The sequence below is a fragment of the Phaseolus vulgaris genome, chromosome 11, assembly GCF_051622355.1.
Source record: "Phaseolus vulgaris cultivar YP4 chromosome 11, ASM5162235v1, whole genome shotgun sequence".
Classification (NCBI taxonomy): domain Eukaryota; kingdom Viridiplantae; phylum Streptophyta; class Magnoliopsida; order Fabales; family Fabaceae; genus Phaseolus; species Phaseolus vulgaris.
The window spans coordinates 37,514,857-37,586,945 of record NC_143508.1 but is presented as its reverse complement, the minus strand read 5'-3'; the positions used below and the strand labels follow the sequence as shown (position 1 = coordinate 37,586,945).

At 37.1% G+C, this 72,089-nt stretch overlaps 1 protein-coding gene and 3 pseudogenes across 7 annotated transcripts; all 4 read right to left on the bottom strand.

Moving 5' to 3' along the window:
- Positions 1 to 32,170: 32,170 nt before the first annotated feature.
- On the bottom strand, positions 32,171 to 41,428 carry LOC137828019 (L-ascorbate oxidase-like). 7 transcript variants are annotated; one of them, XR_016517655.1, is made up of 7 exons: positions 40,591 to 41,428; positions 33,707 to 34,038; positions 33,364 to 33,568; positions 33,109 to 33,235; positions 32,790 to 32,856; positions 32,514 to 32,642; positions 32,171 to 32,418 (listed from the first exon to the last, which is right to left on the bottom strand). XR_016517655.1 is itself a non-coding variant. In XM_068634431.2 (7 exons), exons 1-3 carry the CDS (start codon positions 40,139 to 40,141, stop codon positions 33,416 to 33,418), a joined length of 390 nt encoding a protein of 129 aa, XP_068490532.1. In that variant the 5' UTR covers positions 40,142 to 40,201; the 3' UTR covers positions 32,171 to 32,418; positions 32,514 to 32,642; positions 32,790 to 32,856; positions 33,109 to 33,235; positions 33,364 to 33,415. The 7 variants fall into 7 exon arrangements, 3 of the variants coding, with proteins under 3 accessions (XP_068490532.1, XP_068490521.1, XP_068490528.1); XR_016517656.1 differs by having other exon boundaries at positions 33,109 to 33,231; positions 40,591 to 41,375; XM_068634431.2 differs by lacking the exon at positions 40,591 to 41,428 and adding an exon at positions 40,126 to 40,201 and having other exon boundaries at positions 33,908 to 34,128.
- An 859-nt stretch (positions 41,429 to 42,287) lies between these two features.
- LOC137806625 (sesquiterpene synthase-like) lies at positions 42,288 to 65,320 on the bottom strand (annotated as a pseudogene).
- Positions 44,211 to 44,359, bottom strand: LOC137812018 (U2 spliceosomal RNA; annotated as a pseudogene).
- Positions 65,321 to 65,392: 72 nt separating the features above from the next.
- On the bottom strand, positions 65,393 to 65,725 carry LOC137806614 (secreted RxLR effector protein 161 pseudogene; annotated as a pseudogene).
- Between the last annotated feature and the right edge of the window lie 6,364 nt (positions 65,726 to 72,089).

The following is a 72,089-nucleotide window of genomic DNA, read 5'->3' as shown; positions in this document are numbered from 1 at the left end:
TGAGGCGGTGGGGAAGGTGATGTTGGCAGCAGCCACACTCTTCCAGAAGAGACAGAGATCTTTGTCTAGCTCCCCCATGTTGTCGGGACTTCTTGGCCTCCTGAAGCTTTCCTTAGAGTCTTTGTTCCCCTTGTTTACCCAATACAAGGGGAAGCTGTCGAGCAGTGAGGGGTCTTGGTCGTTTTGGCACACCTTGACGAACTTCCCCTTCCAGTCTTTGTAAGATTGCTGGAAGATCGAGAGGATTGACCTCCCAGCAATCCCGTTCAAGCTAACCCAGGGACGATCTCCGGGATTCTTAGCCTCGAACAGAAAAAGAAAGACATCCACCGAAGCCGGCAGCCCCAAGTGTGCACAGATAATTTGGAACGCCCTCACGAACGCCCAGCTGTTGGGATGAAGCTGGGCAGGGGCGATGTTGAGCTCGGTCAGTAGCTCTCTCTCGAAACGGGTAAAAGGAAGCCTGAGCTTCACTTTCTTGAACAATGTGGCGTAGATGAAGCAGAACAACTCGTCGTTGTTCCCCTTATCGTCCACACAGATCGGTTCTCCCGAGAGGCAAGGCAGCACGGTCACTTTGTTGTCATGCTCCTTGTGAAAGGAGAGGTCGGATTGGTCTCCTTTCCTCAGTCGGTGCACGCCCAACTCAGTATTTATCGAAGAGGTCTCTTTCAGTAGAGTTGGGGTGGCCCAGGGATAGAGTTCTTTATAGTCTTGCGGAAGAAGGGGGGCTCCTCCGGCGACTGGTGGAGTTGCCTGGTTAGGGTTGGCGTGAGAAGAGGTAGGCCTCTCAGCCAGATTAGAAGGAGCACCAGAGGCTCGTGATGGGTTGCGTGCTGGTGGAGGATTTGCCCCAGGGGCAACCCTACGCGTTTTGGGTGGAGGGTTTCGCGATGAAGGAGGAGGGTTAGCGGTGGACTTTGTATGAGCCATCGCAGGAACTGCAAAGGAAAGAGAAAGGGATGAAATGAAGATAGCAGAGAATGACTCGATTGAGGACGAAGAAGATAGAACGAACGATTAAGGGTTCGCTGGGATAGACGTTATCAAGGACGAAAACTTAGGTTACGAGGAAAAGAAAAACAGCCCACAACGTATGCTTCAGACAGATAATGGATGATGCAAACCGATTAAAATGCAACAAATACCAATAGGAGGAGTAAAAGGGTTACCTTTTTATGATCGGATGAACAATGAAGAATGTTGAAGATTGAGAGAGACGAGAAGCTTCGTGGTTCGTAGAGAAACGTTTGGAATGCTTGAGAATGAAGAAAGATGATGGAACAGTGAAAAGCGCGAAGGGTTTAAGGGTTTTCGAACGTTTTAGGAAGCGCAAACGACAGTTAAAAATGACCGTTGATGAAGCCACGTGTCGTGTGATTGAAAAGGGGGTTGGTGGAGCGTCAGAAAGGCAGAGAGTACGAACGTACGGAAAATCCGTACGAGTGCCACGTAGATCGACGACGATGTGACCTCTTAGTCTTTTCGCTGGTCAAAGTCTCAGCTTAAGACCGGGGGCTTGTGTACCGATCAGGTAATCGAAAGTAATGACGTGGCAGCAAGCGATAATATAGGCGTGTTGGACGGGACACCTGGCTGACAGAAGGGAAGTGCATCGGGAGGTCTGTGTAGTCGCCAATTGTTGGCTTGGCGTTCTCCGATCTCCAGTATGTATAACCGGCGGTCACCAGGCTTGCGTCATAGTCGCCGTATGTGAGTTCTAGGAGATCAGGTGGTTAGAGACCGCCGAAAGGGGCACGTCGCCGAGAGATCAGGAAGGCTTGCTTAAGGCTTTCAAGAGGTACAAGCACGGAGGATGAGGTTATCAGATGATCATTCCCTAGCCAGGGGTCGAGGCAAGGGAACAGTTTCCCAGAACATGCATGATGTGCAAGTGAAGCAGATCGTGATAGCGGCAGGCGAGACCACAGAGAAGGTGTGCGTGGTGACACCCCGTGCTTGCCACTTAAAGGGGTCGCGCTCCAAGGAAGCTGTGCAACGAGTTACTCCTTGCATGGGTAACTTAGTCGAATAGCTTGAAGAGTAGAAGTGACGCTCAAGTGGAGGGGGCTCCAGATGGTGACACGTGTACAGCTGGATACGAGCCACGTGTCCAGAGGTGTAACCGTCAGGAGAGAGAAAGTGCTCAGGTATATAAGGAACTCTAACAGACTTTTGAGGTACGCGTTTTAGAACACTTCAGTACACTTTCAGAGTATTTGCTAAGTACACTGAGATTCACTGCGCACGGTTCCTTGAGTTGAGAGATTTCCTCTCTTAGTTTTTGGTGATTCCGTCACTGACTTGAGCGTCGGAGCGCGATCGGCCGCAGCGGCGCCACTTTGTTTTTTTCAGGTTCTCGCGAGGAATTGAGGCGTGAAGATCGGAGGCTAACGTGGTGCGAAGCTGATCTAGAAGGAGAAACATTTGACGTGGCAAGACTCTTGCACTCAGGTCAACCGGCAGGATAAAAAATCTAAAATAAAAAAATCATAAATTATTAAAAAAGTCTAAATAAAGACAAACCCTAAATTATTTAATGTACTATTTAAATAAAAATTTAAAATAAATAAAATTTTAAAATTATTCAAAATCTTAAAAAAGTAAAAAATACTAAAGTATTAAGTGTTATACTTAAATAAATAGCTGAAATAAATAAAATTCATATATTATTTAAAATTTTAAATAAATTAAAATCCTAAATTATTTAAAGTTCTATTAATTAAAAGTATAACGACTATTTTGGTCCCAATTTTATTCTATCTTTTAAAAAACTTGAATTTGGTCACAATACATATAATTTTATACGGGGTGATAATAATCTAACATAAGAGATATTGTACTAAAAGTTTTAAAAAATATGATCATAGTGAACCATTAAAAAAGTGAGGACGAAATTACTTTTCTCTAAATAATATTTGAAAAGAAATGGTGATTAACCTAATATACAAATCCCAAATTATTTAATGTATTATTTCAATAAAAATCTAAAATAAAAAAATATTAAATTATTTAATGTCGTATTTAAATAATAATCTAAAATAAATAAAATTCTAAAATTATTTAAAATCATAAATAAATATAAATCTAAATTATTTAATGTCCAACTCATAAAAATCTGAAATAAATAAAATTTTTAGATTACTAAAATTTCTAAATAAATATATATCCTAAATTATTAAATGTCATTCTTAAACTAAAACTTAAATAAATAAAATTTCTAAATTATTTAAAATATTAAATAAATATAAATATTAAATTATATTTAATGTCGTACTTAAATAAAAATTTTAAATAAATAAAATTCTTAAATTATTCAAAATTCTAAATAAATACAAATCCTAAATTATTTAATGTGTTACTTAAATAAAAATCTGAAATCAATAAATTTTTTAAAATCCTGAATAAATAGAAACTCTAAATTATTTAATGTCATACTTAAATAAAACTCTTACCTAAATAAAATTCATAGATTATTCAAATTTAAAATAAATATAAATCTTAAATTATTCAATTTCATACTTAAATAAAAATTTGGAAATAAATAAAATTTATAAATTATTTAAAATCTTTAATAAATAAAATATTGACTATTTTGATCCCAATATTTTTTTTAAATATAATTTCATATCAAATTTGAAAAAAAAAATCAAATTGATCCCAAATATTTTTAAAATATTCAATTTCAACACAACACATGTAAATTGACAACAAACATTCAGGTGAATATATTATAATGATGACAATTTAACAAAAAGGGAAATAACACTTCACTTTTTAAGACCTTTCAGATCTTACTTAACTTTTTAAAAATCTAATGATGAAATTGTATTTTTATAAAAACTATTTTGATCCCAATTTTTTTTTTAAATGTAATTTCTTCCCCACTTTTAAAAAAAAAAATCAAATTTGATGATAACATGTATAATTGAGAATCTGTTATAATTATAACAACCTAACAAAAGAATATTGCAATGAATTTTTAAAGAAAACTGAGATCATTGGAATCAAAATAGTTATTAAGCCTAAATACAAATTCAAATTATTTAATGTACTATTTCAATAAAAATCTGAAATAAGTAAAATTCTTAAATTATTTCATGACTTACTTAAATAAAAATATAAAACAAATAAAATTCCTAAATTATTAAGAAAACTAAATAAATAGAGATCCTAAATTATTTAATCTCCTACTTAAAGAAAAATTTTAAATAAATAAAATTTTCAAATTATTCAAAATCTTAGATAAATACAAATCATAAATTATTTAATATTATACTTAAACAAAAATATAGAATAAATAAAATTTCTAAATTATTTCAAATCTTAAATAATAATAAATTATTTAATGTGCTATTTGAATAAGAATATAAAATTAATAAAATTAATAAAATTATTAACTTATTTTAAATCCTAAATAATTGTTGAATTAATGGGGGACTAAGTTCAAGACGGGGAGGAAGGGGTGAATTGTATTTAGGTAAATTTTTGCAAAAAATAGTTTAGTCAATCCTGACATAAATTTAATTGATTGTTTTTTAAAATAATAGATTGAATTTTTCTAAAAGAACACTAATTTAGAAAAGGAACCTATTTTTATAAAAAAAATATTAAAAATTTCTAAATAAATTTAGAATTAATTTCAACATATTATATTTGAAAACAACTTATTACTTTTCTGGTTTTAGTAACAGAAAAAAAAATTAACAAATTAAACTTGAAAACAACTTATTACTTTTCTAGATATAATAAGAGGAAAAATATTATCAGATTAAACTTGAGAACAACAAATTGTTTTTCTGATTTTAGTAACCAGAGACCGGAGATATTTTTGCTTTAAAAAACCAATGTAAAATCCAACAAAATCAAACTTAGTTTTCAAGAAACTATTTTTATTCAAACAATCAATGCAAGTGTATTTAAACATAATCAATACACAAAATTCCACACATAATTGCTTAGGACATTAGTTAGTTCAATTCAGAAAGTCAAACAAACCTGCATATAAAAACAACCGATTGATTTTTAAAGTAGTAAGAACAGTTATGAAGAAAAAATAAAGTGCAGTGATAAAAAAAGCTTAAAGCACACAATGATTTATACTGGTTCACTCACAATAGAGCTATATCCAGTCCCACCTCACACCAAGATGGAATTCACTAAATAAAAAAAAATCTTTTTACAAAAGAAGATAAAAAAATAGTTCTTGAATACTACAAGAAACAAACCACAACCTACAACACCCTGCCATAGCTGTGATGTCAACCAAGAAATCCTATATTGGCACTTACAAACACAAAATTACAACACAATAATGAAAAGGAACGAATTCACCTTAACTATGAACCAATAACTACTAAGGGATCTCCCAATTCACATAAGCACTTTGAATAACCTTTGACTTCAAGTTGGATGATGAAAATTAAGCACCAAGAACACTCAAAGATTAACAAAGACTAATTTTCCCAAAAACAACTCACTCTTTGATTCTCTCGAGTTGTAAAAGTGTATAGTGTGTAAGCAATTCTCAAAACATTTTTCAAAAAACAAACTCACCCTTTTATAGGATTTAAAACATAAACAATTTTAAAACAAAACAGGGTATTGTCAAGAAAATCAATCAGTTAAAAATCAAAACAATCTGTTGTTTTACTTAAAACTAATAGTTTGTGTCAAGACTGTTTTTTCTTTAAAAAAAATGTATTTAAACTAAAAATACCTTATATATTACATATTAAAATATCGTTTTTCAGAGGTAAAACACATTACATAAAAAATATAAAACATTTCAGTATTTTCAATCAATTGATTTAAAAGATAATAGATTGAAAAAATGTAACTTTTCAGGAAAAAAAATTCAAACCGGTTAAAAACGTTTTTAATCAGTTGAAAACCTTTTTAACCAATTAAAAAAATAGTTTAACCAATTGAAAATCATTTTGTTCTTGGACCCTTTATCATTCCTAATGGTTAAAGATAAATGAAGACAACCAAAACAAAACCTAAGCTAGGTAGTCACAGGCACCAAGTTTTCACTCAAGGGTTCAATCATGGCTTCATCAAACACTTTGAGTTGGGATTCTTGAGATGTCCAACAAAAAATACAAATCATAAAATATTCTTTTTAATTTATTTTTTATTGTTTATTATTAATATTATTAAATACTTTTATTATATAGAAAAAATTATGTTCTAATTATTCTCCTCCTACAACCAGCACCCATTTCAACAACGACACCTATAGTAAGAGTCTAAAGGGAGCGTCTACGGGGAGTGTATACACCAGAGTGTGTACAACACGGATCCTAGTGTCTAAAGCACAAACCCTATGTCTATAACACCTGCAACTCAAGCATGTCTAAATGAGTGTCTATAGAGAGCGTCTACTATATATGGAGTGTCTACTATTTACTCCCTTTCAATCATTGAAATTTATTTCAATATTTAAATTTAAAAAATAAAATTATTTTTAAATATTTTGCATCAATTACCTTTTTATAAATTTTAATTATTTTCTTGTATAGTGTTTTTATTTATTTATTTATTTATTTATTATTATTATTGTTTTTATTATTGTTATTATTACTCATTTACGAATTGTGTGTTTGTTTTTTTTTTTCGAAAATGAAAAGTTTATACTAGTGTTAAATGATAATTTGTTGAGTTATCAAACAGTGATATGTGTTTCTAATAATCGAAGTTTGGTCCAATGTTTGCACTAAAAAAACAATACATTCATTTTTAAATATTTTGCATTAATTACTCTTTTACAATATTTTTAATTATTTTATTGTATCATATTTTTTTAATCATTATGATTATTACTCATTTACGAGTTGTGTGTTTTGTTTTATTAGAAATTGAAAAGTTTCCTATAATGTTCAATTATAATTTGTTGAGTTACCAAAATGTCACATTTGTTCACTCTCTTTTAATTATTGAGATATGTTCCAATATTTGAATTGAAAAAAAAATAGTAAATTTAATTTTAAATATTTTTGCAGAAATTACCTTTTCACAATATTTAATTATTTTTTATAGTATTTTTTAATTATTATTATTATTAATCATTTACGAATTGCATGTTTGATTTGATTGAAAAATAAAAAGTTTCTGACAATGTTAAATAATAATCTACTGAGTTACTGAAAGGTCTACTCTGTTCACTCTCTTTCCATGATTGAGGTATCATCCAATATTTGAATTTAAAAAACAATATTTTGTTTAAAATATTTTGCATCAATTACCATTTTTCAATTTTTAATTATTATTACTCGTTTTATAATTGTGCGCTTTGTTTTATTAGAAACAAACCATCTTTCAACCATGTTAATGGATAATTTGTTGAGTTAGCAAGTTGTCAAGTTTGTTCACTATCTTGAATCGTTGAGAGATGTTCCAATATTTGATTTTAAAAAACAATAAATTTGTGTTTAAATATTTTTACATCAATTACATTAATATTTAGTTGTTGGACCACGTTAAACTAATGTTAAAAAAGTTAGGATGAAATTTAACTTTTAAAAATTCTTCAGGATCATACTAAATTTTAAAAAAATAGGATGAAATTGTATCCTTTTAAAAAACTATTGGGACCAAAATGGTGGTCATTAAGCCTAAATATATTTGCATCAATTACTCTTTTACAATATTTAATTACTTTATTGTATCATGTTTTTTATAATTATTATTATTATTACTACTTATTTATGAATTGTTTGCTTGGTTTTATTGAAAACTAAAAAATTTCATTCAATGTTAAAGTGATAGTTTGCTAAGTTACCAAAAGGTCAAATATGTTCACTCTCTTTCGATCATTGAGATGTGTTCCAATTTTTAAAAAACAATAAATTTGCTTTAAAAGATTTGTCATCAATTATCCTTTTATAGTTGTTCTTGCCGGCTGAATTTTTCGCCGGTTGACTCTGGTGAAAAGCTCCACTTTTGATCCGTCTCCTTTGGAATCTGTTCTACGTCTTCTTGTTGAACTGGAACGTGACTCTGTTGAAACAGAGAGGGCTCTACCTGTTGATCACACTCCGACGATCGAGGTAGTAAGAGCATACATTGACCGGGATACTCAAGCCCTCTTTATAACTAGTCTTGTAATAGCTTTTTCTCACGAGAATCTTATCTCTACTAAAAGCATAAAATAACAATAGAAAAATCACCTGTTAACGGGCACCACTTATCTTCAGGTGCTAACAGTAGGAAAATATTTTGTTTACGTGTGCACCCTTACTCACGGTGCTTTCCTCTTATTAAACAACTTTGTCTTTTCAACCAACAACTTTATGCATATATTTACTTAACTGACACCCACATATATTAATGTATACACTTATCTTCTAGGTTCAAAAATATATTCTACTAATAACTTTATATCAATATATGACAAGCTTATTATTTTAATTATACTCTAACGGGCTTATCAATATATCTGGGCCAAACTCACGACCCACCCTTTGGGCCCAACAACCGAACTAACCTACCCACGCCCATGCACCAAGGTCCGAGCACCCGAGCACTCTGTCCAGTACACATGCCCACCGGGCTCGAGCTGGGCTTGGCTAAGCGAAGAGGCTTCTGAGTGCTTTGGTGGCTGACATGACGATTTCCCAATGGTAGGTGTGGCACGACGCACGAAGTGTCTCTGAGGTTACGTCTCACCAAACTCAATCCCAAGCATACACGTGGCACCACCATCAACGGTGGGAAAGCATTGCCGCTTTACATTCCTCTTCGAAAATCTCAATCCTACTCCACTATTCCATTGCACCAAAATCTCTAAAACCCTCTTCTACTAACTTCTTCCTCACGCGAACCTTCACTCTTCAGAAAACTTCTCACACTCTCAAACTTCTTCCCAAAGCTTTCCTCTTCCTCTTGCGCCAAAGATAAAAACACCCGTTCATCGTAACAGGTATTTCCTCTTAACCATCATTCAATATTGTTGAGTATACTGCTTGAGCTCATCATCGACTATTCACATTATTATTCATATTGTCTAAGTTGGGAATTTCCCTAAATTACTGTTTTCTGCCAATGACTGCTACTAATTGCATTGCATGGATTTAATCTGTTGGTTTGAACAATGTTTACATCTGTTTAATTTTGTGTTCTAGATATACTCTGCAATGGATTACAAAACCCAGTATCCTTGTGCACCCCAAAATCTTTTAGAAGAAACCTCCCATTATACTTCACATGAGCACATCATAACCCTTAGAAAAAGCGATTGTCATTTTGGCAAAGAGAATGATAGGTTGAAAATAGTTCCATGTAGGGAGGATGAGCCTGTCTGTTGCGATGAGTCCTCGGACCCAGAGAGCCGTTGTTGTTCTTCTATGCAATTGTTCTAAAAAAAGTCTTTTTATGTCTTCCCTTGACCATTTTTTTAAAATTTTTTTTGACCGAACAGAATGTGACTCCTGCCTAGTTACATCCAAATAGTTGGGCATTTATACGTGCCTTTTCCATTCTTTGTTCCCAGCTCAGCATTTCCCCGACTGTGGAAGTTTTTCTTTACAGTTTTTTGGCCAAACGCTTGAGTTGCCAATTGTGGATATCTTTTAATTGTGTATCTAGAAGAGCTTTGTTCACCCTCATCCAGTCTTCATATAGAAACTTTAAGAGCAAATTTATGAAATTTCGATGTAACAAGAGGAATCCAACCCTTATGGACGGGTTCCCCTTATATTGGACCAAAGAGCCACGATTCCACGGTACTCGGTGCTTGGAAGATCTGCCCCCTTCAGATCAAGAGGTTTGCAAGTTTCTCACGAGCCTGAAGGTGGTCTTTGACACTGCCTTCCTCTTAAGCAAAGAGTTCTCTCCTAAAGTCTTAAAGGCTTACACCAGTACTCCCCATTCCCTACCCTTAGTGAGATGAATCTTTAATGGATGAGTAATCTTACTCTCCATCTATTTGTAAATCTCTGAACATTTTGAACAATATCATGCTCTTTATCTATAGGCACTTTACCTCATGCACGTTAACTATGACTTTTTTTGCTAGTTTTGCTATTTAACTTAGTAAACTTCGATTAGCGTAAGCCAGTATATGCCTCGTTATTTAACTTTGTGAACTTCGATTAGCCCAAGGATAACAACTATTACTAACATATCAATTTAAAACTTAGGCTAGCTCTTTAGGCTTGAAGTAATAAAACTAACAAGAACTCAATGCACAAACTAAGCACGAGAAATCACAAGGTTTTCAATGAACTAACCTTTTGGCGAATCATACCCCCTAGCCACAAGGAACTGATGCCCATTCTTGACGTACGTAGGCGTACTTCATATACTTGGTTAGGGGCTGACCTTGTCAGGCATTGCTTCGCATACTCGGATAGTTGCACCTTTCTGAGCTTGGTCGTCTTTTCCTGCGCTAAGAATGATTCCTTTATCTCTTAGGGTATCTAACTCGGATGCTATTTTATACACCGAGTCAACCCCAATTTATCATAAGCATAAGCGGACAATTTCACCGCGCATTACTTAATCATTCAATAGAGCACCTGAACTCGGGTGATCGTCCTCTCAACGAGCTAGCCCGACTTACCATACACTTAGACAACTTAGTCACAACCCACATCTGTAGAGCGGCTGAACCCAGGTGGTCATACTGACACCAAGCTTGGTCATCTTACCTTCCTATAGATGACAAATTTACACACAGAGCGCCTACTCGAACAATCTTACCGAGACAGATAGTCTTATCTGTCAATAGTTAATGAACTTAGACACATGGCGCCTGCTCGGATTATCTTACCGAGACAGGTCGTCTTATCTATCAGTAGTTAATCAACTTGCACACAGGGCGCCTTCTCGGATTCTCTTATCGAAATAGGTCGTCTTACCTGATAATGGATAATTAATTTACACACAGGGCGCCTGCTCGGATAATCTTACTAAGACAGGTCATCTTACTTGGCAATAGATAATCAATTTACGCACAGGGTGCCTGCTCGGATAATCTTACTGAGAAAGGTCGTCTTATCATGTACTAACAAATAAACAAATCTAATGCACCACCTTCCAAGAACAGTTTTTTCATTAGATGACCTTGTTAAAAAACCCTCTTAAGGGAAAAAAAGTGTCACCTTAAACATTACATTGTTCAGAAAGAAAGTATTAAAACAAAATGTCTTAGCTAAAATAAAATTTGAGATTCTCCCCATTCCATGTTCAAGGTATAGCTCCCCGCTCTAGGGTTTCTAGCCTGTATGCTCCATTCTCGAGCACCTCGACTACGCAAAATGGGTGTTAGAATATATGGCTTTAAACTAGAGGGGGTGTGAATTGTTTAAAGAGGGTTTTTGAAAACTTTTAAGTCAAGAATGAAATTTCTTCGAGAAACAATTGATAAAGAAAATCAGTTTGCCAAACACAAAGCAAAAAGCAACTGCACCAGAAAAACAATCGGTTGTTTCGCAGAAACAATCGGTTATTTATACCAGTTTGCAAATATTAAAACTGAATTTAAAGAGTTTAAGGATAGAGAGAATGCAGACAGATGTTTATACTGGTTCACTCTAAACCCAGAGCTACATCCAGTCTTCTCATAAACCACTAAGGAATTCCACTAAGCAATGAAACCTAGATCACTTACACCACAACCAAGAAAGTGACCTTGATCCCCTCAAGACACACACTTCTCTTGGCCAACACACCAACACTAAGAATGCTGATCTTGATCCCCTCAAGAACACACAACACTTCTCAGCAAACACACAAAGATACTTATTCAACAAATACAAGGATTACACTTGTTACAGAAGCAAATCTGAAATCAATACAAGCAGAAATCCTATCTCACACACTTTGATCAATCTCAATCTCTAAGCAATCTCAACTCTTTGAAAAACTCATAAACTTGTGTTAATTGTTATTACTCAAATTTGTTTTTCTGAATATATTCAAAGATGTTGTTTGTTATCAAATCTTAACAAACTTATTCATTGCATTTAAAAGATTGGTCAAAGCATTAAAGACTGGAGCGTAATCAGTTAAAATATTTAAAGCTCAGTCAAAGCAAAAACCATTTTTCTGTTATGGTACCAAAACAAACAATCGGTTGTTTCCTCGAATCAATCAGTTATTTTGGTTTTAACAACTCAATCATTTGAAAAACAGTTTTCAATCTTTTCTAAAAACACCTAAGTATAAAACAATCGGTTGTTTCGACAAAACAATCGGTTGTTTTTCACTTAGTTTGAAAAACACTTTTCTTTTAAAAAGATTGAGAATGCCTATGCTTTGGATTCGATCAAGGGTGAATTACAAAACTCAAACTACCCCAGATCCTATCTAAGACAACTCAACAACAACAAGCACAACCCTTCAACATCCTAAATGACTCTAGAAGCTTGCAAGGACCATCCTAAATGACTCTACTCTACCAAAATGCTTTTGGGTTGATGTTGTGAGCACTGTCTGCTACGTGATGAATCGTGTGCTGATTCGGCCTATTCTGAAGAAAACTCCTTATTGTTGATCAAGAGTGATGAAGTGCTTTGAAGAATCCAAATCCTTTGTGTTTGATGAAAGGCTGGTGTTGTTGTTGTGTTTGGGTGGGATCTGGGTAGTTTAATTTGTAATCCACTCCTTTGTTGAATCTAAAGCTAATGTGTTTTAAATCCTTTTTGAAATAAAGTGCTTTTACAACTAAGGGAAAAACAACCTGTTGTTTTCTCGAATCAATCGGTTGTTTTACTCTTAGGAGTTTTTGAAAAGGTTGAAAACTATTTAAGTTTGGTTGACTTAACTGCCAAACCAAACAATCGGTTGTTTCGTGGTTTCAACCGATTGTTTCTTTGAAAATCCTAACAGAATTCTGTTTTGGTGGTTGAATGTGCTTTAAAGGATTTCCAACTAAATACGCTCCTTCATTAATTGCTTTGACCAATCTTTGGAAAGTATAAATGGTTTGTTTATGTTTTCAAACAAAAAAGAGAAACAGATTTGAGTTTTTCAGTTGTAAATAAGTTGATTTCAAGATTTGAACATTCACATCAAGCTTTGGGTTTTCTAGGAGAGTGGAATAGGATTGCAATTGTATTGATTTCAGATTGTTCTGTAAACAAGTGTAATCTCTTCTCAATCTACTGTATTTCTGGTGTTGTGTTGCCAAGGAGTGTTGTGTGCTCTTGAGGTGGTCAAGATCAATACTCTTGGTGTGTGTTTTGCCAAAGGGAGTGTGTTTCTTGAAGGGTTTAAGGTCACTACTTTGGTGGTTTGTGTGTTGTAATCTGGTTTGATTACTTAGTGATTACCCAATGGTTTTCTGGGGACTGGATGTAGCTCTTGGCTTAAGAGTGAACCAGTATAAAGTGTTGGTGTATCTCTCTCTTACACTCAAACTCATTTAAATTTTGTTTTAAGTTTTACTGGTATAAACAACCGATTGTTTCGCAGAAATAGCCGATTGTTTTTCTATTGCTTTGTTGTTTTATTGCTTGTGTTCTTGGCTAATCTGATTTCTGTTATGGATTCATACAAAGAATTTTGTTAAATTTGAAAAAGATTTCAAAAACCTCTCTTAAACAATTCACCTCCCTCTCGTTTATGGCCATATATTCTAACAATTGGCATCAAGAGCTTGGTACTTGAAAAATATTCAAGTTTGATCCTAAATTTTTTTTCTATGGCTGAAAAACCACCTTTTGGGGAGGGTGCCTCAATTAACAGGCCACCTTTGTTCTGTGGTTTGAATTATCAGTTTTGGAAAGTTAAAATGAAAATCTTTGTTGAATCTCTTGATAATGGAATTTGGGATGCAATTGAAAATGACCATTTTATTCCTAAATTTTAAAAGGATGGATCTTCTATTGAAAAACCTTGGTCCCAATGGACTGATGCTGAAAATAAAAAGGCCAAATTTGATTGCATTGCCAAGAATATCATAATCTCTCTTTTGAATTCGAATGAATTTTTCAGGATCTTACAATGTGCATCGGCTAAGGAAATGTGGAATACTCTAGAAATCACCCATGAAGGAACAAATGATGTGAAGAGAGCTACGAAACACACTCTAATTCAAGAGTATGAGATGTTTAGAATGCTCAAGGGAGAATCAATTTTTGAAGTACAAAAGAGATTCACTCACACCATCAACCATCTAATGAGTCTTGGAAAAACCTTTGATAAAGAGGAGCTAAACATCACGATTCTCAAGTGTCTTAATAGATCTTGGCAACCTAAGGTCACAGAAATCTCTGAATCAAAGGACTTGACATCATTGACTACGGCTTCCTTGTTTGGTAAGCTTAGAGAACATGAGTTGGAGATTAATAGAATCAATGTTCAAGAAAGTGAGGATAAGCATGTAAGGAACATTGCCTTGAAAGCTGCCAATTACAAGAAGAAGCAAGATTCAAGTGATGAAAGTGAGGAAGAAAACCTAAGCTTGTTGTCCAAAAAATTCAGCAAATTCTTGAAGAGAAATCGCAACAAAGAATCCAACAAAGAAAGGTATGGAAACAAGAAAACTAGTCATTTCAATTCTAACAATTATACCTGCTTTGGTTGTGGTGAACAAGGGTATATAAAAGTTGATTGCCCAAATAAAGAAGGCAATAAAAAGAAGTCAAGCAATAAGGAAAAGAGAGGGAAATCAAAAGGAGCATATATTGCTTGGGATGAAAATGAATTCTCTTCATCAAGCTCCTCATCAAGTGAAGATGAAAAGGCCAATCTTTGTTTAATGGCAGAAGGAGATGATGATTCAAGCAGCTCAAGCAGTGTATTGTGCTTCCTTAAGTGCTGAAAATTATAGCCAATTACTTCAAGCTTTTAAAGAAACTCATGAAAAAGCTAACTGATTGGCTCTCTCAAACAACTGATTGAAGGGAATGAATAACTGGCTTGAAAACAGAGTCAAGACTCTTGAAGAAGAACTGCAAAAATCAAAAATTGATTTTCAAAACTTGAAATGCAGTGCAAAAATTCTTTTCACTTGAGTGACTCTAAGTTTTGTAAAAACCGTAAAACTCTTGAGAGTAAGACCCACTATCTTGTAAGAACTATGGATAAACTTTTAAAGGGTAAATCCAACTTTGAAATTGTCTTGGCATCCCAAAAATGTGTTTTTGGAAAATCTGGTTTGGGGTTTTATCCTCAAAACAAGAAAAAAGGGATTTCAAAGCCTTTTCCAAGAGTGCCAGAAAAACAACCGATTGAAAGATCGAAACAACCGGTTGTTACATGTTTTTATTGCATGAAGAGAGGCCACTCTGTTAGATTCAGTAAAATTAGGAAATATTATGTTCCTAAAGGTATCTTGAAATGGATTCCCAAAGGTTGTAAGGTTTCAATTGCTAAAATGAATAAAAAGGACCCACATTTGTAAGGGGACCAAATCTTGTTGCTTGAATTCATTATGATGCAGGGATACTAAGAGAAACATGAAGTCCTGAGTTATCTGATCAAGCCCTTGGAAGAAAACAAGTGAGACTTGAACTGAATGAACCAGTCCAAAATTTTTTGAAAGCCAAAAGAAGCATTCTTGATCACAAACAATGATTCATTGAAAGAACTTCATAACAAAAGGATAAAACCTTCCCTATCTCTGCTTTTCAATTATAAATTCATATTAAATTCTTCATTTACATAAGAGAAATTGCATTTGTTTTAAACTCTTCTCAGTTTTTGTTTAAAATAAAAACACTGTTGTTGCTATAGAAAAACAACCGATTGTTTCTTCTCTGACAGCACTGCATAAACAAATTTAATTTCTTTATGCATTCTATCTTTTGCAGATTCATATCTTAAAGAGTCTTTAAGTAAATAAAGCAATCATGAAAGCCTTATTTGGTTTTGAAGGAAGTTACATCTTGTCATAAAGGAATATATTCCATATCTTTGAAATTCAAGTGCCTTTATGTCTAATCAAAGTCACATGTGCTGACCATGTGTTTTTCTGCTGTATGCTAACATTTTTTTTCTGTGCAAAAGCTGGACCAGAATTCTTCCTTGAAGACTAAAACCCACTTCAACCAAAGGTTCAAAGAGGGATTCTGTTTTGCTATAAAACCCTCTGCAACTGTTTTCCTTCACAAAAACAACCCATTGGCTCATCTCTTGCTACATCTCTTTCTCTCCTTGTGTGTGTGTCTTTTTCTCATTCTGTTTTCATGGATTCCACTCTTCCTACATAAAAAAGAATTAAAACAAGGGCTGTGAGATCAGGAGGACATCTTGAGGGCTGGTTTTCAGGTGACAATGAATTGATCGAGAGATATCGCTCTGAAACAAGTAGAAAAGTAATAAACAACCCAAAAGTTGTCTCTTTTGACTGGTGGAAAAGCAAAAAGCTGGACAATGTGAGGAGGCTTCTCAAATAACAGTTGTTGAAGAGGTTCTTGGAGATGAAAGGAAACATCTATCCGGATCTTATTCGAATTTTCTACACCAACTTGAAATTTGAAGGTAACAATCTAGTTTCTCATGTCAAGGGTGTGGATATGGAGATCACTCATGAGGTATGGGCTTCTGTGCCTGGCCTAAAGTATGTTGGGTTGAGAATCAACAAAGGGAACATTGGTGTGGTGGAAGACTTCAACAAGATTCAATATTACAAAAGCTGTTTGAAGAATCCACATGCACAAGTAAGAACATGTTCGGTTGGAGGGCTGAAATTATATGAAAGGTTGTTGGCTCTCTTTGTCACTTGGATTCTAACACCAAGAGGAAGCAACCATTCTGTTCTAACTGAGGAAGATCTTATCTACATCTACTACATAATGAACAAAGTCAAGATTAATTGGATTCATATCTTTGAGGTTAAGTGATTACGATTACCCTTATGCCATCTTGATTTCTAAATTCTTACACTATTTTGAAGTGAATCTTGAGGGTGAAACATCTGAGTTGGTGAAGTCAACATTTGAAGTGAACAATGGATCATTAAGCAAGATGGGTTTTACCAAGATCAATGAAAAATGGGTGAGTAAGGATGATGGACAAGGTGGTTCCTCAAGTGGCCTTCATGCTGAACATGGTGAAGAAGATCAAGAGGATGCTGATAAGGAGTTTCCAGATGCAGATCAACCTGCAACTGGTTTTGGTGCTGGAACAAGTGTTGGACATCAAGGAGATGGGACTCCTTCAATGACTTCCTTTGAGAGCTACATGGTGAATAAGCTAGATGACTTTGCGGAAAATTAAAGGAATCTTCATGATCTTTGTGTTTCAAACTTTCAGAACTTTGATAATAGATTTCAAAGCATGGATACAAGATTTCAAGCGCTTGATGAACAGATTGGAGCTGTTCAGAATCAAATTTTCGAGCTGTAGTATGGAAAGGAAGACTGAAGAAAAACAACCGGTTGATCTGTCGAAACAACCGATTGTTAAGCTTGACTGTCAAGGCTTTGTTGTTTTTTGTCTTTGTATTTCCTTATTCTAAACTTTTCTATTACATCTTTGTTTTATCTCTTCCTAAAGTCTATTTGCGAAGATAAATAGGGGGAAAATATTTGGTTTTGTGTTGCCAAACTCTGATATGTTTGAATGTTGGTTAAATTCTGTTGCTACTGCTGATGTTTTTTAACTTGTTTTTTGGCTGTTTTTTCTGCTCTAAGGTTTATGCAGAAAACTAGTTAATGTGCCAATCTAACCTGCTGTTAAAGATGCTTTGGTTTGCATAAGTTTTGTTTTGCAGGTGTTGCTTCAGATTCAAACAAAGACCAACACAAGCAACCAGGGATTTGTCTTCATCAAATAGGGCGAGATTGTTGATCAAGAGTGATCAAGTGCTTTGAAGAATCCAAATCCTTTGTGTTTGATAAAATGCTGGTGTTGCTGCTGTGTTTGGGTGGGATCTCGATTGTTTAATTTGTAATCCACTCCTTTGTTGAATCTAAAGTTAATGTGTTTTAAATCCTTTTTGAAATAAAGTGTTTTTACAACTAAGGGAAAAACAACCTGTTGTTTTCTCGAATCAATTGATTGTTTTACTCTTAGGAGTTTTTGAAAAGGTTGAAAACTATTTAAGTTTGGTTGACTTAACTGCCAAACCAAACAATCGGTTGTTTCGTGGTTTCAACCGATTCTTTCTTTGAAAATCCTAACAGAATTCTGTTTTGGTGGTTGAATGTGCTTTAAATGATTTCCAACTGAATATGCTCCTTCATTAATTGCTTTGACCAATGTTTGAAAGTATAAATGGTTTGTTTATGTTTTCAAACAAACAAGAGAAACAGATTTCAGTTTTTCAGTTGTGAATATTTTGATTTCAAGATTTGAACATTCACATCAAGCTTTGGGTTTTCTAAGAGAGTGGAATAGGATTGCAATTGTATTGATTTCAGATTGTTCTGTAAACAAGTGTAATCTCTTCTCAATCTACTGTATTCTGGTGTTGTGTTGTTGTACCGCCCTGGTAGTCGGAAGTGATGACGTGGCATCAAGCTATTGTATAGGCGTGTTGATGAGACGCCAGGTTGGCAGAAGGGAAGGAGGTCGGGAGGCTCGTGTAGTCGCCAGTTATTAAGTTGGCGTGCTCCGATCTCCAGCAGCACCAGAACCGGCGGTCACCAGGTTGAAGATGAAGTCGCCAGATGTAAACCCAGGCGACCAAGTGATTAGAGATCTCCGAAGCAAGCACATCGCCGAAGATGAAGGTGGTGCAGATTATGAAGGCGGCCGGCGAGACCACAGGGAAGGTGTGTACGAAGGCACCCTAGCTCGCCAATCCAGTAGAGATCGCACTCCAGGACAGCTATGCACTGAGTAGTATCATGCACAAGTAACTTAGCCAAAGGAGAGTCAGAAGTAGCGCCCAAGTCAAGGAGGCTCCAGATGATGGCACGTGTACAGCTGGATGCGAGCCACGTGTCCAGATGTGTAACTGCCAGGAGAGAGAAAGTGTCCAGGTATATAAGGGTTTCCCAACGAACTTCTGAGGTACGCACGTTCAGATTGTCTTCTTTACGCTTGCGAGTTCTAGAGAATACTGAGAGAGAACTGGTTCACGGTTCCTTGAGAGTTCTTGAGTGTTACTCTTAGTAATTGGTGGTTCAGTCACTGACTTGGGCGTTGGAGTGCGATCGGCCGCAGCGGCGCCACTCTGTTCTTTTGCAGGTTCTTGAGGTGGATCGCGGCGAAGGACGGAGATTGACGCGGCGCACACGTCGATCCAAGTTTGACGAGGCAAAGCTCCAGCGTTTTGGTCAACAGGCAGGATCATCAGGCGCCCACCGTGGGGCCGTGTAAAACCTGTTCCCATCCACAACGTGAGTTCTTGGAGGTTTTGCAGTTTTCTGTGTGGTTGTGCGCTGGTGCAACCATTGTTCGCTGCTCATCTAGGTTTTGTTCGGTAATTTCGCGTTTTCCACCGTTCGTTTGGGTTTTTGTTCGGTGAAGTGAAGTTTTCTGCTGTTTTCGCGAGTTTTGTTCGGTGAGATCTGAGTTCTTTGGCTCATTTGGTTTTTCTGTGGAAGAAGTGCTGGTTTTTGGTGGAGTCGCAGGTTTCTGTGGAGGTTTTCTGCGTTCTTGAGGTTTCTTTTGCAGTTTCACGAAGTTCTAACCGATTGATCGCTGAATCGATCGTCGCTGAAGAAGGTGTTGTTCGTTGCACTCTGTGATTTGCCAAGTTTTCATGAGAAAAATGAGAAGCAACCGTTCAAGTCCAGTTGCGCCCGTTGCTGCTGAAGGCGCCAGCGCCATGATTATGGCGCAGATGGTGGAAATCATGCGTTCGTTGCAGGCGAATGTGGAAGCCTCGCGTATAGAGCAGGCGAGAATGCATGAGGACCTGGTCGCCTCTCGGGCCAGGAATGATGAGCTTAGCAAAGTAACTGAAGAACTGCGTCAAGCTCTTCAGGAGCAGCGAGGGCGTCCAGTCGCTGAAGAGGTCGCGCCGTCAACGCCGCCTCGTGTTTTCCCTATGCCTTTCGCTCAGGCGATTACTGACACGCCTATCCCTGCGAGTGTGGTACCCGTGAAGGCTGTTTTTACCGGCGTGGAGGATCCTGAGGCTCATCTCACCACGTTCCATACGCAGATGATGCTGTCGGGAGGATCAGACGCCGTGTACTGCAAGATGTTTGTGAGCACACTCCAGGGAACAGCGCTGGAATGGTTTGTGAGCCTGCCTACAGGTCACATAACCAACTTCCAACAGTTTTCAAAGATCTTCGTCGAGCAGTACATCGTGAACAAGGCACCGCCCAGGGTGTCTTATGATTTGTTCGACATAAGGCAGTATCAGGGAGAGTCCCTCAGGGACTACCTGAATCGTTTTGGGGCGCAGATGGTCCAATCGCCGGCCAAGGATGAAGAAATGCTGGTCTACGCATTTAAGAAGGGCGTGCTGCCAGGACCATTCTGCGAGGCATTGATCAGGGCTCACCCTGCCACGTTTGCTGAGGTCAGGCGACTTGCGGTGGCCCACATCGCCGATGAAAGTGAAGTCGCCGAGAAGAGGGGGAGCGTGGCTCCCGCCAGGCCACGCGCCCAGACCAGGATCCAGCCACAGAGGGTGCTGGAGACAGCGGCGGCCAGGAGGGATCAGAGGACTCGCCATCCTTATGATCCAAGGAAGAACAAGGGCAGGGGCCAAGGGCGCCCGCAACCAGCACGCCGGGAGTACAATCGCCCGCCAAAGCACAAGTTTGTCATGGGATTGGCGGACCTGATCGCCATTCCCAATATATCAGCTAGTTTGAAAGCGCCCGAGAAGGTGGGCGACAAGGTGCTGGGACCAAAGCCAGACGCCTGGTGCGAGTTTCACCAGGGCTTTGGCCACACCGTGGATTCGTGCTTGGCTTTAGGATACCAGCTCGACGATCTGGTCAAGAGCGGGTTCCTAAACGACTATTTGCTGGACAGAAGGACGGGGGGCGCGTCGAGCTCCCAACCAGTAGGCGGTGAGGCTCAGCAGCACGAGATGCCCACACACGGGGAAATCCACACCATTGCAGGAGGTTTCTCGGGTGGTGGATGCACCGCATCACAGAGGAAGAGGTATGCGAGGTCCGTGATGACGGTGGATATGTTTGAAGACCACTCGCCGGATGTGGACATTACGTTCACCAAGCAAGATCTTCGGGACGTTGTGCCTCATGACAACGATCCCATAGTCATCTCGTTGATCACGGCAGGAAGAAAGGTCCACAGGGTTCTGGTGGACCAAGGAAGCTCGGCAGATGTGATGTTCTGGCCGACTTTCACGCAGCTGGAGCTACCCCTTGACCAGTTGAGGCCCTATGGAGGGTGTTTGTATGGTTTCGCTGGCGACCAGGTAGAGGTCAGGGGGTACATTGAGTTGAGGACTACGTTTACAGATGAGGCGGGTTCGAGAACAAAAAAAATCAAGTACCTTGTCGTGAACGCTCCTTCAGCATACAACATTCTGTTGGGAAGGCCCACGCTCAACAGAATAGGCGCTATACCGTCGACCCGGCACATGAAGGTGAAGTTGCCGTCTATGGAGGGGGTGGTGATCACCATCAAATCCGACCAGAAGGAAGCGAAGAAGTGCTATGAGAATAGCCTGAAAAACAAGAGGTCGGTAAGTTACGTAACAACCACCCCGCCTCCTGGTGTGAAGCCCAGATCGACGGTAATAGAAGAGACCGCCGGAAGAGACGTGGTGATGGTGGATGCTGAGCTGGGGGAGGGGAACGCCGGTCTGGAGGAAGAAGAGGCGAGGAATCGCCCTGAGGAAGCGAGGGAGTTGGGAATCGCCAGGGCGGTGATCGCCAGAGAAACCAGACCAAAACCCGTCGAGCAGTGGCTCGAGAGGGAGATCGGGGGAAAAATCTTCAAGCTGGGAAGATCACTGGAAGTTGAGCTCCAGGACCAGATCGCCAAGGTGATAGAGCGGCATCTGGATGCGTTTGCATGGTCCGCTTCGGACATGCCCGGGATCGATCCCAACTTCTTGTGCCATCATTTGGCGATGGACAGTCAGGTGAGACCAGTACGACAGAGGAGAAGGAAGTTCAATGAGGAGAGGAGGCAGGCGATCAGAGACGAAACACAGAAACTCCTCGCTGCAGGCCATATCCGGGAGGTGCAGTACCCTGATTGGCTGGCCAATGTCGTGCTGGTGAAGAAGAGCAACGGGAAATGGCGCATGTGCGTCGATTTCACCGATCTGAATAAGGCTTGCCCAAAGGACTCATATTCTTTACCAAGCATAGATGCCCTGGTGGATAGTGCTGCAGGGTGTAAGTTGTTGAGTTTCCTGGATGCCTTCTCGGGGTATAACCAGATCAAGATGCATCCCATGGATGAAGAGAAGACTGCTTTCATGACCGAGAGATCGTGCTATTGCTACAAGGTGATTCCGTTTGGGCTGAAGAACGCGGGGGCCACGTACCAGAGGTTGATGGATCGAGTACTTGCACCAATGCTGGGAAGGAATGTGCAAGCGTACGTAGATGACATGGTCGTGACCTCGCCAGAGAAAAGCAAGCACGTTGCAGACTTGGAGGAGTTGTTCACTACGATCGCCAAGTTTAGGTTGAAGCTGAATCCTGAAAAGTGCATCTTTGGCGTGGAGGCTGGAAAGTTCTTGGGTTTCCTCTTAACTGAGAGAGGAATAGAAGCCAACCCTGACAAGTGTGCCTCCATCTTGGCGATGAGGAGCCCCGCCACCGTGAAGGAAGTACAACAGCTTACAGGTCGGATGGCCGCCCTGTCTCGCTTCGTGTCAGCAAGCGGAGAGAAGGGCCATCCATATTTCCAGTGTTTAAGGCGGAATAACAAGTTTGCCTGGACGAAGGAGTGTGAGGAAGCCTTCGTCAAGCTGAAGGAGTATCTGGCGAGCCCGCCGGTCTTATGCAAACCGCTGGTGGGAACCCCCCTCAGGTTGTATTTTGCTGTAACTGAGAGGGCGGTGAGTGCGGTGCTCGCCCAGGACCAAGATCAGGCTCAAAAGCCTATTTATTTTGTGAGTAAGGTACTGCAGGGCCCCGAAACAAGATATCAGGCCCTAGAGAAGGCTGCACTGGCAGTAGTCTTTTCGGCGAGGAGGTTACGCCACTATTTCCATAGCTTCACGATACTGGTGATGACCGACTTGCCCATCCAGAAGGTCTTGAAGAAGCCTGATGTTGCTGGGAGGATGGTGAAGTGGGCAGTGGAGCTGTCGGAGTTTGATATTAAGTATGAGCCCCGAGGTCCGATTAAGGGACAGATCTTCGCAGATTTCGTGGTCGAGCTCTCATCTGAGGCGACACGAGTTGAAGGGGACGACTTTCGTTGGGTGCTTTCAGTGGATGGATCGTCGAACCAGCAGGGTAGCGATGCTGGAGTCATCTTGGAGGGACCCAACGGCGTGCTGATCGAACAATCTTTGAGGTTTGCCTTCAAGGCCAGCAACAATCAAGCAGAGTATGAGGCGCTGATCGCCGGAATCTTGCTGGCCAAAGAGATGGGAGCTAGGGTCCTGATAGCAAAGAGTGACTCGCTGCTAGTCACGGGGCAAGTAACAGGCGAGTTCCAGGCCAAAGATCCACAAATGGCGGCTTACCTGGAGTATGTGTAGGAATTGAAGAGTTCCTTTGCCTCCTTTGAAGTGGTGCATGTGCCCAGAGAGCAGAATGCCTGAGCTGACTTGCTGGCTAAGCTCGCCAGTTCAGGCAAGGGGGGTAGGCAAAGGACGGTGATTCAAGAAACTCTGAAGACGCCGAGAGCATTTGTGGCAGATCACCTGGTTCTTCAGATAAGCTAGTCGACGGAGAAAGCGGCGAGGAGTCACAGATCCCTGACTAAGAGACCTTGAGGTCGCCAAGAATAAGAGCATGTCAGGGAGAGAAGGTGAACATGACGCAGGTCTGCACGACCCATGAGCCGACACCTGGGTAACACAGTACAAGCGTTGTCTGGCGGATGGCCTTCTCCCGCTGGATCCGACAGAGGCTAGGAAGATAAAGAAGAATTCTAGCAAGTTCACAATGATTGATGGCGAGTTGTACAGGTTTGGGTTTACTCATCCACTCCTGGAATGTGTGCACGGGGAAAAATGTACAAGAATCATGGCAGAGCTCCATGAAGGGATATGCGGAAGCCACGTCGGGGGTCGAGCTCTGGCCGCAAGGACTCTCCGTGCAGGTTACTACTGGCCAACAATGAGAGAAGACTGCAAGAAGTATGCGCAGTGCTGTAAGCAATGCCAGCAGCACGCCGATTGGCACAAGGCGCCTCCCGAAGAGTTGAAGTCGATTTACAGCCCTTGGCCGTTTCATACTTGGGGAATCGACATCCTGGGACCATTCCCGCTGGCGATCAGGCAGATGAAGTACTTGGTGGTGGCGATTGAATATTTCACCAAGTGGATCGAAGCAGAACCGGTGGCCCAGATCACCGCACACAAGATCGAAGGTTTCGTGTGGAAGAACATTGTGTGCCGGTTTGGTGTGCCCAAGCGCCTGGTGTCGGACAGTGGGACTCAGTTTGCAAGTCACCTGTTGAAGAAGCTGTGCGAAGGGGTGGGAATTCAACAAGTGTTTGCATCCGTCGAGCACCCTCAGACGAATGGCCAAGTAGAGTCAGCCAATCGAGTGTTGCTAAGAGGTTTGAAGAGAAGGCTAGAGAAAGCCAAAGGAAGTTGGGCTGAGGAGGTACCCCGTATAGTCTGGGCGTACCACACCACCGAGCAGTCAGGAACCCATGAGACCCCGTTCAGCTTGGTCTATGGATGCGACGCAATGATTCCAGTAGAAATCCAAGAGAGCTCGCCGAGATTCCAGAACTTCGTGGAGGAAGACTCGAATGAGGAGAGAAGGTTGAACCTGGATCTACTGGATGAGGTCAGGGAAGAGGCGAGATTGAAAGCTGAGGCATTGAAGAGAAGGATTGAACGAAGATATAACTCGAAGGTGATGTCGAGACAGTTCAGAGAGGGCGACCTGGTGATGAGGAAAGCCCACCAGTACGAGATGGAGAATAGACGGGACCGTTCAGAATATCCGAGGCGCTTGGGAACGACGCCTACCGCTTAGAGACGTTGGAAGGAGGGGCGATTCCTCGCACTTGGAACGCCACGCACCTCAAGTTTTATTACAGTTAAGAGCTTTGTAAGTAAAGACAAACACGAAGTTATATTACAATGTCTCTGTTAAAACAGTTTGAAGGGGGCACTCTTTTTTCCCTAAGGAGGGTTTTTAATGAGGCCACCCAATAAAGAAGAGTTTTCGAAGCTTAAAGTTGTTTTAGATTGCATGCTTGTTGTTTTCCGAAAGTTTTGAAGAAAGACCTTGTCACTTATGTGTGATTTAAGGCAAGTTAAAGATATATTGCATGCTTTCTAAAAAGTTTCTAAGTCCTCATCGTCTTTCGGCGATCGGAGGCACCAGTTAAAGTTAAAGTCCTCATTGTCTTTCGGCGATCGGAGGCACCAGTTAAAAGACCTCAACACCCTCGCGCGTTCTGAGGCGAGACAAAGACCTCCTCGCCGTCGAGCGAGCGCAGGCGAGGAAGAGCGAAAAGTCCTTAGTGTTTCTGGGGGAGAGGAGATGTAACCCCTGGGGCAATGTAGAGGCACCAGTAAAAGTCCTCAGTGTTTCTGGGGGAGAGGAGACGTAACCTCTGGGGCAATGTAGAGGCACCAGCAAAAAGTCCTCAGTGTTTCTGGGGGAGAGAAGATGTAACCCCTGGGGCAATGTAGAGGCACGAGATAAAGACCTTCTCGCCGATGAGCGAGTTCAGGCGAGTTAAAAGACCTTCTCGCCGATGAGCGAGTTCAGGCGAGTTAAAGACCTGATCGCCGATGAGCGATTCAGGCAAGATAAAATCCTTCTCGTCTCGAACGAGTTCAGGTATGGTGTGAAGGGTGGAAGAAGTTTGGAGGGTGGCTAAGGTAGGTTCGAAGAGAACGCCTAGCCACCCGGTCTTTTGTTCTGAAGCTCAGGAAGGTAGAGAAGGATCCGAAAGGCGCCTCTACCCCCAGATAAAGGAACAATGGCCAAGTTGTGAAGGTAGGAGGAAGCTGATAAACGCCAAGAGTCTTTGGCGACCAGGAGAAATTCGAACAATGGCGAGAAAGTCAAGACCAGTTTTGATAAGGCAGATCAGATGAGCGGTGTCTTAAGCCGTTAGTTGAGTTGAAGTTTGTTATTTGAAGAGCGATTTCGCTCTAAGGTTCATTGCCTTGAGATTGCAAGTTGTTAAGAGTGTTTTTGTTCGAAGACCGGTGGTTCGAAGTAGTTAAGTATGCAATCGCGCTTACGAAATTGCTAAGTTAATTTCTTTGAAGAAAATTATACAAGAAGAGATAAAGCAGACAGAGAAGTTATAAGAAGAATACAAAGACTTTATAATGAAGTAAAACATCAGTTCAAGGTACATGTACAGAAAAATAGAAAGTTTATTACAAGCAGATCGGGTAAGGGAGAAAGCATAAAAATCGTGGATGGAGGGAAGCAATCAGTCTTCAGCAGGAACAACCTTCCCGTCCACCACCTCGTTGTTGAGAGACACCATGGTAAGATCCAAGTCGGGGTACAGGAAAGCGAACTATTCCCGGGCGGCCTCGAATCCAGCAGCAAGAATCTGGGCAGAGCTCAGCTCAAGTTCTTCGATTTGTTTCTTTAGCCCTTCGTTCTGCTGCTTCAGCTCTTCAGCTTGTTTCTTAAGTTCTTCAATGGTTTCCCGAGCTTGAAGAAGGTCTTCAGCAACCTTCTTGGATTCTGCCTGCACCTGGGCCAGTTCTACGGCGATCTTCCCGTTTTCTTCGGTGGCTTCAGCGAGATTGGCCACGGTGTCGTCTCTTTCTTTCTCCACCTTCCCCAAGAAGACCTCCCGATCGGCTGACCTTTTCTCGAGGTTCTTTACCTTGGCGGCGTCAGCTTTGATCAACGCCTCCAGGTCAGCCACTTTGACGCGATAAGGCACCAGCTTGCTCTCCAGCTCAATCTTCTCTTGAGCCAGAAGCTACACCTTATGGCGTAGATCGGTGGCCTCCTTGCGCGCCACCCGGAGCTCGATGCTCATGGCATCTTCTACTCGGGAGTGTTCGATCTCGGCGAGTGTTAGATTGCAGGATAACCTCTCCGCCTCAATCCTTATGGTGCTATTCTCAGTTCGGAGTGCGAAGAGGTCATCCTGGAGCTTCCTGGTGGAACTCTCCACAACTTTAGATATGATGGAGGGGAAATCCTCCGCCATCATCTTCAGTTTTGCTGAGAAGGGCTCCCACACCCTTTGGACCTCAAGAGAGAGGCTTGCTGGTGGAGGCACCGGGGGGGCTTGTTGTTGGTTCTCGCCGCCACCTTCCTGAGTTGGTTGATCAATGAGGGTTTCTTGGCGTGGTGGCGACGTCGGGGATTCAGTGATGAGGATTGGAGAGTTGTGAGCACCCTCATCCCCGACTGGTGCGGCGTTGGCGGTCGAGGCGTTTGAAGGAGGACCCCCTCCAGCTGATACATAGGGCGTGGAGGCGCTCGGGGGGTCCTCCATGAAGTTAGGCTCGGCGGCCTCAACCACAGGAGGTGCAGACGCCAGAGGAATCGCTTGGACTGGCGAGGCGGGAGCTGGTGGAGGAAGCAATGTGGGAGGCGGAGCAGGTGTGGATGGTGGTGTTGATGTTGGAAGAGGAAGGGGAGCAGATGGTGAAGAAGGCGCCACCCTCTTCCTCTTGGTAACGAGGCCATCTTCAGTCGCCTCGTCGTCTTCTTCTTCTTCCTCGTGAACCACTTGAGGGGTTTTCCTCTTTGGTTTCCTGAGGATAAGTTTCTTGCGCTGGTTGGCGGGCTTGGCCTTGGAGGAAGTTGGGCCTTTGGGTGGCGATCTGCCCTGTGCAGTGGCGATCTGCCCTGTGCAGCGGCGATCTCCACCACTGAGTTTGGCACGGTCTGGGAACCCGATGCCAACCCATGGGCTCGGGCGAGCGCCCTCAGTTCAGCGAGTTTCCCCTGGCCCAACATACGATCTGCATAATGCAAAGATACATGGGTTAGTTCAGAGAGGAAGATAAACGCATAAGACAGTGTGCAACAAAAGCAGATGAGTGATGCAGAAAGTAAAACCAAAGTCTTGTGCGCAACACACAAGACGCCCAGAAACAGTTAGCAGAGGTAATGTCAAGGAAATAACTTAGACGTTGAGGTGAGTTCTAACCTATGCGAACTTCGAGTTGATCTTCGAAAAACTCGAAGGAGATGAGTGTAGTGGTGAGGAAGGTGATATTGGCGTCTGCTACGCTTTTCCAGAAGAAGCACAGATCCTTGTCCAAAGCACCCATGCCGTCTTGACTCCTTGGCCTCCTGAAGCTGCCTTTGGACTCTTTATTCCTCTTGTTTACCCAATACAAGGGGAAACCGTCGAGCAGTGAGGCGTCCTTGTCATTTGGGCGCACCTGGACAAACTTGCCCTTCCAGTCTTTGTAAGATTGCTGGAAGATAGAGAGGATCGACCTCCCAGCAATCCCGTTCAAACTCACCCACAGACGATCTCCTGGGTGTTTGGCTTCGAAGAGGAAGAGAAAGACGTCCACTGACGCTGGCAAGCCCAGATGATCGCACATGATCTGGAACGCCCGCACGAACGCCCAGATGTTGGGATGGAGCTGGGCGGCGGCGATGTCGAGCTCGGTGAGTAGCTCTCTTTCAAAGCGAGTGAAGGGAAACCTAAGTTTCACCTTCTTGAACAGGGTGGTATATATGAAGCAGAACAACCCGCCGGTGTTCCCTTTGTCGTCGACGCACACTGGCAGGTCGGGGGGGCAAGGTAGCACCGTCATCTTGTCGTCATGCTCCTTGTGGAACGACTGGTGAGGCTCGTCCCCTTTCTTCAGTCGAAGAACTGCCCCAACAGAGTTTACTGAGGAGGTTTCCTTCAACAAAGTCGAGGTGGCCCATGGGTACAATTTTTTGAAGTCGAGAGAAGGGACGGAGGCTCCTCCGGCGACAGGTGGAGTAGCCTGAGCCAGGTTAGAGCGGGAGGGTGCAGGCCTCTCAGCCTAAGAAGAAGAAGCACCAGGTGCTCGCGGTGGGTTGTGTGCTTGAGATGAAGGGTTTCGTGACGAGGGAGGAGGATTTGGGGTGATCTTTGAGCGAGCCATCTGCAAAGGAAGAAGAAAAGAAAAGGTGATCAGGGTTCGCAGAGGCTGACTCGATCGTGGAAGAAGGGTGAAAAACGAACGAACGAGGGTTCGTTGTAACGAAGACGAAGCCCTAATTTACGAGGAAGGAGAAACAAAGAAAACAGCCCACAGCGTATGCACCAGACAGTTAATGGATGATGCGAATCGGTTAAAATGCAGGGAAAACCAGCAGAAGAAGTAAAGGAAGTACCTTTTTATGATCGGAAGAGTGATGAAGGAAGTTGTTGATTCACCAGGTTGAAGATGAAGTCGCCAGATGTAAACCCAGGCGACCAAGTGATTAGAGATCGCCGAAGCAAGCACATCGCCGAAGATGAAGGTGGTGCAGATTATGAAGGCGGCCGGCGAGACCACAGGGAAGGTGTGTACGAAGGCACCCTAGCTTGCCAATCCAGTAGAGATCGCACTCCAGGACAGCTATGCACTGAGTAGTATCATGCACAAGTAACTTAGCCAAAGGAGAGTCAGAAGTAGTGCCCAAGTCAAGGAGGCTCCAGATGATGGCACGTGTACAGCTGGATGCGAGCCACGTGTCCAGATGTGTAACTGCCAGGAGAGAGAAAGTGTCCAGGTATATAAGGGTTTCCCAACGAACTTCTGAGGTACGCACGTTCAGATTGTCTTCTTTACGCTTGCGAGTTCTAGAGAATACTGAGAGAGAACTGGTTCACGGTTCCTTGAGAGTTCTTGAGTGTTACTCTTAGTAATTGGTGGTTCAGTCACTGACTTGGGCGTTGGAGTGTGATCGGCCGCAGCGGCGCCGCTCTGTTCTTTTGCAGGTTCTTGAGGTGGATCGCGGCGAAGGACGGAGATTGACGCGGCGCACACGTCGATCCAAGTTTGACGAGGCAAAGCTCCAGCGTTTTGGTCAACAGGCAGGATCAGTTGCCAAGGAGTGTTGTGTGCTCTTGAGGTGGTCAAGATCAATACTCTTGGTGTATGTTTTTCCAAAGGGAGTGTGTTTCTTGAAGGGTTCAAGGTCACTACTTTGGTGGTTTGTGTGTTGTAATCTGGTTTGATTACTTAGTGGATTACCCAGTGGTTTTCTGGGGACTGGATGTAGCTCTTGGCTTAAGATTGAACCAGTATAAACTGTTGGTGTATCTCTATCTTACCCTCAAACTCGTTTAAATTTTGTTTTAAGTTTTACTGGTATAAACAACCGATTGTTTCGCAGAAACAACCGATTGTTCTCTGTTGCTTTGTTGTTTTATTGCTTTTGTTCTTGGCTAAGATTTCTATTCTGGATTCATACAAAGAATTTTGTTAAATTTGAAAAAGATTTCAAAAACCTCTCTTAAACAATTCACCCCCCCCCCCCTTCTCGTTTAAGGCCATATATTCTAACACTTATGAGTTGCTGAATGGAAGAAAGCCAAACGTGAGCCACCTAAAAGTCAGTCACACTGTTGTAGATTCTTGCGCAAATCCTCATTGGTCTTGCGCAATTCCTCATTGGTTGCCCAGGAAGCCTCTATCTTTGCCATCATCTGATCCTGCAGAAGCACTTGCTCAGCTCGGGCTTCTTCTTGTAGACTCTCTTGCTCGACTTTAGCTTCTTGCTGAATCCATTCCTAGTTCTGCCTGTTCTGCTCATTGGCTTCCTGAGAGCCCTCATAGTCTCCATGAGTTGTTGTAGGGGGGGGGCATCACTTCCCTCAGATCCCAGTGGTGCTTGCCTAGGGTTCCTTATCATTTTGGAAGGCTTTAAACACGAATGTGGATGGGATCAGATTTTATCGGGCCCGCGATGGGCACCAAATGTTCTCGCCAGTTGACTCTGGTGAAAAGCTCCACTTCTGATCTGTCTCCTCTGGAATCTATTTTGTGTCTTCTTGTTGCACTGGAACGTGGCTCCGTTGAAATAGAGGGAGCTCTACCTATTGATCATACTCCGACGATCAAGTTAGTGAGAGCATACAAAACAAGAGAAGATTTAATTTCAGTGTAGTATTCAAAAATAGCGTACCTTGACCGGGGGACTCAAGCCCCTTTTGTAATTACTCTTGTAACAACTTTCTCACACGAGAATTTTATCTTTACTGAAAGCATAAAATAACAACAAAAAAACCACCTTCTAGTACTACTACGGTTTGAGATATCTTGGGTGGCAAGACACAAACCCTAATCCTAACTTGTCATAAAAGTTAGGGTTAGGTAGCTTGCATGGCACACTACTCCTCTCTTCTTCTCTAATAAATAGGGCACTCTTCTTTTATTTTTCGACTTCATTTGAGTAATGAAACCGTTGCAGATCTCACATCGACTAGACATAAAGACATTTCATAGTATATAAGTGGGTACAAACCTCACCTTATACACTACAAAAAAATTATTTTTAACAGGGGTTATATTTGGCGTTAGCGGCGGTTTTAACCCCCGTTAAGTGCGTTACCCGTGGTTTGCGCTTTTCCCCTGGAAGATCCACGTCGCTATTTCGGCGGTTTTGAAAACCCCACAATTCTCGGCGGTTTTGAAAACCCCGCTATTCCCGGCGGTTTTTGAAAACCTCTGCTATTTCCAGCAATTTTGAAAAGCCCTCCTATTACTGACGGTTTTGAAACCCCCACTACTTCTAAGAGGTGCATATATAAAAAAGTCGGTTACAAATAATAAAAATGTCAAACCAAAATAACCCAATAATTTTGTCAAACCCTATGTTCTTCTTCTATCATCTAACACTAATTCATTAATCTTATTCTTTAAATTACTTACTAATTCATTATTTCATTCATCTTATTCAATTTGAATTCATTATTTCATTCATCTTATTCATTAAAATCCATTTATTAATAATAAACAATACCTTGGTAAAACCAACTTTGGTGTGGCCCTGTAAATCCAAATCAATACGACTAAAAATTCAAGCCTTTTTTAAGTTAGCTTATAGTTTTATGTGAAGTGGTATAATAGTGTTGCAGCAGGTCAATGATATATATATATATTATCGTTACAACTCAACGTGATCTTATTTTTCTTTTCTGGAACACCTTTTGTACATCTTTTTAAACATTATAAAAAAAGAAATGTTATAGTAAGATCATTGGGAATAATATATAAAAATTAATACCCATTTATGATTTCTTAATTTGAGAGGTAATATTTAAATACAAATTCAGAAGAAATTAAATTCTAAATTAATATAAAACATGTTTTGTAAAATAAAATAAAAAAACTGATAGTAAGATGTTAAATAACAATAACCTATAAATACAATTCTTTAGTTGAATTCGATCTATTATAAAATAGTAAGGCTAAAATCACTTGCTCGTACTTGGAGGCAGCGAATAATAACAAGGTTTACACCTGCAAGCATATCTCTCTAGCAAATTCTTCATCGGTTCTCCATGCAGACTTATCTTCTGCTCAAAATTTATAAGAATGTGGTCATCATATGGGAGTCATTTACAAAAATACGTGACATTTTCAGGTTTCTTTGTCAGCACAGTAAAAATACCTTTAATCACCTGAGGCACGGGAAACTTGAGGAACCTTTCTCCATCAGTTCGGAGAAGTTCTTTGAGCAGCTCTGCAGGGATTTTATCCCTAACATTCTTAAGTATACCTTCAGACACCTTGATCCCACCTACGTAGAGTTTAAACACATCTTTAAAGCTATCTATTAAACTCATCAGGGCTGCTGTCGAATAGAGATTCCAACTCAGGTTTGATAACCTGAAGTATGGACTTCAGTGCGTTAACAAGAAAGTCTGACAATTTCAAGTGATCAGACCTTTCATCCCTTGGAACGTAGATGTCCAAGCTCATGGCCAAGTTCAATCTACTCTTAATCTTGGCATCTGGTAAACAACAACACCACATCAGAAATTTAAAACTAAAACTGAAAAGGCCAAAAATCATTGTTAGCTAAATTGGACTTCAATGAATACCAAAGCAACACATGAAAAGCTTAACCTGATTCTGTAGGTGGTTTACAGAATAAATTGATAACCTGATTATCTTGGTAAACTAAAAAATAAATTGATAATGTTTAGAAGATTTGTTTAGAAAGGATGGATGAAAATTTATTTATATACAAAACCTTTGATTACCTCTATTTGGAGCCAATTCTGAGTCGGTATGTTTTGCCTGGGATCACAGTTTGTATAAAGGGAGAACATTTTGATATGTCACAAACATCAGTGCTCAAGCTTGGAGATTTGGAGCAGTTGAATCTTCCTTTTCCATGAATCAGAAGTGATTGGGGAAAACAAATATATACAAAGAGTAAGAATAAAACCAACAGTTACACATTGAAGAAAGGAAATAGAAAAGATGGTAGATTTTGCATTGAACAATTAATTTACCTGAGGCTCTCCCACCCATTGAAAGGCAATTGAAGATAGTTCAGCAGCTTGTTCATAAGTGCTCTTGTGGTACCAATCGTTCAGAATAATGCTTGTCAAAGTCATAGGTAAAGGGTTCAGGGTCACGGGGTGCCACACGAATTAGTCCATATAGCCCCGCTTCCCTTTGCATTCCATAGTGAGCATGGTAAAGATATATACCAGGCTGTAACATAAAAGATTCAAGCAAATAAGACACTAAGAGCTGTTTTGGTGTTAAGTATGAAAGAATTGAACAGCAAACGGCAAACAGAAGATAAGGAATTAATATGATTATTCATGTGGGTAGAATATTAGAACTTACCTTGTCTACAACAAACTGATAAATAAATGTGCCGCCAAGCAATATATGAAAAGTCTAAATTAATCATTTAAATCTTTTTTTATTTAAGCTTATATTTTGAAAATATATTTTGGGTAGAAGATGAAGCCAAACTTGTCTAATCTCATGCCAGTGAATGGAAAGGTTTTCCGTCATCAAAGTGTTGTTAAGTTGAACAACAACCGTGTCACCCTCCTGAGCCTGGATGGTGGGTCCTGGAGTTATTCCATTGATTGTGATAACAAGCTTCTTAAAGCAATCAGGGGACCTATACTCATTCTTCACCTCCCATTTGTAATGTCTATTTCTGGCCTCTGCATTGTGGAAATTCCCAAAAATAAGGAAGAAACAGAGAATGAGCAATGTTGGAATAGCCCTTGAGCTGAACGGAAGCTCAACCATGCCTAGCAAGTAAAATAGGCGTAAGAAAGAGAGAAAGCTAATTGAGATATAGTTGAGAGATGTTAAAAACTGGGATGGTCTTTATATAATGGATGAACTGAAATAGATTGTTATTATATAATATATTTTATTGTTGGTTCCACCTTTTAAACTAAGTTTGTGTCATGAAATGTAAGTTTGTGTCATTATTGCCATACACTTATTGCATATATGATTCAATTAAATGAATATGGCAATAATGAATGGGAAGAGGATAGACCACTAAACTAACAGAAGAAGCCATCTATGATGAATGAGGAAAACCTGATATCCTGTTTAATGAGTTATTCCAAATCTTAAAGATCTGACCCAAGAACATGAGTATACAAAATTATCAAATAGTTTCCTCAACAACAGAAACTAAAACACTTTTTGCGACAATTTTTTTATCTAGAAGAATGAGTGCTGCAAGGATTGAATACTTTATCATGTAAGCTCAATAAGAAGATAAGAAACCTTCATTTTTTTAATAGTAAAAGACCTTATACTACAGAGATTGCAGCTTTCTTCGTATAGGAGACAAAAAAATGATAACATGTGTAACAGTGTCATTACAGATCAGGGCACCAAGTGTTTTTGGAAACACTTCAATCACCAGCAGATACTAGATACAAAAAATATTTGTGATTCCTTCAAATCTGGTAGCATCATCAACACTTACACAATACTAGATTCCAAGTGTCTCTCTACTATAGATTTCATCTTTTTCTCTTTTTCATAATAATATCATATCTAAGAAAAAACACTAAACTAACTATGTACAACATGATTGGTGTGAGCACCATTCAATTTAGATTTATTTCAAATATAAACAGAATAAAGATAGCTCTTTCATTTTTATTTTTTTTTAATACGTGGATCTTAAGAAATCTCACAATTACCTTAACAACTGTAGCATGCTCAACATAATAACCAAGTTTAGTTACTTATTTAACTATAAATAAGTTTTATCTTTTAATATTTATATTTTAAACTAATGTACTGTAGTTTTTATGCATACCCTCGCGAGACACATTATAAGGTATAGCTATAGTACTGGGAATAATGATAATAGACTAATAATATATTTTGAAGTTCTGCGTTCCCACAGTGAGTAATAAAGGGCAGAGCCAAGGAAAGAGAAGATGAACAGTAACAATGAGAGAGAAACTAAAGCTTTTATTATTAACGTAATGTTTAACGTTTTTCATGCATGGAGTTGCATGCATTGAGTCATATATATATATACACGTGGAGAACGAAAGGAGAGAAGACTCACCCCAACAGTTTTGTGAGAGAGGGCCCAGCCCAACAGTAAAATAACAGGGAACATCAAAACGCCTCCTCAAGCTGGTGGGTGAATGTTTAACACACCAAGCTTGGAAAGGAATTTGTAAAAGATCTCTTTGTTAAGAGATTTGGTAAGAAGATCAGCAGGTTGGTTTTCTGTGCGAATAGGCAATAGGTGGAAAAGACCTTGACGCAGCTTCTCCCTCACTACATGGCAGTCTATTTCTATATGCTTCGTTCTTTCATGGAAGCTGTTATTTTGTGCTATATGCCTTGCTGATTGACTGTCACAAAATAGGCTGGCAACTCCATCAGAAGTAATGCGTAGATCTTCAAGCAAGAAACTTAGCCATTGAATCTCGCAACTAGTAGCTGCAAGAGCTCGATACTCTGCTTCAGATGAAGAACGAGATATGGTGCTTTGCTTTTTGGTTCTCCATGATATCAAAGATTCACCAAGGAAAATGCAGAAGCCAGTGGTAGAGCGTCGTGTTGTAACGCATGATGCCCAATCTGAGTCGCTGAATGCCTTGATCTGCCAGCTTGTGTCTCTGGGATAAAAAAGACCTTGAGCTGGAGAGGCTTTTATGTAGCGAAGAATTCTTTGTGCTGCTTGATGGTGTGCTTTCGTGGGTGCCTCAACAAATTGACTAAGGAATTGCACAGAAAAACTAATGTCAGGCCTTGTATTTACCAAGTAAAGCAGTCTTCCAATGATTCTTCTGTACATGGAGACTTCATGCACCGCTGCATCTTTGTCGAACAGAGTTTCATTCTTTTGCACCATAGGTGTGGCTGCTGGTTTAGCATTCAGCATCCCTGCATCTGCCAAAATCTCAAGAGCATACTTGCGTTGACAAATATGAATGCCTTTCACAGTCCTAGCGATCTCTAGACCTAAAAAGAACTTCAAATGACCTAAGTCTTTTATTTTAAATGCTGTATTTAAGGAATCTTTTACTGCATTAATGTCATCAGCATTGTTTCCAGTAATGAGAATATCGTCTACGTATACAAGAAGTGCAATGAAGGAATCCTCAATGTTTCTCACAAAAAGTGAGTTGTCAGCTTTGGAGTGCGTAAAATTAATGGAATGAAGGAAGGAGGTAAGCTTATCATACCAGCGTTTGCTTGCTTGCTTTAGACCATAGATGGACTTCATCAAACGACATACCTGATGGGCCTTCTTGGAGGCAATGCCTGGTGGCAATTCCATGTAGACTTCCTCTTCTAGGTCACCATGCAAAAAAGCATTGTTAACATCGAGCTGTTCAAGGTACCAATTCATGGTGGATGCCACTGCTAGGATGGTGCGAATCGTTGTGAGTCTTGCCACAGGTGAGTATGTCTCCATGTAATCAATCCCTTCACGCTGTGTGTAGCCCTTTGCTACAAGTCTTGCCTTGTATCTCTCTATGTCTCCATTAGCTTTCCGCTTAATTTTGAAAACCCACTTGCACCCGATGGCTGTTTTGTTTGGTGGGAGCTCCACTATCTTCCAAGTTTCATTCTCTTCAAGAGCTTTTATTTCTGCTTTCATGGCTTCCCTCCATTCAGGATATTGCTTGGCTTCCTCATAGTTTTGAGGTTCATTTTGGCATGAAATTGACAGAGCATATTTTAGATGACTTTTTGCTAATCCTTTATAAGATATGACAGAGCTAAGGGGATACAGTACCTTGCTTTTCTGTGTCACATTGCTGCATGGTGATGCCATTATGCTGTGATGATAGTCCTCCAAATAAGTTGGTGGTTTCTTGATTCTCATGGATCGTCTAGGCTCTTCTTGTTCAGTGTTCTCTTCGGTCACAGCAGGCTTAGGAGGTGCAACATCATATATAGCAGAATCAATGTCTTCGAGTGCGGTATCATTACCATTTTCATTTTTCGAATTACAAAAATAAGTCTCATAGAATATCACATTCCTTGATGTGAAGATCTCTCTAGAGTGAATGTCTATTACCACATAACCCTTGGTACCATGTTTGAAACCAAGAAAAATGCACTTGCGTGCCCTGGGGTCCAGCTTGTGTCTATTTTGCTCAAGTGTAGAAGCAAAGCAGAGACACCCAAACACCTTAACGTTGGAAAGGTCAGGCAAGCTTCCATACAACAGTTTATATGGGCATTCGTTTTTAATAACAGGAGAAGGTAAGCGATTTATAAGGTGCACAGAGTGTAAAACAGCATAAGACCAGAAAGGATTTGGCAAGTTGGACTGATACAAAATGCAGCGAGCAATATTGAGAATGTGTTGATGTTTTCTCTCAACAGTAGAATTCTGTTCAGGTGTTTCATTACAAGATGTTTGGTGTATTATGCCATGTTTATCATAGAAATCTTTCCAACAAAACTCTTTTCCATTATCAGTTCTAATAGCTTTTATATCTTTATTAAATTGGTTTTTGATGTGAGCAATGAAATGTTGCATGTAGTCTCTAGTTTCACTTTTACTTTTCATAAGATGAATCCATGTATATCTACTATGATCGTCAACAATGGTTAAAAAATATCTGTGACCATGCAAAGAATTAACATTTAAAGGTCCCCATATATCCATGTGAATTAAATCAAAAACGTGTTCGCTACTGGTTTTGTTCAAGGGGAAGGGTAGTTTGTGTTGCTTAGCAAGATGACAAGGGGTGCATACATCTATATCAGCAAAGTGTATATCAGTGTATTGCTTAGCAAGTTTTTCTAATACCCTCTTTGATGGGTGACCCATTCTACAATGCCATATATTGAGATCTTTAGCAGCTTCAAAACTTCTTTGTTGTCGTAAGAAGCATATCAGGTTTTCTTTCTCATTCGTGTGCAGATGATACAACCCATTCACAATGTTAGCTTGACCAATCATCTTCGAAGTAGACCTCTCCTGTATCTGGCAAACATTGTCAGTGAAAATAAGCTTACACCTCAAAGAAGTTATCAGCCTTTGCACAGAGAGGATATTTAAAGTGAAAGCGGGTATATATAATACATTATGGAGAGTAATGTTATGAGTCAAAATGATAGTCCCAGCGTGAGTAGCAATAACATCATGGTTATTAGGTAGTTTAACATTCACAGGCTTTATCTTGTAATAGTTTACAAAGGAAGAAATAGAACATGTTACATGATCCGTGGCCCCAGTGTCAAGTATCCAGAAACTTTTACCTTCCTTACCCATGTTGCTTGCTTTTGAAAAATCTCCAATGCTGTTATTCACCACTTTCTGTTTTCCTTTGCAGTCTTGAATCATATTCACAAGTTGTCGTAATTGCTCAGAGTCAAGATCCTTTAGAACTTGATCACTGTAAGCATCATTATGTGTATTCTTTCCTTTCTCTGTTTCACTACTCACCTCACTTTCCATGGCATTCGCAGCATGACCCATTCTCTGTTTGATCCAAGGAGGGAACCCATGCTTTGAGTAGCACTCGTCGGCCGTGTGATTCATTTTATTGCAAAAAGAGCATTGTTTTCCATAATTCTTTCCTCTTCCTCTTCCTCTTCCATAATTGCGCCATGTAGGGTTAGTACCGTTGTTCTTTCCATTCATCTTTTGACCATATTGGTTGGCATTGTTGATGAGAATTTTTGTATCCACTACTGCACTTTCGTTTAGATGTCTCTCCTGTTGCAGAACCAGAGAGAAGACACGGTTGACCCCTGGAAGGGGATCCATTAATAAGACTTGCGTTTTTACAGTGTTGTAGCTCTCTCCCAATCCCTTCAAAAAGCACATGATTCTCTCTGATTCTCTGTATTCTGCCATGGTTTTAATCACATTGCACGTACATTTCGATTTGCAGGTGCAGGTAGGTAGAGGATGCAGAGAATCCAGCTCTTCCCATAACGTTTTAGAATCAGTGTAGTACTCATTGATGCTTCTTTCACCCTGTTTGATAGAATTGATTTCTTGTAGAAGGTCAGAAATGCGAAAATGACTCCCTTTTGAGAATCTTTCTTCAAGATCGTTCCATAGATCTTTTGCATTATCAATGTACACAGTGCTTTGTGCAATCTGTGTGCTAAGGCTTCGTGTAATCCAGGAAACTACTGTAACGTTGCATCTCTCCCATGCTTCGTATTTGGCATCATTACGTGAGGGTTCAAGAATCTCACCATTGACAAATTTGTATTTGTTTTTCGACAGCAACGCACGTTTCATTGCTCTGCTCCATGAATGATAGTTTGTTCCATCAAGATGTGGCGTGACCAGCACCATGCCTGGGTTTTCTCCAGGATGGAGATAATATGGACTAGCGGGGTTTTGTAGATCATTCTTGAATGAATCTTGTATACTGGCAGCCATTGTCGGAAAAACAAAGCAAGAAGCAAAAGGAAAAAAAACGAAGAACGAAGAGAGCAAGATAAGATAGCAGAGTTTAAGAGACAACCAGTTTGCAGCGGAGAGCAGAGCGGGTTAGACCCGCTCTGATACCATTTTGAAGTTCTGCGTTCCCACAGTGAGTAATAAAGGGCAGAGCCAAGGAAAGAGAAGATGAACAGTAACAATGAGAGAGAAACTAAAGCTTTTATTATTAACGTAATGTTTCACGTTTTTCATGCATGGAGTTGCATGCATTGAGTCATATATATATACACGTGGAGAACGAAAGGAGAGAGGACTCAGCCCAACAGTTTTGTGAGAGAGGGCCCAGCCCAACAGTAAAATAACAGGGAACATAAAAAATGTAAGCACTAACCAAATAATTCAAACATTAATAACGAACTCCCAATCTATAAATCAGCGAGATCATGAGATAATTATTGGAGTTGTAGAATTATCTGTAGGAGACACCAAAAGGCAAATCACTTGCAGTCACAACAGAAACACATGAAAAAAAAGTCAAACACTAAAGAATAAAGAAGATGTGGAAATCACATTTAAGGAAGAACCTAAGAACAACTACATAAATAGATTAAGAGGTTTCTAAACCTGCAACAGGCATGCTAATCCTAGGAGCGGTAACTACAATCCTTGGTTGCGTGCCCCTGGCCGTAACGTAAGTAAAACAAGTAGCTTTTGTTCTCTAAAAAATTGTAAGAATAATTGGTTATACTGTTACTTGGTATACCTATTGCAAAGAAGCAATAACAGATCAACAATCAAGACAGAGACAAGCAATCACATTTTAAAAAAAATCTATATTTGTTAAGGAGTTGCTTACTTTGTCATTAGTAACATCCTAGTTAAGAAAAACGTCAAAGCAGGACTCAAGGTCTGTAAAATCTACCTTTAACATGACAATAACAAACAATTAGATCTTTGAACAATAAGTAAGAACAAGAATAGCAAACTAAAATAAAATTCAATAATTAGTCATAAATAATTCAACCTTTAAACTGATATAATTAGTGTTTCAATCCAACATAAACTGAAATCCAATAACACAAAAGGGAGAAACAAAATCCTACATGCATGATTTCAAATAACACGTCCCTTTCTCTTTCTTCTTAGTAATTTTAGAAAATGATAATTCCTAATATGTATAGCTGCACAATTTGCCATCGACCTATTCTACATAAAGAAGAGCAAAAACTAAAGAATAAAATTTAGAAAAGTAAAGAATAGCGAGACGAGAGAAGAATTGATGATAGTAAGACATGGTTCCAAATTCGTGGAATGCACCATCGGAAGGAAAACCCACGCACCGCCGGAAGGAAAACGCTCGTAGACAAAGAAGTACATTTGAAGGAAAACGCTCGTAGGCAAAGAAGTACATTTGAAGGAAAACTCACGCATCGCCGAAAGGAAAAGCCACCACTAAACGCACTAGTGAAAGAAAAACGCTCATAGACAAAGAAGTAGGGTGCGAGAAATGGGGAAAGAAACCAATTTGTGAGAAATCAAATAGGGTACAAGAAGACATAAATCTTTTTGTGCCGAAAATTTTGAGAGATGAAAATGGGAAGAGTTTTGAATTCTAAACAGAGACTTTTTTTAGGGCAACATGAAAAAAAACTTTTTTGTTAAAAGGAATGTATTTGCCTCTCTGTATTGAAAATACCGAAAGTAAAAAATAAGAAAAAAAATCATAATACACTTATCGGGGGTTTAGAAAACTCCCGCTAAGGACGGTCTTATCAGAGGTTATCATAACCTCCGGTAATAAACCTCCATTAAAATTAAATTTTGTTGTAGTGATAAGCCAATTTTATAAGATTGAGTTAGGTTTAAAGTTCACTACTTAATATGGTATCGAAGTCATTTAGAGTCTATCATAGCGAGGGTTTGTTGGGCTTATCAGGCCACCTGCTATCGGATTGCTATCAAACCACCCATAATATATAGTCCCACTTAAGAGTTGACAGGTCTCAGTGTGAGGGAGTTGTATTTGAGATCTCACATCGACTAGAGATAAGAACAATTCATAGTATATAAGTGGAGCAAACCTTATTTTATAAGTTGGTTTTATAAGATTGAGTTACACTTAAAGTTCACTTCTTAATAGAAACTCTACCTAAATTACATTCATTTGCTCTCTTGTCTCAACTTTCTCTTTGCTAGAGTTCAAGTGAACCTAGGCTAGGAGAACCATGAAATAGTTCTTTATCTCTCCAAGTTTTTATGTGAAACTACTAGCAATGATTCACTTCTTCACTTCCTCCATTAATTTACATATTTTGCTGCCTCCAAAGGTAACCTTAGGTTCAATTTGCTTGGAATTGTATGGATGCAACTCGCCTTCCAACAAGATGTTTACTATTTCCAAAAGTTATTAATTGAAAGAAGTCTTCCTTTTTGACAAATATTTGTTCTTCGATCGACTTGTCGAGCAATCTGAAAGTGATATTCAATCAACATGTAATTAATAAAAGACCAAAGTTGATCAACAATAATTGATAAAAGACCAAAGCTTCTAGCTTATAGGGAAATCTTTTTAACTAATAAAGATTCAATATGATCCTTCATTATCCCTCCTGCATTTGTATAGTTATCTTCATCTTTGTAAAACACATCGATCACACGTGCAAAGTTGACTGCACGCATAAGAAAAGTCGTTGGTACTTGAGTAGGAGCTAAGCATGCATCATTTATGTCCTTCCAAGCATCCTCAACTAACTTTTGTAGTTCTTCAATGGCACATTTCCTTGACACTTTATGCTGCTTCATATAGCAATAAATGCTTGAAACAACATGTTTTCTCTGTTGTTCAACCTTCATAAACAAAAATAGCAAAGTAAAAATGAATCCCAACAAAATCAATTTTTAACAGAACATAAAGGATTTATTAATGGTCTTACCAAATTATTATTCAGTCTACCTCTTTCAAATTTTTAAAAGTTTTGCAATTGCCAACTCTTTATATAAGATAAATAAGATGTTTATTGTTAAACTTAAATTATAATTCTATTATTACTATTTCTTCTCGACATATTTTTTAAAATTAGATGCATTTATCAGTAGTTCCATAAAAAACTTTGTCACATTCTCTTTTTAGTTAAATTAATAGAAATTAATTAGTCTCTAACATACCTCATCTCCAACAATGTCATCCATGATTCTAGCTATAGTTGTAGAAGCTACAATAATTGTTGGTTCATTCGTTGCCCATATAAGGACCTCCTTTGTTGTATCTTCCATGCCTAGGAAAGATAAGGTCATCAAGAAAGGGTAAGCAGATGAGATTCCTCTTACTTCCATGTACTCCTCCATTTTTGGAATGTGGTTGGTATGACACCGTCTTGCCTTAGCCATGTGAGCCTGGACTAGTCTTTTCATCTAGCATTAAAAGTACAAATATATAATATTGAGAAAATATTGCACAATCACTAGTGCAAAAAGAGAGTTTTACGACGTGTACAGACAGTGATTTAAGAAGGAGCATCATCTACAAAAATGTAGTGACAATTTTGAAAATAAGATCAACATATAGACCACGATTCTAATTATAACCATCATCTATTTAAATTAGAGCATAAAGACTACGGTTTGGTGACCAACCATTGCCTATAATGACCATGATAGACTAGGGTTTTTTAGGCAATTGTCGCTTATATTTGTGTTTGTAATATAGACTACGGTTATTAGGTCATAACCGTCGTCTATATGTTTTTTTATTTCTCGCTTCAGGTCTTTTCGTCTTTGTGTTTTCTTCTCCGCTGCTCCCCACGGTTGTATTTTTTTGTGACCTCTCTTGTTGGCATTGCTCTTATTCCTTGTAATGTGTCTTCCTTATTATTTTTATGTTGTTTTTCCTACATTTGTTCTTTTTTATGAGTTTTTCTCTATTTTCAGTGTTGAACGAGTGGGTTCCCAAGTTTGAAATTATTGTTCATGTTCTCCTTGTCATCGTTGTTGTGTGTTACCGTTGAAACTTTTGAGCTCCTTTATAATCTCTTTTCCTTTACCAACCTTTGTCCATCATCTTGAGTTTCCATAACCCGAAGTCGTTCTCTCTCAAAATTTCTCGACATCAAACTTGGTCTAAAAAATAAGAACAAAATTGAAGAAAACATTTTAGGTTCACATATACTATAGGTGACGGTTTTGTAAATTAACATCACCTATAATGGTTTAGTAAACTACGATTGATCAAAGAAGCTTTAATCACTACATAAAAAAAGTTCTTTTGTCATATTATAATTTTTATTATATATATATATTATTATTATTATTATTCGTAATATAAATATTATTAATATTATTAATATCATTTATATTATAAACATTATTAATATTGTTAATATTATTAATATTGTTAATATTATTAATATTATTAATATTATTAATATTGTTAATATTATTAATATTATTAATATTATTAATATTGTTAATATTATTAACAACAGCTATGCACGAAGTCTCGATAGCAAGCCATTACACTTGACCCTTTCTTTAAAAAAAAAATTAATTTAATATCAATGACCCATATACCAGATATTAAAGTGATAAAAACATATACTACACTTGAAGCCAAAAGGCCAAAAGGGTATCCCACATTTTATTATAATATACAATATACAAAAATAAATATTATATAAATTTATTTAACAATTTTAAAAATATTTAATTATACTATTAATAACAACATATAATTATTAATAATAAAAATAAAAAAATAAATTATTATATAAATCCTAAACATTGTCATATAAAATAACAAATTTATATAATAAAAATATTATTTTCATAAATTTTAATATAGTTAATGAATTTATTTATATTTAACACAATAATATTTTCTATTATATTTTTATTTTTAAAAAAAATACAAGTAATTGTGAATATTATATATTAGAAAAATTTAATTAGTTCAAACCTAAAAAAAATATATCAGAATTTATTATTCAAATATTTTTTTTAATTATATGGATAAATTTGTAAGCCTATATTTTATATCTTTAAAATAATTTCTATTTTTCTTACCAACTATCACATCATTCACAAATTATGTTTTTTAAATTAAATTTTTAATAAATTACATACGAATTATATTCGTATGTAATACTTTTTGTTATTTTTTAATTAAATTTGAAATAAGTTACCTACAAATTTTATCTGTATGTAATAATGTATTTTTTAATTAAATTTTTAATACATTACATAGGAATATAATCCTTATGTAACACTTTTTGTTATTTTTTAATTAATTTTAAAATAAGTTACATACGAATATAATTCGTATGTAACCATTTTTTTTTAATTAAATTTTCAATACATTACATACGGATATAATCCGTATGTAAAACTTTTTATTATTTATTAATTAAATTTGAAATAAGTTACATACGGATTATATCCGTATGTAACAATTTTTTTAATTAAACTTTTAAATAGTTTACATACGGACTATATTTGTATGTAATAATTTCTATTTTTTGAATTAAATTTTAAATATCTTACATATGGATTATATGTGTATGTAATTATTCCCGCTTCATGGTGCCAAAGTTACATACGAATTATAGTCGTATGTAATTACCTTTGGTTTACATACGGAAAAATCTATATGTAATGTTTATTTACATACTGAATAGAATCTGTATGTAAATATTTGTATGTAACGTTCATTTTACATATGATTTTTTATCCGTATGTAATAATCGTTATGTAATTTCATATTTTCTTGTAGTGTGTATTTGTGCATAAGTTTGTTTTGAGTCACCCTATAAACCCAATCTTAAAACTGAAAATTATTTTGACAAATAATAAGTGTTGTATAATTTAAAAGAAATTAAAGCTTATTTAGATCAAATTATATTTATTAGTGGTTAGAAAATTTTGATAACTGATAAATCTACATAAACCGATGTATTTTGCTTTTTTTCAAAAATCTATACCAAACAAATTGTAATAATAATAATAATAATTATAATTATAATAATAATAATTATTATTATTATTATTATTATTAATATATTTATTAATATTAATAATATTAACAAAAGTAATGAAATATATATGTGATTCATATTTCACTATTGAAACATATTGAAAGTGAGAGACAAGAGAATTGTAACCAAGAGTTAGAGGTCATGATCAAGTCTGAGATCATACTCTCTTACCCTTGATATTTATAAAATTTGTCTTTTCATTTCTGAAATTGAGTAAGACTAATTTTTATTGGTTTAAGCAAGACTTATTCTAATGTAGTTTATTCATTTATAAAGACAACACCTTAAATCTGTGACTTAAATATAAATAGTTTATAAGACAAGGGGTACACACTTACAAAAGGTGTTTCCTTTTCATATTTAAAAAACAATTATATACCCGTAGATAAGTTTAGTGTTGCTTAAGAAAAAAAAATATTACAATTTAAAAAATATGAATTAAAGTAATCATGTTTTAAAAATAGTTTCTTATATTAAAAATAACTTTAATTAAATATAATTTAAAATAATCATAATTAAATGTCATATTTTTATTATTTTAATCATAATTTTTAATTTATTGTTTTCTTAAAATTCATAACACACAAGACTGTGACTTATACATTTATAATCCAAAATATATGATCTATAATAATTTATTAATCATATTTATAAAATTATAATATTTTTACTTTTTAGACCACATTTATACAACGTGAGCAAATAGTGTAGTATAAAGTAAATAATAAATGATATAGTGAGTCTATTTTTATCTTTCTCTTACATATTTAACTTCATCCTTACTTTTGTTAAGAAACTCATTATTTTATTCCACTAGTTTGTCTCTTCAAAACCACTAGTTTGTCTCTTCAAAACCACGTGTTCTTCAATTTTTCTTTTTCTTTATTTAAAAATATGTAGACATGCATCTATCTCGTTATCTGTTTCAAACCAACTTGAGCTTGATTAACTCATTTATGATTCATCTATGCAAAGAAAAGTTCAAAATTGGATTCGAACAAAGTATTTAAATTTGTTTAGACTTGTTTGTATATAGTTGACTCGATGATGTGATGATGCAATACAACTAGTACCAAAGTAGCTCAAAGAGCAAACTCAAAGAATAAATTTAATAGCATCACAAAAGAAGTTATTGTTTTTGAAAAAGAAATTGGTTAAAAGTAGATGAACACATACTTGAAGAAATGCGGTATCCATGCTCTCTAAACAACCTAAAGAGTAGAGCCGTTTGGTAAAGATGATCGCTATGAACTATGATATTATTGTCCTCTGTTGAAATGTCATAAATTTGACATAGAAGAGTGTTAATTTCATGCTCAAAATGGTAAGAGACACCCAAACGTTGGACAGAATCAATGAAGTTCAATTTAAAAGAGAAATTGTTATGATCAATAGGTGAGACAAGGTTCTTCCTCACATCCTCTTTTAATAGTTTAACTTGTTGAATGTGACTATCACATTCCTCCTGCATGAAGTAGATTAAATGTTAAATACATAAAAATGTAACATCTTAGCTAAAAGATTGAAAATGAACAATGAGATACAGCGGAAGTAGGAACTTAATAAAAATTAACGTGATATAATTTATAATCTATTCATATTTGAAAATAATGTTTTTTTCTTATCAGCAATTTGAAAATAAAGTTGACACGAAACTGTTGATAATTAAAGAAAGAAATTAGAAATTAAGAATTTTATCTTCAAATATCTATAAATTTAATGGTCTGCACTATTTTCGTAGGAAACACGTTTCTTTCGCATGGATTTACAGTGTATATTGTAAATTTTAAATAATTGAAGTGGTGACCCTGGCAGAGACTCTAATATTTTTACATTCTCATTTGACAACCAATAATATTATTATATTATTTTAAAATTTTATTTATTTTTAATTTTATTAGATAATTATAATAAAATTATTATTAAAAGAAATTGTAAAATAAAAGTGAGAAAAAAGGACCGAGTGAAATAAATTCTGTTTTTTATTCTCATCATGCACATATAAGATATAAGTTCGTGATATCATTTTATTTTGTTGAAGCACTTACTATTACTATTAGAATTTTTTATTTTATTAAATTTTAAAATTAGTAATTAAAATTTTTGTAATTAATTAGATATTAATTAATTAACTATCAATTTAAAAATTAGTTTATAAATTTATAAACTATTTTAAATATTAATAACTTTTTTAATTTATAAAATTGTTTTTTAATTATAATATTTTTTATTTTTTATTTTTAAAATTGATTTTTATTTAACCACTTTTTAGTAGTGATTATTAAAAAATACTTAAATTGTTCTCTAATACTCGTGGTTGTGAAGTTTACTTACAAGTCCTAACTCATTGTCTATGGATATGAGAATTCAAATAAACAACTTCTTCATCAGGTACTATAAGAAAACAACACATTTTTAAACTAATAAATTGGTTTATATAGAATTCTTTTTAATAAAAATAAGTAAAATAAAATAAATAATAAATTTTAAGAATACCTCATCCCTTATATACAGGTTTAAAATTCAATTTTTTTTAATGTACATACCAACTTAAAATGAGTTTAAACCCTCAACCAAGTACAAATATCATACATAATTCCTATTCTTATCACTTGCAAAAATTCACAAAATTTTAAATAGTTATTATATTAAAATATTAATTGTATTTATTTCATATAATAATCCATATGAGTAACAACTTTAAGAACTAAATACCTTTTTGATGAACTTGTATAATTCAATTAAATATAATGTGAGCTGTTTAGTATTTATATGATAGTTACTAGTGCAAAACTGACTTATTTCGACATTATATTTAAGACGTTTTTACAGTCAGACGTTGTCCTTCAAAACGTGGTGACATTTTTTAAATTAAATTTCTTTAAGAGGGCGACTATTTAATAAAGTTGTGTTCTTACAACAAAGCGTGATGTAAGAACGTAGCTATGAGGTAAAGTCACCCTATCAATACTAAATTTTTAATAAGAATTTAGTTATTTTGAAAATTTAAAATTATTGCTAATTAATACAAATACTTTTTAGACCCCTTTCTTTCATATTCCCACTCTCAACCATCTCTCTCATAATTCAAAGACCGCTTCTTGGTAGGCCTAGTTTGTTAATTAAAAAGATGAAGCATAAAACAACAATGTCTTTATAAATCAAACTAACTTGAAGTTTTTAACTAGATTGATGGCTATTAAAATAAAATATTTGGGTTGAAGATAAGGGAGTTGAGGAATAAGAAGTAAACTTTGGAAAATCTAACCCTTCATAAAATACTGTAAAATGTAGATGCAATCATTTTTTGCCTTACAACTCTTAATCTTATTTTCTAATTTTGTTCTCCTTAAAAGTTCATCCAAAAACATAGATTTTTCACATAAAAAAAAATTTGCATATATATGATGTGTATCTAACTGCATAGTTTATGTGTGCATAATAATGTTATTTTGTTTCACATCATTACCACTTAACATCGTTCATGTCAATTTAATATAAGGATCAAATTGCTAACTTTTTAAAAAAAATTAAGAAAAAACTGACTTTTTTTTTAAAACTATTAAAACAAATTGACTTTTGACTCTTAATGTAAAAACAACAAAGTAATTTAGCATTTTTTTACATTGGAGATGTAGAATCAAGTATGATCAAAAATTTGAAGAATCCAAATCCTAGCGTTTGATGGAAGGCTGGAGTTGCTTGAAGTTGCTGATGTGTTTTAGAGTAGGATATGGGGTAGTTTATCTTTGTAATCCACTCTTTGTTGAATCTAAAGCTTAAGTGTTTTCAAATCTTTTAAGTTTAAATTTTTTTCAAACTAAGTGAAAAACAACCTGTTGTTTTGTCAAAACAACCGATTGTTTTATACTTAGGTGTTTTTGAAAGAGTTTTGGATGGTTGACTTGCTGTCAAACCAAAACAACTGATTGATTCGCTTTTTCAACTGATTGTTTGTTTGAAATCCTAACAGAATAAGTTTGGTTAGTTGAATAAGCTTTAATTGATTTCATAACCGAATACGCTCCTGCTTTAAAGGCTTTGACCAAGATTTGAATACTATAAATAGTTTGTTAATGTTTTATGACAAACAACAAGAAGGAAAAACAGATTTGAGTTTTTCAAAGAGCTTTTAAGCATTTGAGTTTTAACTTTTAGCTTTGGTTATTCAAGAGAGAAGTGGAATAGGATTACTCTGCATTGATTTTAGTTTATTCTGTAACAGTGTAATTCGTTCTGGAACTTGTGTACATTCTAGTTTTGTAAAGCCAAGAAGGGTTGTGTGCTCTTGAGGTTGTCAAGATCAACATTCTTGGTGTGTGTGTGTGCTGAGCCAAAGGAAGTGTGTTTCTTGAAGGGATCAAGGTCACTTCTTTGGTGGTGTGTGTATGTAATCTGGATTTGATTACCTAGTGGATTCCCCAGTGGTTTCTGGGAAACTGGATAGAGCTCTTGGTTCAAGAGTGAACCAGTATAAACTGTTTGTGCATCTCTCTCTTCCTTAAACTCTTTAATTTCAGTTATTGTTATTTTTACTGGTACAAACAACCGATTGTTTCTGCGAAACAACCAATTGTTTTTCTGGTGCTTTACTGTTTTGAGTTGTGTTCTTTGCTAACTGAATTCCTAATCTGGTTTCTTGCAAATAATTTCATTTTATCTTAAAAACTTTGCGAAAACCCCCTTTAAACCATTCACCACCCTCTAGTTTAAAGCCATACATTCTAACAATTGGTATCAAAACTTGGTACTTGAAAAATACTCAAGTTTGATCCTAAAACCTTTTTTCAATGGCAGACAAACTACCTTTTGGAAAGGGTGCTTCAATCAACAGACCACCTCTTTTCTGTGGTTTGAATTACCAATTCTGGAAAGTTAGAATGAAAATCTTTGTTGAATCTCTTAACAAGGGAATTTGGAATGCAATTGAAAATGACCCCTTTATTCCAAAACATGAAAAAAATGGATCTTCCATTGAAAAACCTTGGTCTCAATGGGCTGATTCTGAAAACAAGAAGGCCAAATTTGATTGTATTGCTAAGAACATCATAACATCTGCCTTAAATTCGGATGAATTTTTCAGGATTTCTCAATGCTCATCGGCCAAAGAGATGTGGGACACTTTGGAGGTGACTCATGAAGGAACCAATGATGTGAAGAGAGCCAAAAAGCATACTCTAATTCATGAATATGAAATGTTTAGAATGCTTAAAGGTGAGTCAATCGCTGAAGTACAAAAGAGGTTCACCCACATCATCAACCACCTTATGAGCCTTGGGAAAACTTTGATAAAGAAGAACTAAACATCAAAATCCTCAAGTTTCTTGATAGATCATGGCAACCTAAGGTGACAACAATTTTTGATTCAAAAGATTTGACATCCTTGACAACGGCTTTATTGTTTGGTAAGCTTAGAGAACATGAGTTAGAAATGAATAGACTCAATGTTCAAGAGAGTGAAGACAAGCATGTGAGAAGCATTGCCTTGAAAGCTGCCAAGCAGAAAAGCAAGCAAGAATCAAGTGATGAAAGTGAAGAAGAAAACCTTAGTTTGTTGTCCAAGAAGTTTAGTAGATTCTTGAAGAGAAATTGCAACAAAGAAAGGTATGACAACAAGAAAACCAGTGATTTCAATTCTAACAATTATACTTGCTTTGGTTGTGGTGAACAAGGGCACATTAAAGCTGATTGCCCAAACAAAGAAAGCAATGAAAAGAAATCAAGCCACAAGGAGAAAAAGGGAAAATCAAGAAGAGCATATATTGCTTGGGATGAGAATGAAGTCTCCTCATCAAGCTCCTCATCAAGTGAAGATGAAAAAGCAAACATATGCTTGATTGTAGAAAGAGATGATGAGTCATGTAGCTCAAGCAATGTTAGTTCATGTGCTTCCCTAAGTGTTGAAAATTATAGTAAATTGCTTCAAGCTTTTCAAGAAACTCATGAAGAAGCTAACCGATTGGTTCTCTCAAACAACCATTTGAAAGGGCTTAACAACTGGCTTGAAAAGAGGGTTAAGACACTTGAAGAAGAGCTGAAAAACTCAAAAATTGAGTTTGAAAAACTTGAAAAACATTGCAAAAACTCTTCTCATGTGTGTGACTCTCTTGCTTGTGAAAATCTTGAAAAAAAGTACATTATCTTGTTAGAACTGTGGATAAGCTTTCCAAGGGAAAATCCAACTTTGAGAATGTCTTGGCATCTCAAAATTGTGTTTTTGGAAGAGCTGGATTAGGTTTTAATCCACAAAACAGCCAGTAAAACAACCGATTGTTAAGTCGAAACAACCAGTTGATACATGCTTTTATTGCATGAAAAGAGGTCATTCTGTCAGATTCTGCAAAATAAGGAAATATTCTGTTCCCAGAGGTTTTATGAAATGGATTCCCAAAGGCTGTGAGGTTTCAAATGATAAAAATAAATCAAATGGACCCTCATTTGTAAGGGGACCAAACCTTGTTGCTTGAATTCATTTTTATGCAGGGAAACTAGAAGAACATGAGGTTCTGAGTCATCTGATCAAGTTCTTGGAAGGAAAGGATTAAGACTGGAACTGAATTAAGGGTGTGTACCAGTCCAAGTCTTTTCAAAGTCAAATGAAGCTTCTTGATCACAAACAAATGACTCATTGAAGGGACTTCATAAAAGGATAAGACCTTCCTTATCTCTGCCTTTGATTTTGATTACTATTTCATGTTTAATTCTCTTTTTTTCAAATGAACACTTACACCTGTTTTGAACCTTTCTCAGTCTCTATTTGAAAATCTCAATCTGTCAAACATGCTGCAGAAAAACAACCGATTGTTTCCTCGAAACAGCCGATTGTTTCTTCTTTGACAACACTATGAAAGAATTGAATTAATTCCTCTATTCTTTCTATTGCAGATCTCAATTATGAAAGGATCCTGAGTCAATAAAGCTGTCTTGAAAGCCTGATTGTGTTCTGGAGGAAGTTACAACATGTCATAAAGGAATATAATCCATATCTTGAAAATTCAAGAGCCTTTATGACTAGTCAAAGATCACATGTGATGATCATGTGGTTTTCTTCTTTTTTCTGACGTTTTTTGTGCAGGTCTTGGTCCAGTCTTTTGTTCTTGAAGACTGAAACCCACTCATACCAATTGATCACAATAGGGTTCAATTATGTTATAAAATATGGTGCAGCAGTTCTCTCTCACAAAAACAATCAATTGAGTCATCTCTTGCAACATCTCTTGCTCTCTTTGTATGTGAACCTTTACCTCTTTTTTCTGCAATCATGGAGTCCACTCCACCTACATCAAAGAGGATCAAAACAAGAGTTGTAAGGTCTGGAGGGAGACTTGAGGCTTGGTTTTCAGGGGATAATGAGCTCATTGAGAGATATCGTTTTGAGAGAAGCACAAAGGTGATCAAGAATCCAAAAGTGGTCTCCTTTGATTGGCTGAAAAGCCAAAAGCTAGACAATGTGAGAAAGCTTCTCAAGGATCAATTGCTGAGAAGATTCTTGGAGATGAAGGGAAACATATACCCTGACTTGATTCGGGTATTCTACACCAACCTTAAATTTGAAGGAAACAACCTTGTTTCTCATGTGAAAGGTGTAGACATGGAGATTACCCATGATGTGTAGGCTGCAGTAGCTGGATTAAAGTATGTTGGTCTAAGGATTAATAAAGGAAATCTTGGAGTTGTGGAAGATTTCAACAAAGTCCAATACTACAAGAGTTGTTTGAAGAATTAGCAAGCCCAAGTGAGAACTTGTTCTGTTGGAGGCTTGAAGTTAGATGAAAGGGTGCTTGCTCTTATTGTTACTTGGATTCTAACTCCAAGGGGGAGCAACCATTCTGTTTTAACAGAAGAAGATCTTGTTTATATCTACTGCATCATGAAGAAGATCAAGATCAACTGGATTCATATCATCAAAGAACATATGCAAAAATCCATGAGGTTAAGTGACTACCACTATCCCTATGTTGTTTTAATCTCTAAATTCTTGCTCTATTTTGAAGTGAATCTTGAAGATGAGACCTCTGAGCTGGTTAAATCAACACAAGAAATGAATAATGGTTCTCTAAGCAAGATGGGATTCACTAAAATAAATGGAAGATGGGTGAGCAAAGATGGTGATCATGGTGGTTCATCAAGTGCTGCAGCTGCTAATTTTGATGAAGAAGATCAAGCTGCTGATATGGATATCCACAATGATGAACAACCTGCAACTAACTTGATGCTGGAACAAGTGCAGGACATCAAGGGGATGAGATTCCTTCTATGTCTTCTTTTGAAAGATACATGGTGAATAGGCTTGATGGCTTTGCTGAAAATCAAAGAAATCTCCATGATCTTTGTGTGACCAATTTCCAGAGCATTGACAACAGATTCCAGAGCATGGACACTCGTTTTCTGACCCTGGATGAACAGATTGAAGCTGTTCAGAAACAGATCTTTGAGCTTCAATATGGTAAGGATGACTGAAGAAAAACAACCGGTTGAAAGCTCGAAACAACCGATTGTTTTTTCTCTGTATCAGTTTAAGTGCCTTTTCCTTTAAATTTTGTTTTATCTGGAACAATTTATGTTTTATCTCTTCTTATAGTCTATTTGTGAAGACAAATTGGGGGTTGTGTTTTCTTTAATTTTGTAAACTCTATTTGTTTAAGTAATTAATGTTTCTGCTGCTTTGCTGCTGATGTTTTGGTTGGTTTTTGACTGCTGTTTTGGTTAAGCAAAGCACAAGTTTTTTGTACTACTCTAACCTGCTGCCATAGATGTTGTATGTTGCTTAAACTTTATTTTGCAGGATCTGCTTCATATTCAATCAAGTCCAAAACCAGGGATTTGTTTTCATCAAATAGGGGGAGATTGTAGAATCAAGTATGATCAAAGCTTTGAAGAATCCAAATCCTAGCGTTTGATGGAAGGTTAGAATTGCTTGAAGTTGCTGATGTGTTTTAGAGTAGGATCTGGGGTAGTTTATCTTTGTAATCCACTCTTTGTTGAATCTAAAACTTAAGTGTTTTCAAATCTTTTAAGTTTAAAGTGTTTTTCAAACGAAGTGAAAAACAACCTGTTGTTTTGTCGAAACAACCGATTGTTTTATACTTAGGTATTTTTGAAAAAGTTTGAAAATTGTTTTGATTGGTTGACTTGCTGTCAAACCAAAACAACCGATTGATTCGCTCTTTCAATCGATTGTTTGTATGAAAACTCTAATAGAATCAGTTTTGTTAGTTTAGTGAGCTTTAAATGATTTTATAACTGAATACGCTTCTGCTTTAAATGCTTTAACCAAGATTTGAATGCTATAAATAGTTTGTTAATGTTTTATAACAAAAAACAAGAAAGAAAAACATATTTGAGTTTTTCACAAAGATCTTTCAAACATTTGAGTTTTCACTTTGAGCTTTGGTTATTCAAGAGAGAAGTGGAATAAGATTACATTTGTATTGATTTCAGTTGATTCTTTAACAAGTGTAATTCGTTCTGAAACTGTGTACATTCTGGTCTTGTAAAGCCAAGAAGGGTTGTGTGCTCTTGAGGTTGTCAAGATCAACATTCTTGGTGTGTGTGTGTGCTGAGCCAAAGGAAGTGTGTTTCTTGAGGGAATCAAGGTCACTTCTTTAGTGGTGTGTGTATGTAATCTGGTTTTGATTACCTAGTGGATTCCCTAGTGGTTTCTGGGAAACTGGATGTAGCTCTTGGTTTAAGAGTGAACCAGTATAAACTTTTTGTGCATCTCTTTCTTCCTTAAACTCTTTAAATTCAGTTGTTGTTATTTTTACTGGTATAAACAACCGATTGTTTCTGCAAAACAACCGATTGTTTTTCTGGTGCTTTACTGTTTTGAGTTCTGTTTCTTGGCTAACTGAATTCTTAATCTGGTTTCTTGCAAAGAATTTCATTCTAGCTTAAAAAGTTTGCGAAAACCCCCTTTAAACAATTCACCCCCCCCTTCTAGTTTAAAGCCATACATTCTAACAGGAGACACGTTTCCTCGTGTGTCGAATTCAGTTGGTCAATATGGTGATTATTGGATTTCTAGCTTATAACTTTAATATGTATAAATGACCTATTTCACTTCTTAATCAAGTTAAGCAGTGGTATCTAAATTTTATTTGGACTGGTGGTATTCTGAGAAAAGGCACAGTGATATAATCCAAGAAGACAAATAGATGACCAAGGATTCAAGAGACAATTCACACAGTCAGCAGTCATCTCAACAATCAAGTCAAGGACCCACCAAAGATCTGACAGACCTTACCAGAAGAAGAACGGGGCATACACCAGAACATCAACTATTCTTTCTTCTGGTCTTCTTAAATGTAAAAACATGTTGTAAATAATTTGGGCTCACTTTTGGGGTCCAAATAGTAGAATAGGCTAGAGTAGGTTTATTTAGCATAATAAGGGGGTGTATTTATCACTTTAGCTTGTGCCTAGTCCATTAGGGTTAGAATATAGCGCTAACTTCTAGAAGTTATGCCTAAGGGATGGTTTTGACCATGGTCAACACCCTAGGCAGCCCCTCTCCCCTTCCTTTTCTACCTCTCACTCATCTTGCCCTCCAAGTTACTCCTTCCTATTAAAGGGTGTCTTCCTCCATGTATTTACACATTGAAATTTTGAGTAAAGAAACTCTGTTTGAGGGAATTGAGATTTTGAGTACTCCTTTTTATCTGGATCTTATCTTGGATGGATAGTATCCTAAGTTGCAACTCTGAGTCTTATATTGAGTGAGTGACATCTCAAATGGTGACTCTTGCATCACTCATCTTGGAGTCCCTCTGCTCCAAGTGGCGTGAATTCCCTTTCTCATCCATAAGTTCTTTTCATCCCTTCATCTTTTTCCTTCTTTATTTGTTCCATTATCCATTTCCATTTCATGTTCTTTAACGTTCCTTCCATTCGGTCATTCTTTATCATTTTAGTCTTGTTTCGTTTCCTTTTTCATGTTCTCTTCAATTCCGCACCTTTACATCATTGTCACCATATTATTGTGTTTTTCTCTTTGCCCTTGTGAAGTGAACCTTCACACTTACTTAACCACTTGGTTATGTTTGTGCCCAATGGGGATCTTCTTAGGGTTCTCACCTTTAAATTGCTAAAATCCAAAATCTAAACAAAAGTGAAACCTTTAAAATGTGAAATCTAAAATCAACTCACATGATGTGGTATTCAGAGCATGGTTATTTTGTGCTTATATTGCTGACTTGATATTTTGCCTTTAAATTTCTGCACATTTTTAAATTCTCGCTTTTATATTCAAGAAATTTAAATTTCACCTTTAAATTCCTGTCATTTACCGTTTCTATCTTTTTATTCATTAAACACTTTAAATTTCGCTTTGTGAATTCCGTTTTCTGTCGAATTTTTTTCTCTTCTCACTTTTCCTTGCGCTGATGTTCTTAGTGTTCTAGGAGTCTTTCATTTTTTTTGCTTATTTTTATTTTAATTGTGAAGAACTAAAACCAATTTAGAAGTTGTTAGAGTAATGGTTGATTTAATTCCAAACATAGATTACAAGCGTTCATATAACTTGAATCCCAATATCTTATCTTTTTTAAAAATTGAAAAGTGAATCCCATCCGCATGCACAAAATCATCTGGAAATTTGAATCTGTCAATTCAGGACAAAAAAAAAAAGGAAGCAAAAACTACACAAAATGTTTCAAGTGCATTTACTTTCCAAATTTCACTTACGAAAAGAGGTTTTAACTATATGACAAATTTTTTTCGTAATTGTGGAGTTTAATCCCACTTGCTTTCTCAATTTCTAAAACCTTTCAAATCTTCATAATTAAAGTTAAGTAAGTTTCCTTGTGTCTTTTTCGTGCTTTTCTTGTTTGTCTTGTTCAAAGTTTTGTCTTCACCTTAATTTCTTTCGGCTTTTATCACCATATTATTGTGTTTTCCTCTTTGCCCTTATCAAGTGAACCTTCACACTTAACCACTTGGTTAAGTTCATATCCAGTGGGGATCTTCTTAGGGTTCACACCTTTAAATTGCTAAAATCCAAAATCTAAACAAAAGCGAAACCTTTAAAATGTGCAATCTAAAATCAACTCATATCATATAGTCACCATGAAATGGGATCAATTTGTTTTCTCCTCTTGAGAATGGAGATTTAAAGATTATTCATCTTCATCATGAAAATAATGCATATCTTCTTAAGCTTGCTTGGAACTTTGCTTATAGCAACAAGCCTTGGTCTTTTATCTTAAAAGTAGGTTTCTTAAATCAAAAGACGAGTTTAGAATGGTTTATAGATCCTCATCTCTGTAGCTTGGAATCAAGCAGTTTTATTTTACTATACTTGATTATACTTCTTAGACTTTTGGTACATGTTCTTTTATTAATTTATGGAAATGATAAATGGTGTTATACTACTTGTTTAGCAAATATTGCAGGGTAATCAGATGGTGCTAGCATTCCAAATACAGTCTCTCAGTTTTGGACAAGTTGTGATTGGAATATTCCCTTATCTTTACCGTAGATGCCTCATTTTTTTAATCATATCATGGTTAGGGAGGAACATGATATTCCTAATTGGATTCTAGATGAGTTTGGTCGTTTCATTCTTAAATCGGCTAGGATTTTTTCTTAGAACTAGGAGTTTCCTGTGGTTGGGGTAAATTCATTTGGTTTTCATCTATTCCGCCTTCCAAAACTGTACTCTAGAAAGTTTTTCATAGGCGGCTTCCTACAGATCAACATATTCAAAATAAAGGTTTGCATATATGTTCTATGTGTACGCTTTGTGAAAAGCGTGAGGAATCTATTTAACATTTATTTTTTGAGTTGGGTTCGACAAATTTTTTTTACTTCTCTTTTCTCTAATAAGGATGATCTTCTTTCTTTTATTAAGAGTGATAGTCCTTTGGCTAAATTGATTAAGCTTGCTATGATAACTTTTGCTATTTTGATGATATGGCGTATGAGGAATTATGCTAGATTTCATGATAAGGTTGAGGTTTTTAGGGCTATTTCGGTAATTAAAGATTTAATTTGTCTAGTGAAAAATTCGTCTAAAGCTTCAATGAAGAATGATATGTTGGATTTCAGCGTGATTAAGTTTTTTGGTACTAATCGTCATAGTGGTAAAGTTCTTTGTCCTCTTTCTATTAGATGGGAGTTTCCTTCACCAGGATGGGTTAAAATTAACACTGATGGGGTTGCTAGGGGGTATCCTGGTCTTGCTACTTGTGGACGTATTTTTCATGGGAGTATGAGGGAGTTTATTTGTTCTTTCTCTGCGTTTCCTGAAGTTCAGACTGTTATGGTTGCTGAGTTTTATGGAGTTGTACATGCTATGGAGGAAGCTCAAAAGATGGGGCTTACTAATGTCGAGCTTGAATGTGATTCTGCTTTGATTTGTGTTGCGTTTACTGCTAGGACTGATGTTTCGTGGATGTTTCGTAATCGATGAAATACTTGTCTTAATTACTGTGGGAAAATCAAGTTTAGGGTCACTCGTATTTTTCGTGAAGGGGATGTGTGTTCTGATAAGTTGACTAATTTAAGATTTATTCATAGATAATCATTTCATCGGTATAGTAGGCTTTTATCTAGTCTACTCCTAGAATTCTTTATGAATAGGTATAGTCTACCTATGTATCGTTTTTGTTAACATATGAGTTTTGGTCTAATTCTCCCATATTTTTGTATTTTTTTTATTTTTTTTAATAATAATACTTTTTTCATGTGATGACATATGATTATTGTTACTCGAAGTATCAATCTAGCTCAGATGTCAAGTTGTATAGTGATGTCTAATATGAAAACTTTTATAAAATAAAAATAAAAAATATAGGTCAAACATGTTCTAGTGTTAGAATCTTTAAAAAAATTACATACGTTAAAAAATTTAATATGAATGACTTATAACCATACTCGTAAAAAATTATAATTTAATTCTAACATTATGAATTTTTAATTGTACATAATAAAAGACTATTTTCCTAATTCTTCCAACCATTGAAAATTATTTATGAGAAAATAAAATATTACTCGAGATTTCAAATGCAAAAAATGTTATGACCAAATATATAAGCAATCTAATATGCAATTAGTTTGATATTTTCTATTGAAAAAACAAAATTTTAAAAGTAACAATTTAAAAAATAATTAACCGTACTTCTTTTTTAGCATACTTGACGAAGTCTTCTTTTCCTTGATTCTCAACTCCTGCTCTGTTTCTTCAAAAATATGCAAAAGTGTCTTATAACATAATTTCATATATTCTGGTAGATCAACCAATGAGGAGATAACCCACCTGCTAATCATTAGAAAGTTTACTTTAATTTTGTTTAAAGAATAAGATTGAAAGAGACTATTATATCCCTATAAGAATATTATTAAGTAAAAATCATTTTTTAGAAAATAAAAATAATTAATTATTATATTAATTAAATTAAATACTATTTTAGTAATTAAATAATATTAATATTTGATATAATTTTTTATTATTAATAAATATTTATTTATAGTTTTTTAAATTATTATAGATATTTTTATTCTCTTTCTTATATAGTTTTCTATTTAAAAAATGTAAAAAATGCACCATAGTATGTTCAAATCAACTTAATTTTGATGAAGTAATTTTCATTTAGGTTGTGCAATAAAAATTTCTAAATTTAAATTTAATAAAAATTTACAAATTGGTTTGAACATATCTTTCTTCTAAACTTGACTACATGACATTTCTATAACACGTGCAATTTCAATATGTTCATGGAATTTTTAGGTATGAAGCCAGGACCAATTGGGTTGGACTGACTAGACACATGTTTAGTAAGTGGGCTTAATTATTATGTCCCTTTATTATCTCTATTTATCTCTATTTAAAGAGATCATTGTACTTGTAATTGGTGTGCAACTGGATATAATGTAAACCTAATAGTTGCCCGGGTGGATGTAGGTTGCAGTTGGCGACTGAACCACGTTAAATCTTGTGTCGTTTATTTTTCTGCAGTTGATTCGTGATTATGTGTGTTGTTTCCGCGTGCGTTTTTCCCATCAAGTGGTATCAAAGGCTTGGTTCGTTTACACACTAGAGATCCGATCAGCAGAAATTAATCGACGAGATGTGAAAATTGCGGTTGCAGTAGCGTCCCAGAGTTAGGGTTTCGCAGAGGCGGCAACAATGTCCCAAAGTTAGGGTTTCGCAGAGGCGGCAACAACATCCCAAAGCTAGGGTTTTGCAGGGGTTTTGCAGCGTCCTAAGGCTTAGGGTTTCCCAAATCTGCTTCACAACAGCGGTGACCAGCGACGGTGGTGGTGCGGAGCGCCAGGGCAGTGGGGACTGCGACCAGGTCTGTTGGTGAGTGATTTTGGGTGGTGCAATTTTTTTTTCTTGATTTAAAAAAAAAAAGATTGCCAAGATCTGAAATCAGTTGTACCGAGTATCTCGTCTAGTCATTTGAGATGACAGAAGAAGGGAGGTTCCGAATTGAAAAATTTGATAGTATAGATTTCAGTTGGTGGAAAATGCAAATTGAGGATTTGCTAGTTCAAAAAGATTTGGATGTGGCTTTGGATGACAAGCCAGAAAAGATGTCTAATGCAGAGTGGGTAGGTTTGGATCGGAAAGCTATGTCCGTTATCCGACTCTCTTTGAGTAAGAATGTTGCGTTCAACATTTTGAAGGAGAAGATAGCGAAAGGTATCATGGAAGCATTGTCTAACATGTACGAGAAGCCATCTGCTGCAAACAAGGTGTTTCTGATTAGAGAATTGGTAAACACAAGGATGAAGGAAGACAGTTCAGTTACTGAGCACATCAATAAAACGAATTTGATCTTAGCCAGACTTATGTCAGTGGGCATTAAGTTCGATGATGAAGTTCAAGCTTTACTACTGTTATCGTCTTTGCCTGACAGTTGGTCCGGAACGGTTACAGCAGTTACCAGTTCAGCGGGATCCGATGGATTCACTTTTGAGAAGATTCGTGATCTCATTCTTGGCGAGGATGTCCGAAGAAGGAGTTCTGGGGAATTATCTAGTGAATCGCTATATGTCATGAGAGGTAAGAGAAATATCAGAGATAGTGGGAGCAAGAACAACGGAAGGAGTCAGTCAAAGACTTGGGATTGCTCAAGTGTAACATGTTGGAACTGCAAGGAGGTGGGGCATTTCAGGAATCAATGCCCAAATGATAAACAAGTCAGCATTGCAGAAGATTCCGCGGACGAGGACCTTTTAGTCTGTTGTGCGGAGAGCAGTGTGGATTCCTGGGTCATGGATTCTGAAGCATTGCAGAATCTAGTTATTGGAGACTTTGGAAAGGTAAGACTAGCGGACAATAGAACTCTTGATGTTACGCGGGCATGGGTGACATAGTGTTGAAGACACCAGTTGGTTTTTGGACTTTGAAGGATGTCAGAGTTGTTCTAAGCTTGAGGAAAAGTTTGATTTCTGTTAGGCAGTTGGACGAACAGGGACATGAAGTGAAGTTCAGAAATCAGTAGTGGAAGGTCGTCAAGGGAAATCTTATCATAGCCTGCGAAAAAAAGAGAGGTTCGTTGTATATAGTCAGATTACCGTGTCTGAGGGAGTGACCATCCCAGTTCAGAAGATAAACAAAGTCCGGTTCACAGAATCTCGTGGGCAAAAGAGGGTTGTCTTTACAAGAGAAAAACCCAGAGCCACAGGTCAGATTCAGGATGAACGAGCATGGAAAGGTTCAGGTAGACCAGTCAGAGGTACTTGTGGCAGTGGGAGCACGGGTCGTGCTTCAGCTAAGGTTCCCAGATGACAGTGGGTTAGGAGAACCAGTATTCCAGCGGTTGAAACTTCTCTAGAAAAATTCTTGTTGAATATGGAGAGTGTTTGTTCTCAGGTTGTTCCAGGATCCGGCAGTTCCTGTAAGTGGGAGTCGGTAGGAACAGAGAACGGGTCAGTGACTGACGTGTTGAAACTCAGGGGAGTTTTAACGAAGTCTTCAAAATGATTAAGAAGGATGGTGGCAACTAGAGGTGGAACAATGAGTTCCATCGACAAATTACAGAAGTACATGTACACAGTTGAAGCGCAGGTGAACATTGTTCCGTGACTTCAAGTGGGAGATTGTTGGTATGAAGTCAAGACCAATTGGGTTGGGCTGACAAGACACCATGTACACAGTTGAAGCGTAGGTGAACATTGTTCCGTGGCTTCAAGTAAGAGATTGTTGGGTATGAAGCCAGGACCAATTGGGTTGGGCTGGCTAGACACATGTTTAGTGAGTGGGCTTAATTATTATGGCCCTTTATTATCTCTATTTATCTCTATTTAAAGAGATCATTGTACTTGTAATTGGTGTGCAACAGGATATAATGTAAACCTAATAGTTGCCCGGGTGGATGTAGGTTGCAGTTGGCGACTGAACCACGTTAAATCTAGTGTCGTTTATTTTTCTGCAGTTGATTCGTGATTATGTGTGTTGTTTCCGCGTGCGTTTTTCCCATCAGGAATCAGTTATACAAATTGGAACATGAGGTATAATGTATTAATTTTGTTTAACGACGGAAATTCTTTAGGATAAATTGGGTTGGAGTATCCCAAAATATCCTTCTTCTTTTTTATAGCAAGAAATAGTGATATAATGAAAAGTGTAAATGCAGATGAGGAATTAAAGATGAACGTGGTAAGATCATACCTGATGAAATACGATATTCTTGTTGTCTAAGCAAGCGGAAGAGCAAAGCGAGATGATGAAGATCATCATCATAACTTACTATGTTATTCTCCTTTGTTGAAATCTCATAGATTTTATGCAATGCTTCATCAATTTCATGTTCAAAATGATAAGAAACACCCAAACGCTGAACTGAGTTGATGAAGTTTAATTTGAAAAGGAAATTGTTATCAACAGGATGAAAAACATACAACCACTAATACTTGAATTTTCTCTAAAAAGACACTCTTCTTCATGTATTTTTCTCTCTATTGTATTTCTTTCTGCGGTGTATCTTACAACTGAGAGAGCATCCTATTTATAGGCTTTAGGAAACTCTTTTAGAAAAGTCTTGATGAGAATCAAATAAAGGAGGCTTTTATTAATGAAGGGAGAGGTCATTCACCTACACATTTGAAGTTCTTCCTTCTAGTCTTTTCAAAATTAAAAAGAAGACATAAAATAAAGAGAGGATCAAGCCATAAAGCCAAAGAAGTCTACAAGCTTTCAAGAATAGGCTTCATTTAAATATCTCTCTTTATAGTTTCTTTTATAAATTTGTAAATAATATAGAATGTTTAAATACATAGTTTTTAGGAAAGGTGCTTAGAGGGAAACCTTAGATACCTCTTTTGTAAAAGCATCTTTAGGCATTAGTTTAGAATTTTCTAGAAGGTGACTCTTCATGCTTCACTTTAGGTGCTAGAAGTGAGTAGCATGCAAGGGACTTTTGGTTAGCTTGTTTTGTAAGCTTCATAACCAGCCCTTGTTCCTATAAAAGGAGGGCTTAGGTCCTTCATAATGCAGATTTGGAATTTGTAGTAAAGAAACTCTCCCAATTTGGTGATTGAGTGAGTGAGATTTGATTTCTCCTCTTCCTAATCTCATCTTGAGAGCCTTGGTTCCCTCAAGTGGCGGCAATTCACACTTATCTTGGAGCAATCACACTTCAAGTGGCGTGCTCATCAATCAAGTTCGTCATCCACATAAGTTTCCTCTCTTCTCCATTTAGTTCTTCCATTTCCATGTCCATATGAACTCTAAAACAAGTGTAGTTTCTTTTATTCGGTTCATCTTCCTTTTCTTGCACTTTTGTTCGGTTCTTTTCAATTTCTTACTGTTTTAATTCAGTTCAGTAGCTCCTTTTCATGTTTTGTTCGGTTCAATTGCTTTCTTTAGAGTTTCAATCGGTTCATTTACTTTTCCTCTCATTTTAATCGGTTCAATTTGACAATAATTGGAACTTCCATATGAGTTTGTGTTTTGGCACTAGTTTTGGTGAGTTCTTGTTCATAGAACCTTGATCCAATTCTATGATAAAGTGCCTATCTCATAACCAACTCAAGATGATTCCTAAGAATGTCAAGAATCATTCTAATTGTGCTAGTGGAATCACATCATGTCTTCATTATGGTCTTAAAACTCCACTAACAACATAATAAAATCTTACTCACAACTTTTGACTTTTCATCTATCAAAACTCTCATTATTTTATTTTCTAGTAACTTATAATTTTAAAACCCACAAACTAACTTTTAAAGTTTATTCAACAAAACTCCCCCATAGACTTAAACGTTTCTACCATCCATCATGCCAATCATCTTCTTGTATTTGTCAAAAAGTACTTTCAGTAGCGATTTTGTGAAGATATCCGCAATTTGATCCTGACTTGCCACATGCACTAATTCCACACTTCCTTTCTTCACATGATCACGGATAAAGTGAAAATGAAAGTCAATGTGTTTGCTTCTTTCATGGTTCACTGGGTTCTTTGCCAACTCAATTGTTGATTTGTTCTCAACTTGAATCACGATTGCACCTAGTTTCTTTAGTTCCATCTTGCTCAACAAGTTTCTAAGCCATATCGCATGACATACACACCAAGATGCTACCACATATTCAATTTCACACGTCGATAGCATCACGATAGGTTGCTTCTTTGAAAGCCAAGAAAATGTTGTGTTGCCCATAAAGAATACATATCCCGATGTACTTTATTGATTATCTATGTCTCCCCACCAATCGCTGTCAGAGTAACCCACCAACTTGTAATCTTCTGCTTTTGAGTAGAACAATCCAAGTGATACAGTACCTTGAATGTATCGTAGGACTCGCTTCAACGCCTTCCAATGTGAGTAGATCAGTTCCTCCATAAATCGACTTATGATGCCGACACTTAATGAAAGATTCGGCCTTGTGCATATGAGATAATGAAGGCTTCCTACCAAACTCCGATATCTACTTGCATCGACACATTCTCCTTCATTGAACTTTGAGAGTTTTGCATCTGGTTCCATTGGTATTGATATTGGGTTAAAATTTTCCATCTTGTACTTCTTCAAAATCTCTTTTGCGTATGTCTCCTCTGATATACAAAAATACTCGTATTTTCTTGTCTAACCTCCAAACCAAGGAAACACTTCATCAATCCCAAATCTGTCATCTCAAATTCTCGTCTCATTGTGCCCTTAAACTCTTATATCATCTCATTATTTTTACCCATAAAAATGAGATCATCAACATAAAGAGTAACAAATATCATGTTACCTTCACTGTTCTTTACGTAAAGAGCATGCTTGTAAGGACATTGCTTGAACCCGTTCTCGTTGAAGTATGTATCGATATGAGTATTCCATGCCCGCGGTGCTTGCTTCAACCCGTAAAGTGACTTCTTCAATTTTAGCACTTTCTTCTCTTCTCCGATTTTCATGTACCCGGGTGGTTGTTCGATGTAGACTTCTTCTTCAAGAACACCATTCAAGAAAGCCAACTTGACGTCCATTTGAAATATCGACCATTTAAATTGAGCCACTTGGGAAATGAGCAACCAAATCGTCTCCATTCTTACAGTGGGAGCAAACACCTCATCGTAGTCGATTCCCTCCTTTTGTTTGTATCCCTTCACAACGAGTCGCGCCTTGTACCTCTCTATCTCGCCTTGAGCACTCATCTTTTTCTTGAATACCCACCTCACACCAATGGTTTGACTTCCCTCTGGAAATTCTGTTAACTCCCATGTGTTGTTGCCATCAATCATTTTAATCTCCTCATCCATGGCAGTTTGCCATTTCTTGTCTCGCACCGCCTCTTCAAAGCTGATATTTTATGCATTTGCCAAAAGACATACAAGGTGTACCTCATTTCTCGAATCCTACAAATCTTGCAAACTTCACATTTTAGTTTGTCGTGGTTCATCTTCATCATCGGTAGTTTCAGAATTTATACTTGTCGATGCAATGACTGATGATTCTCCAACTTCAATCATAACCTCTGCAGAATTGTTCCAATCCCACTCATTTTCTTATTCGCACATCTCGACTCACCATCACCTTCTTGCTTATCGGGTCAAGAATCTTGTATCCTTTTGTCTTCTCATCATACCTAATAAAAATATACCTTTTTCTTGAATACCCACTTCACTCCAATGGTCTGACTTCCCTTTGGAAATTATGTTAACTCCCATGTGTTGTTGCGATCAATCACTTTAATCTCCTCATCCATGGTTTGCCATTTCTTGTCTCGCACCGCCTCTTCAAAGCTAATATTTTCATTTCTTGTCTCGCACCGCCTCTTCAAAGCTAATATTTTCTGCATTTTCCAAAAGACATACAAGGTGTGCCTCATTTCTCGAATCCTACAAATCTTGCAAACTCGCATCGTAGGCTTGTCCTTCTAGAAACTAGGTCAAAATGCCTTCCAAAAGGACTAGGAACAAGCTAAAATGCTACCCACACCCCCTATTATGCTAAAGGCACCTTATTCTAGCCTATCTTTGCTATTTGGACCCCTAAAGTGAGCCCAATTTATTTACATAACTTTTCTCTTGTGGAAAGACCAGAAGGAAGAACTTCTGATATTCTGGTTCATAACTTCTTTTTCGTTGATGCTTTCTCGAGGTTTGGTGGGGCTCGACTTTGAGATGACTGGCCTTTTTGTGATGTGTTTGATGTGTCCTTAGTCATCTGTTGGTTGCTTTGGTTTGTATCAAATCTTCTCAAAGCCCAACTCATCAACCGCTCGAAACAACAAGTATAGTGTCGCCTTATCCTTTGATCGCATCTCTTTCAACGCCTTGGTTTGAGCCGTCGTATAACCCGTAGTATGTGTTGGTTCCTCGAAACCTTCTTCGACCACCTCCCATGCATCTTGAGAACCCATAAGAGCTTTCATTTGAATGCTTCAGTTATCATATTTAGTCGCCTTCGTTAACTATGGTAGCGGTATTTGACACGTCACATTTGCCATTGGCTTTTGATACCAAATTGAAAAACAGACAACCACTTAGACTTGGATGTTCTCTAAAGAAACACTCTTCTTTTATGTATTTCTCTCTATTGTACTTCTTTATGTGGTGTATCTTACAACTAAGAGAGCATCCTATTTATACACTTTAGGAAACTCTTATAGAAAAATCTTCATTATGGCCTAAAAACCCCACTAACATTATAATAAAATCTAACTCACAACTTTTGACTTTTCATCTATCAAAAATCTCATTCTTTTATTTTCTAGTAACTTCTAATTTTAAAACCCACACACTAACATTTAAAACTCACATTTAAAGATGATGATACTATTAAAGAGATAGAAAAGCATGGACCCCCAATGAAGGTTATGTGGTTTCTTCCCATCATTCTAAGGATGAAGCGTATGTTTGCAAACCTAAACGATGCCAAGAATCTTAGATGGCATGCAAATGAGAGGAAATGTAATGGCATGTACCGACATCCAACTGATTCTATTCAATGGAAGAAATTTGATGATGAGTTTCCAGAGTTTGGTAAAGAGTCAATAAATATTCGACTTGGTTTAGCTATAAACGGAATAAATTTGTTTGGTAATATGAGTATGAATCACAGTTCATGGCCTGTTTTACTAGTTATTTACAACTTACCTCTTGGATTGTGCTTGAAGCGAAAATACATGATGCTATCTATGATGATATCTGGTCCGAAACAGCCAGGAAATGACATAAATGTTTATTTAAGTCCTCTAATTGAAGATTTGAAGTTAATGTGGGATTAGGGTGTCGAAGTATTTGACAGATATGCTAATGAAACTTTCAAGATGCATTCCATGTTATTTTGTACCATCAATGATGTTCCTGCATATGGTAACTTATCAGGGTATATTGTTAAAGGTCATAAAGCATGTCCAATATGTGAAGAAAACACCTCTTCTCAACAATTGAAACATGGAAGAAAGAAAATATGTCTTCGGCATCGGAGGTTCCTTAGAAGTCATCATCCTTATCGGAGGTTGAAATAAAGCCTTTAATGGACATCAAGAGACTAATAGTCCACCAACTCCATTAACTAGTGTTGAGGTTTACGAAAAGGTAAATAGCATAGACCACACCTCCGGTAAGTCGAAAAAAAGTCATTTGTAACAAACATTTGGAAGAAAAAATCAATCTTCTTTGATCTTCCGTACTGGTCGAGGTTAGAAGTCAGACATTGTATAAATGTAATACATGTTGAGAAGAATGTGTATGATAGCTGAATTTGTACACTTCTTAACATTAACAAGAAGGCAAAGGATGGTTTAAATGCTCGTTTATATTTGATTGAGATGAACATACGAGGCGAGTTGGAACTGATAGAAATGGGTAAGCTTACATATTTGCCCCCAGCCTGTTACACCATGTCAAAAGATGAAAAAAATAAGGTTTTTGTGAATGTCTAAAGGGTGTGAAAGTGCCACAAGGACATTCCTTAAATGTGAAGAGCCTAGTGTCAATGCAAGATTTGAAGTTAATTGGGTTGAAGTCTCATGATTGCCACATCATGATGCAACAATTGCTCTCGGTAGCTATTCGTAGGATCTTACCAAAATATGTTAGACATATCATAACCTGTTTGTGCTCATTCTTCTCTTCCATCTGTTGTAAAGTCATTGATCCATTAAAATTAGATAAACTTGAAGATGAACTTGTTGTTATCTTGTGTGAATTGGAGATGTTTTTTCCTCCATGTTTTCTTGACATCATGGTTCATCTAGTTGTGCATCTGGTAAGAGAGGTTAAATTGTGTGGACTAGTGTACTTAAGATGGATGTATCCTGTTGAGCGGTATATGAAAATTTTGAAAGGTTATGTGAAAAATCATTATCGTCCAGAACCTTCAATGATTGAAAGGTACACAGCTGAAGAAAGTATTGAATTTTGTTTAGAGTACATGTCAAAAGAAAATCCAACAGGTTTTCCAGCTAATTCATGGCACCACAGGCGTTCTACAAGTAAATGTTTACGTGGTGTACATATTGTAAGGAAATCTCAATAAAAATTCTTGCAAGCACATTTGTATATATTGAATAACACAAATGAAGTTATACCTTACATAGATGCTCATAAAGCCATTGTGAAGGAAAATAACCCAAGACAACTATAGAATTGGGTATTGATGGAACATAATAAAACTTTCATGCCTTGGTTTTAAGATGAGGTGTTAAAGGATTCAACGACATCGGAGACCTTGACCTGGTTGGCTGCTGGATTGAAGTTTGATGTTATTTCTTATACAACGTACGAAGTGAACAATTGTATATTTTACACCAAGTCTATGGATGAAAATAATACAACTTAAAATTTTGATGTTACTCTTGAAGCTTATTTAATGCAGTTTTCTGCTTTGAAAGATACAAATCTTGTACTTGGATCAATGGCATATTATGGGTTTATAGAAGAGATGCGAGATTGACTATACTAAGTTTTTCGTTCCAGTTTTCAAGTGTAAATGGGTTGATAATAAAAGTGGAGTTGAAATTGATGAATTAGGATTCACACTAATGGACTTTCAAAAGATAGGGTATCGAGACGAGCCATTTATAATGGTTCAACAAGAATCTCAAGTTTTCTACGTCAAAAATCCAACGTCAAAACATTGGTATGTCATTTTACATGGGGAAAAACAGGGGGAGGCCATAAATGATATTGAAAAGGGTGACCCCCGTTCATTCACACCAATGATAATTAATAAAGATTATGATGTAGGTTATGATGTACATGCAACCCGTAAAGACCATGGGGAAGAAATTTACATATGAACATTCAACCCACTATGGTAATAAATTTAGAAATATTTTTTATAATATGCATTTAGAATTTTATGTATTTGTTTTATATGATTTTCTTTCGATGCAGATTAACTAATGTTTGTTACCTAACTTTTTAACAAAGATATGGATAACGATCAGACTCCAATTACACCTTGATCAGTAGGAGGCAACAAAGGACCTACTAGATTAAAGCGTCTCTCATTTAGACGTGTTGCTGGTGAGAAGACATTGACATTGACATCAACACTAGAGTGGCTTTTGGTCCTAAATGCTGAGACGTTTAACAACTATCTTGAAGTTGTTTCTCGTGAGAGGCTCTCTATTTTGATTAACTCATGGGATGATGTGTCAAAGGTTGATCAAAAGATGCTATGGGAGGATTTTTGGGTAAGCTTTACATTATTATCGTTATAATATAATTCTTTTTAATATTTATTGATTAATTTTAATTTGATGATCTTATTTTGTAGCAAAATTTTGAAATCCCTAATGTGGAACCTCTTCGATCAAAGATTATATCCAATATCGAACTTAAATTCTGTCAGTTTAAGTAAACATTGATGATGAAATATATTTTTGGCAAGCTTAAAGGAAAAACTCCTTTCTTTGAAGTACAAACATATTGATGAAGAGACATGACATATTTTTGTTCAAAGCCATGAATGTGAAGCTTGAAAGGTAAGTGAAGTTACTTAACTATTTTTATTTATATAACATTAATAACTTAATATTATTTAATTCACTTTTTTTATTTCATTTATGACAGGATCGTCAGAAGAAAGTTCAAGAGATAGCTTTAAAGAATGTTACCCCGCACGTATTGTTTCGTTCGGGGTATCGAAAGCTTGAACAATCACTAATGGTGGAAAATGAGCAATCCAGACAGGGGACTGGGTCTGAGATTGATACAGGGGTCACTTCTCCTCCATCACCACCTTTGTGCCATGTAAAATCGAAGATGGCTCGAATTAAAAAGTCAAGTGCATTTAGTTTTGAGCAATCAAAGATAGTCTCAGAAAAAATTGTAAGTTCTTTCTATTCTTTTTTGCATTTATTTTAAAGCATTAATTATATTAAAAACCTATATGATTTTGGTCTCTTGAAGGATTCTTTAGTTGAGGAAAACTCCCGAGGTAATTTTGTCCTTAAAGGTCGTCGCGATATCTTGGTTGAAGCAATTGGACGACCTGAGCACTGTGGTCATGTTCGTGCAACTGGAAAAGGGGTTGAAGTTAAACTATATTTTGGAGCTGCACCACGACACTCACCCTCCTCCCCGCAGAAATCAAAGCAGAAATGACGAGTAAGATACGTCAAGAATTAATGGAGGAGATGAGAAATGAGGCTGATCGGATGCAGTTAGAGTTGCGACAGGAGTTTCTATCACAACAAGTTTATGCTAAGCCAGTTGAGGCGCTTGTTAGTCTTGCTCCCAAGAGCACAAAGGGGAGTTGTGTGACTCCTACAACATCAAGGGAGGATATTATTGGCCAGACGAGCCAATTTGAGCTACTGGTAGAGGGCGACATGCTTCCTCAGGTGGTGGCCATTGGAAAAGTCTATCAACAAGCCACCACCTCACATAACGTTCCCCTCTCCCCTGATGTGGTGAAGGTAACAGTTGAAAAAGTACGA

Coding starts and splice junctions, on each gene's coding strand:
- LOC137828019 (XM_068634420.2), bottom strand. Junction 33,569..33,907: donor AGGCTCAGGAGGGTGACACG/GTTGTTGTTCAA, acceptor TTTATGTTACAG/CCTGGTATATATCTTTACCA.